The following is a 72,089-nucleotide window of genomic DNA, read 5'->3' as shown; positions in this document are numbered from 1 at the left end:
AGTGAGTTTGAGAGGATGGAAAGTTGACAGTTGACCAAGAGAACATGGGGAAATAGAGAGGTAGTCACATGATTCAAATCGGCCGCACTGGCACAGACGGCACAGTATTGAGGCGTGACTGGATGGAAAGGAGAAAGAGGCAGTTATCAGGGAGACACAGTGTTTAGAGAGAACGGGGAGGGAGGAGAGTGGTGTAGAGAGGGGCAAGAAAAGGGGAGAGAGGTGGAAGAGGTGGGCAGAGGGAGCAGAAGAAAGCGGGCAGAGGAAGTTCGAGGTAATAACCAGAAAGGGAGAGGGAGCAGAAAGAGTGGTACGGGGGAATGGAGGGAAAGATGGGGAGAGAGGTTTTTTCGGTGTGTGGTGGAGAGAACATTGTTGCGATAAGAGGAGGAATTGGAGTAGGAGGGAGGGGCAGAGAGGTTGGGCGGGGAATCTGAAAGGATCGGGGAGTGAGAGTGAAGGGGAGACTGGAGTTAGTCATTTAATTCACGTAGCCTCCACTGGCTGTTGACAGAGACCCTGGATCTTTTTAGGAATATCCGGCAACAACGACTTTTCGCAGATGAAATGCTGATCACGATCGCAAGGATAAATCCTTCTGACTGCAGTCGGATCACACTGCCAGCAGAAGGGCGTCCCCGAAAACCCCTTGGACAGGGAACGGAAGCTCACGTTCCTATATAAGAGGGTTAAACAATTTCAACAGAGACAAAACAGCTCCAGCAGAGAACCCGAGCCCGGACCGTCCCCAAGCTAATCCCAGGAAATCGCTTTCTCCTAACAGCCTGTGTCAGTTCCCAAACTCCTCCCACTCAAACGCTCTCCCCCACCGCCCCAGGCCGGTACCCAGACTGATACAACGGTCCCAATGTCTTCCCACAATCCTGTGTCACTCCCCAAACTCCTCCCACTCAAACGCTCTCCCCCACGGCCCGGTGCCGGTACCCAGACTGATTCCACTGTCCCAATGTCTCCCCACAATCCTGTGTCAGTACCCAACTAATTGCACTGACCCAATGTCTCCTCACAGCCCCGGATCCCCCAAACTAATCCCACCGAACCGCTTCCTCACCACAGTCCTCTGTCAGTGCCCATACGAATCGAACAGGCTCACCCTCTCCCCTCTGATCTGTTTCAGTCCCCGCACAAACCCCACTCTCCCACCGTCTACTCCCGCTGCCCAGCTCTTTTCCCTCAGATCTATGTCAATCAGCAAACGAATCACACTGTTCCTCCCTCTCCTCACAGCCTGGCGACTACCTCCGAACTAATCACATTAACCCACTTTGTGCCCATCTCCCTGTACTGGTCTCCAAACTAATCCAGTTGTCCTACTCTCGCCCCCCAGATCTAAGTCATTCACTAAACTAATCCCACTGTTGCTTTCTCGCCTCACAGGATGGCGACTATCTCCAAAATGATCCCACTGCACCGCGCTCTCCTGACTGACATGCGTCAGTACCAAAATAATCGCCGTGTACTGATCTCTCCATACTGCCCCCTGCCAGTTTCCGAAATATTCCCACTGCCCTGTCCTTCCCCGGCAGACATGTGTCGGCCCCAAAATGCTCCTATGGCTCCACCCTACCCCCACCCACATACAAACAAATCCCAATAACCCTCACTTTTTCCACAAAACTACTTCAGACCATAAACGAATTCTACTTTCTCCCGTCAGGACTATCACAATACCCAACTCTCACCCGACAGATCAGCACAAATCTCACCTGTTTTCGCATTTTCCAATCCAGTATATACGGCTTAGGTACACAAGGTTGCGGGATACAAAGTTCTGGGAAAATTAAATTTACTTTATTAATGCCAAGAATCGAAAACTATGATACGGAGCTTCTCTCAGTTAATTACAGCAGGAATCTCTTCCGGGACTCTGTGAAGGTAGCTTCAGTGTGTGTTAGACCCCAGGAGGGTGTGGTGGGGCACTGTTGAGGGAGATTCACTCTTTGTCTGACCCCGGGAGTGTGTGATGGACGGTGTGGAGGGAGATGCTCTCTGTGTCAGACCCCGGGAGTGTTTGACAGGACGATGTGGAGGGAGCTTCACTCTGTGTCTGATCCCGGGAGTGTGTGCTAGGAGTGTATTGTGGGTGCTTACTGTGTGCCTGAGGGTGTGTGATGATTTCTGTGTTACTGTGGGATCTTTTCGTGTTGTGACACATACCGCTTCATCCTTTGAATTGATTTCGAGCAGCCTTGAATCACGGTTTGAACAATCTTGAATCGCTTTGTATAAAGTTGTTACAAACGTAGAAACGTAATAACACCGGTCTTTATTTATGACCCATTTCTCGGAACAGGTTTGCTCTGGAAATCAGGAACAAGGAACAGTGAGACACAGAGTGAATCTCCCTGCACACTTTTCCATCAGACACACCCGGCGTGACGCAGAGAGTGAATTTCACGCCGTGCGGTCCCATCACGTTCACCTGAGGTCAAGCACAAAGAGAATTTCCCTGCCCCCAACATCGTCCCATCGCACATTAATAAGATCAGGCCCAGTGAATATCCCTCCACACCATCCATCACACACTCCCGGAGGAAAATACCTCAGCACACACGTCAAATAGACACAGATATAGAACGTAGATTAGTACAGCACAGAACAGGCCCTTCGGCCCACCATGTTGTACCGAATCTTAAACCCTGCCTCCCATATATCCCCCAACTTAAATTCCTCCATATACCTATAGAATAGGCTCTTAAATATCACTAGTGATTCTGCATCCACCACTGACTCAGGCAGTGCATTCCACGCACCGACCACTCTCCTAAAACAACTTCCTCTAATATCCCAATCCCCTTGAACATCCCTCCCTTTACCTTAAAGCTATGTCCTCTTGTATTCAGCAGTGATGCCCTGGGGAAGAGGTGCTGGCTGGCTACTCTATATATTCCTCTTAATATCATGTATAGCTCTATCATGTCTCCTCTCATCCTCCTTCTTTCTGCAAACAGTAAAGCCCTAGCTGCCGTTATCTCTGTTCATAACGCATACTCTCTAAACCAGACAGCATCCTGGTAAATCTCCTCTGTACCCTTTCCAATGCTTTCACATCCTTCCTATAGAGAGGCAACCAGACTGGACACAGTATTCCAAGTGTGGCCTAACCAGGGTTTTATAGAGTTGCATCACTCCCTCGCGACTCTAAAAACACTACCCCTTGAATTATGAAAGCCAACAATTAAGCTTTCTTAAATAGTCTTTCAACCTGTGAGGCAACTTTCAGGGATATGTGGACATGTAAACCCAGTTCTCTCTGTTCCTCCACACCAACAAGTATCCTGCCATTTACTTTGTACTCTGCCATGGTGTTTGTCCTTCCAAAGTGTACCACCTCACACTTCTACGGGTTGAACACCATCTGCACAATCCTGCTTCCTATCAATGTCTCTCTGCAATCTTCAACAATCCTCTACCCTATTTACAAACCCACCAACCATTGTGTCGTCTGCAAACTTGCCAACCCACCCTTCTACCCCACATCCAGGTCGTTAATAAAAATCACGAACAGTAGGGGTCCCAGAATCGATTCTCTTGGAACAACACTAGTCACAACTTCCAATCGGAAAATACTCCCTCCGTCACGGCACACAGCTTTCTGCAGGCAAGCCAAACCTCCTGAAATCACATGCCTTCTGACTTCCTGAATAAGTCTATCGTGTGGAAACTTATCATATGCTTACTGAAATCCATATAGATCACATCCTCTGCTCTACCCTCATCTATATGCCTGGTCACCTCCTCAAAGAACTTTACAGGTTTCCTAGACACGATCTGCCCTTCCCAAAGCCATGCTGACTGTCCCTGATCAGACTATGATTCTCCAAATGCCTGTAGATCCGATCTCTAAGAATCGTTTCCAACATCTTTCCCACCACAGACGTAAGGCCTATATTACCTCGACTATACCTACTACCTTTTTTGAACAAGGCACAACATTCGCCTCCCTCCAATCCACCGGTGCCATTCCAGTGGACAACGAGTACAGAAAGATCCGAGCCAGTCTCAGCAATCTCTTCCTTTGCCTCGTGGAGCAGCCTGGGGACTATTCTGTCAGGCCTCTGGGAATTATCCGTCCTATTGTACTTCAGCAACTCCAGCACCTCCTCTCCCTTAATATCGGCAATGCTCCTGAGCTTCAACCTCGCTCATATTGCCCTCACTGTCATCAGGTTCCCTCTCATTGGTGAATACCGAAGAGAAGTATTCAGTGAGGACCTTGCTCGCTTCCACAACCAACAGGCACAACTTTCCACCTTTGTCTCTATTCGGTCCTACCTTCACACCTGTCATCCTTTTGTTCTTCACATAATTGATGAATGCCTTGGGGTTTCCCTTACCCTACTTGCCAAGGACTTCTCATGCCCCCTTCCTGCTCTCCTCAGCCCCTTCTTAAGCTAATTTCTTGCTACCCTATATTCCTCAATAGACCCATCTGATCCTTGCTTCATAAACCGATGTATGCTGCCCTCTTCCACCTGACTAGAGTTTCCACCTCACTTATCACTCACACTACCATTCTTTATCTTCTTCACCGGGACAAATTTATCCCTAACATCCTGCAAGAGATCCCTAAACACCAAACACACATCCATATTACATTTCCCTGCAAATACGTCATCCCAATCCCCACCCGCAAGTTCAGGCTTTAAATCCTTATACTAGATCCAATATGGAATTCCCCCTAGTCGGCCTATCAACATACTGTGACAGGAATCCGTCCTGGACACGCTTAACAAACTCTGCCCCATCTAAACCATTGGAGATAATCAGGTGCCAATCAATATTTGGGAAGTTAAAGTTATCCATGATAAGAAGCCTGTTATTTTTCCACCTTTCCAAAATATGTCACCCAGTCTGTTCCTCGATGTCTCTGCTGATACAAGATGTCGGTAGAATACCCCCAGTAGAGTAACTGCTCCCATCCTGCTCCTGACATTCACCCACACTGACTCAAAGGAGGATCCTGCTGCATTAACCACCCTTTCTGTAGCCGTAGTGTTATTGCAGACCATTAACGCGACCCCTTCTCCCCCTTTCCCCCTCTCCATCCCTTTTAAACCACTGAATTCCAGGAGTATTGAGAATCCAATCATGCCCTGACGCCAGCCGTCTCTGTAATCGCCACTACATCGTAATTCCATGTACGTATCCAAGCTCTCAGTTCATCACCTTCGTTCCTGTCACTTCTGGCATTGAAGAGACGCACTTTAGCCCTTCTACCTTACTACCTTTACACCCTTCATTCTGCTTCTCTGTCCTCGAAGCCTCTTTATATGTTAAATCTGGCTTTGCTCCATGCACTAGCAGTTCTCTCATTACCTTTATCCTCCTCCACCTCACTACTTGCTCTATCACTCTGTTTCCGCTCCCCCTGCAAATCTAGTTTAAATCCACCGCAGCAGCGCTAGCAAATCTTTCCGCAAGGATTTTAGTCCCCCTATTTCAGGTGCAACCCGTCCCATCGTAACAGGCCCCACCTTCCGTGGAACAAGACCCAATTGTCCAAGAACATGAAGCCCTCCCTCCTGCACCAACTCCTTAGCCACGTATTTAGCTGCATTATCTTCCTATTTCTAGCCTCACTGGCACGTGGCACTGTTAGAAATCCTGACATTCCAACCCTGGAGTCCCGTCATTCAATTTTGCCCCAAACTCCCTAAACTCTCTGTGCAGAACCTCCTCCTTCTTCCCATCCACGTCATTGATCCCTACATGGTCCACGGCATCTGAGTGCTCAACCTCCCTGTTGATGGGAACGGCCACTGAGATGTTCTGCGGTCGCCCAGCAACCTGTCTCCTGACTCTTAGGGGTGACTATCTCCCAGAAACTCCTGTCTACTTCTGTTCCTGCTTCACGAATGATCCGAAGTTCATCTAGCCCCAGCTCCAGTTCCCTAACTCGGTTTGTCAAGAGCTGCAGCCGGATGCACCTTTTACAGGTGTAGTCATCAGGGACAATTTGGCTCGCCCTGACTTCCGACGTCCATCAAACGGAGCGCTCGACTGCCCTAACTGCTGCCTTCATTACCTATTTCTAAGCGAATTAGATTAATTAAAGTAGCTCACCAAGCCTTACCTCACTGGCAGCAAGCTCGTCCTCAGTCTCTGCTCGCCGAAGCCTCTCGAGCCAAACCCTTCCTACTCTGTCTCCCACTACTCCGGTGCCCGCTCCGTTAATCTGTTCGTTTTTTAAACCCTCTCGCTACTTCAGAGGCCGACTTTCACGCGCTTGCGTAGTCGTGCCCTGTCCAAACTGCCGAAGAAATGACATCCGCCCTCTCAATCTGCTCGCTTTTTAAACTCTCCCGTTCTCTCAGAGGAAGAGTGATTCTCCCCCTACAGCTTCTCAACACACCACAGAGCAAAATGTCAGACACAGAGAGAAGCTGCCTCCACACGGTCCAATCACACATTCACGAGTTCAACACAGTGTGAACTTCTCTGCTTACGTCCCATGACACACTCCCGGGGTGAGACACAGACTGAAGCTCCCTCCACAACGTTCCATCGCACTCTCCTGGATTCAGAGATAGAGAGAAACTTCCTCCACGCAGCCCCATCACACAAACACCGGATCAAACACAGAGTGAATCACCCTCCATACCATCTCTTCACACACTCCCGATGTCAAGCACAGAGTGACTCTTCCTCTCTCCATGCCTGCCCTGTGATGAGGAGCGGGTGAAAGAGGGGGATGATGCCTCACCTCTTCTGTTGGTTAACAATTCACAGATTTGAGCCTTGGTTTCGTTGACAGATCTGTACTTCGTTTCCATCTCAGTGAACTTGTGACGGATCTGTGATACTGAGAGAGATGGTGAAGGATGTTTAGCCTTTACGTGTGTCAGCATCACGCTACCGAACCGTTCACAGAGAGTGTTGTGTTGGTGTCACGGTGAAGGGTGACACAGTGAAGCATATCCTTTGGGCACAGTGAGAGGCGTCGGAGCCACCTTGGGGGGAAAGTCAGTGTCCCAGTGAAGGTTTAGTGGCTACTATGGGTGTCTGCGTCAGTATCGTGCGGGGCATGTCCGAGTTTCTGTGAGGAACGTGTCGGTGTCACTGTGATAGGAGTTCCTGTGCCCCGGCGGGAGGCGTACCCGGTCACAATGACGTGTCACGGTATCCTGGCGTGAGGTGTGCTGGTCGCAAAGAGATTGTTATGTCTGTGTCACGGTGAGAGACATGTCATGGCCACCGTGTGTGTGAGAGTAACACGCTGAGGTGTGTGTCGGTGCAAAGGAGAGTTCTATGTCGATGTCACTGTGTCATTCTAAATTCATGTGTTGGTATCTGTTAAAAGGTTTACCGGTCTCAGGGTGAGGTGAGGGTAATTGCCTCAGTGAGCGGTACATCGGTGTGATGTTGAGGAGTGATATTGTCGCGGTAAGGGGTGTTACAGTGACGTGTGAGTCTTTGTCACGATGCGGTGCAGAGCGGATCACGTCACGGTGTACGGTACCTCAGTGTCACGGTGATGCGAGCGTGTCGGTGTCACTGTGAGGTGTGTGTCCGTGTCGCCTTGAGGAGTTTATCAGTAACACGGTCAGGGGCATGTCGATGTTACAGACACGTGTGTGTCACGGCGGTGGTCGTGTCAGTGTCGCGTTCAGGAGTATATCTGCGTCTTACTGAAGGTCGTGACCGTGCTACGGTAACAGCATTGTTGATGTGATGGTGAATGGCGTTTCTGTGTCAGCATGAGTCTTGATTATGTTACGGTATAGGCCGTGTTTTATCACGGTTTGTGGTCTGTCCGTGTTATGGAACATAGAATAGTACAGCACAGTTCTGGCCATTCGTCTCACTCTGTTGTGCCGACCCCTTAAACGCTGTCTCCCATATAAACCACCACATCAAACTCCTCCATACACCTGTCTAGTGGTCTCGTAAATTTCACTAGTGTATCTGCCTCCACCACTGACTCAGGAAGTGCATTCCACGCACCAACCACTCTCTGAGTAAAAAACCTTCCTATAATATCCCCCTTGAACATCCCATCCCTTACATTAAAGCTATGTCCTCTTATATTGATCAGTGGTGCCCTGGGGAAGAGGCGCTGGCTGTCCAGTTTAGCTACTCTTCATATCTTGCATACCTCTATCATACCTACTCTCATCCTCCTTCTCTCCAAAGGGTAAAGCCCTAACTCACTTAATCTCTGATCAAAATGCATACTCTCTAAACCAGACAGCATCCTGGTAAATTTCCTCTGTACCCTTTCCAATGTTTCCACATCCTTCCTACAGTGAGGCGACCAGATCTGGACACAGTATTCCACGTGTGGCCGAACCATAGTTTTATGGAGCTGCATCATTACATCGTGTCTCTTAAATTCTATCCCTCGACTTATGAAAGCTGACAACCATAAGCGTTCTTAACTACCCTATCTACCTGTGAGGTGTCTTTCAGTTATCTGTGGACATGTACCCGCAGCTCCCTCTGCTCCTGCACACTACCAAGTATCCTGCATTTATTTTGTACTCTGCCTTGGAGTTTGTCCTTCCAAAGTGTACCACCTCACGCTTCTCCGGGTTCAACTCCATCTGCCACTGCTCAGCGCACTTCTGCATCCTATCAATGTTTCTCTGCAAACTTCGACTGTCCTCTACACTATCCACAACACCACCATCCGTTGCGTCGTCTCCAAACTTTGCCAACCCACCCTTCTACCCACACATCGATGTCGTTAATAAAATCACGAAAATTAGAGGTACTAGAACCGATCCTTGTGGAACACCACTAGTCACGGCCCTCCAATCAGAATGTACTCCCTCCACCACGACACTCTCCAGGGAAGCCGATTCTTAATCCACACGGCCAAGCTTCGCTGGACCCCATGCCTTCTGACTTTCTAAATAAGCTCTACCTCCTGGAACCTTGTCAAATGCCGGACTAAATTCCATGTATATCACACCCACTGCACTAACCTCATCTATATACCTGGTCACCTCCTCAAAAATTCTATCAGGCTTGTTAGACACGATCGGCCCTTCACAAAGCCATGCTGACTGTTCCTGTTCAGACCATGATTCTCTAAATGCCCATTGATTCTATCACTAAGAATCTTTTCCAACACCTTTCTCAAAACAGACGTAAGTCTCATTGGTCTATAATGACCCGGACTATCCCTCTAACGTTTTTGAACTTGGGGCAGCATTCGCCTCCCTCCAATCCTCCCGTACCATTCCCGTGGACACGAGGACATTATGATCCTAGCCAGAGTCTCAGCAATATCTTCTCTCTCCTCGTGAAGCAGCCTGGGGAATATTCCGTCAGGCCCCAGTGACTTATCCGTCCTTATGTATTTAACAAGTACAACAGCTCCTCTCCCCTAATATCACCATGCTCCAGAACATTAAATACTCTCATTTTGTCCTCACCATCATCAAGTTCCCTCTCAGTGGTGAATTCCGAAGAGAAGTATTCATTGAGGACCTTGCTAACTTCCACAGTCTCCAGGCACATATTCCCACCTGTATCTCTAATCAGTCCTACCTTCACTCCTGTCATTCTTTTGTTCTTCACATAATTGAAGAATGCCTTGGGGTTTTCCTTTACCCTACTCACCAAGGCCTTCTCTTGTTTCATTCTTTCTTTCCACAGCCCCTCTTCATCTCTTTTCTTGCTACCCTATGTCTCTCAATAGACCCATCCTTGCTTTCTAAACTTCATGTATGCTGCCTTCTTCCATCGGTGTTAGTTTCACGGTTGTGTTTTACAATCTCAATATATTCCACTCGCTTTCCGGTCTGACTCTACACGGAGACGGTTCCACTCACCATGGATCGAGAGACCGGCCACTATCACGATGAGGGCGAACGTAACTAGGCAGAGTAGGCACATCAGACGGTACGGCCTATTTCCGATCTTCACTTTCGACTCTCGTTCTTGCGCAGCTGTGGAGAGACCATACGACCATAAGATCACAATAAATATTTAATAAGACAATAGGAGCTGCTTAATTAATACTTGACTTCATTATCTTAGTGATTGTAGTGATGACTTGCAGCAGACGGAAAAGCCTGAAAATGTAAATGTTACGATATGTTTTGGAAAGCATCAAATCGGATAAGCCGCCGGGCTACTGTGGGAGGCGAAGGAAGAGATTGCTGAGGCTCTGGCGATGATCTTTGCATCATCAATGGAGACGTGAGAGGGTCCGGAGGATTGGAAGGTTGCGAATGTTGTTCCTTTATTCAGGAAAGTCAGAAAAGTTATCGCAGGAAATTATAAACCAGTGAGTCTTACCTCAGCGGTTGGTAAGCGGTTGGAGAAGATCCTGAGAGGCTGGATTTGTGAACATTTGGAGAGGTAAAACTTGTTTAGGAGTTGTCAGCATGGCTTTGGAAAGGGCAGATCGTACCTTACGAGACTTATTGGATTTTTGTGGGGATGTGACTAAACGCATTGATAAGGAAGAGCAGTTGATGTAGTGTATATGGATTTCAGCAAAGCATTTTATAAGGTACCCCGTGTAAGGCTTACTGAGAAAGGAAGGAGGAATTGGATCCAAGGGGATATTGCTTTGTGGATCCACAACTGGCTTGCCCGCGAAAGGCAAAGAGTGGTTGTAGACGGGTCATATTCTGAATGGAAGTCAGTGCTCTGTGGAGTGCGACAGGGATCTCTTCTGGGTCCCTTATTCCCTTAGAAATGAACCGGATGAAGATGTGGAGGTATGGGTTCGTAAGTTTGCTGTTGACACACTGTTTGCGGATAGTTAGAGGGCTGTCAGAGGTTACAGCGCGACATTGATAGGATGCAAAACCGGGCTGAGAAGTGGCAAATGGAGTTCAACCAAGCTAGGTGTAAAGTGGTTCATTTTGATAGGTCAAATACGATGGCAGAATATAGAATTAATGGTCAGACTCTTGGCACAGTGGAGAACCAGAGGATTCTTGGGGTCCGAGCTCAAAGCAGCTGCGCAGGTTGACTCTGTGGTTAAGAAGGCGTATGGTGTATTGGCCTTCATCGATCGTGGAATTGAATCAGAGAATCGTGGAGCCGGGTTGTAATGTTGCAGCTATACAGGAACCTGGTCAGACCCTGCATGGAGTACTGTGCTCAGTTCTGGATGCATCACTATAGGAAAGACGTGGAATCCATAGAAAGGGTGCAGAGGAGATTTACAAGAATGTTTACTGGATTTGAGTGCGTGCCTTATGAGAATAGGTTGAGTAAACTCAGACTTTTCTTCTTGGAGGGACGAAGGATGAGAGGTGACCTGATAAAGGTGTACAAGATAATGGGAGGCATTGATTGTGTGGACAGACAGATCTTTTTTCCCAGGGCTGAAATCACTTGGACGAGAGGACATGCGTTTAAGGTGCTTGGAAGTGTGTACAGAGGAGATGTCCGGGGTAAGTTTTTTTTTGAATAGGCTGCAGGAGGCAGTGGTGGAGGCGGAACCGATAGGGTCTTCCCCTATCATTTCGCATTTCCCCCTTCCCATACTACTTCCAAATCTCTTACTATCTTTCCTTTCGGTTAGTCCTGACGAAGGGTCTCGGCCCGAAACGTCGACAACGCTTCTCCCTATAGATGCTGCCTCGCCTGCTGTGTTCTACCAGCATTTTGTGTGTGTTGTTTCAATTTCCAACATCTGCAGATTTCCTCCTGTTTGCACAATACTCTTGGTAGGGTCTCACCAAGGCCTTGTAAAACTGCAGTAAAACCTCCCTGCTCCTGCACTCAAATCCTTTTGCTACGAATGCCAACATACCATTTGCCTTTTTCACCGCCTGCTGTACCTGCATGCCCACGTTCAATGATTGGTGTACAATGACACCCGGGTCTCGTTGCACCTCCCCTTTACCTAATCAGCCACCGTTCAGATAATAATCCGTTTTCCTGTTCTTTCAACCAAAGTGGATAACCTCACATTTATCGACATTAAATTGCATCTGCCATGAATTTGCCCACTCAACTAACCTATCCAAGTCACCCTGCATCCTCTTAGCATCCTCCTCACAGCTAACACCGCCGCCCAACTTCGTGTCATCCGCAAACTTGGAGATGCTGCATTTAATTCCCTCGTCTAAATCATTAATATATATATTGTAAACAACTGGTGTTCCCCGCACTGAGCCTTGCGGTACCCAACTAGTCACTGCCTGCCATTCTGAAAAAGCGTGATAGATAGGACTTCAATGAGCTATTGTGGGGGTGTATAAGATGGTGGGGCCGGGGGAGATTAGACTGACCGATTTGATTGCGGAGGACGTGTTTGTCCTGATTAGTAGATACCATGTACACTGACTTTATCAAATACTGTCACAAGATCCCAGATCTTAGATCACTCTTGGAGATGGAAGAAAGGAAGGGAGGGAGAGACGGAGTAATAAAGGAGTAGTGAGAGAAAGTGGGGTGGAAGGTCCGGAGGGTGGCAGATGGAGGAGGGAGAGAGATATTGGATGGACTGTGACCCAGGAATATTTGTCGGGCTAATTTGCACGGGAAGGACAGATCAAGCACGGGGAGTAGATATAATCTATCTACACATTAACAAGGTCACTGATGGTACACTGTTCTGGAAGATGATGGTACAGGAGGCGGGAGGTCAAATTACAGATGTACAGTGACGCCGCTGTTGTTCAGTGTTGGTCGCTCGGATATAGGAAAGGCCACTGTGCCGGAAGGTTTACGAGGATGTTGGACTCGGGGAAGTGAGGCATGGAGAGGGGTCGGGTAGGTCGAGATTTTATTCCTTGGTCAGTCTATGGGATGAACTGACAGAGGAAGTTGTCGAGAAAGATGCATTAGGAACTTGGACACTTGGGAGTATGAGACGTGACCTTTCCAAATTGACGTCTTCGCTGTGAACTCTGACCTGTTTTTGCAGTAGCTGACAGCCCGCTGGACCCCGAGGCAATGGGGGAATCTTCGTGCTCATCGATGAGGGGTTCCTCTTTCCTAAAGTTCAGTTCTGAGTAGGTGGAGTTCAGAGCGTCTGGGAGAGGGAGAGAGAGCAGAAAAGAAAGAGAGTGTGAGCGGTCGCGAATGGAGGAGGGTGTTGGGAAGAGAGAGAAGAGAGAGGGGTGAGAGAAGGGAGAGAGACAAGTGACGGAGAGAGCAGGGGTGAGAATTCGAGAGAGAGGGTGAGTGAGAGGCGTAGAGAGAGGAGAGACAGGGGGCAGCAGAGGAGAGCGATCGACATAGAGAAGGAGGTAGCGACAGGTGCGATGGGCGGGATGATGCAGAGAAGGAATGGGGTGGGAGAACGGGGTGAAAGAGCCGGAGACAGAGGGGGTGGGACAGTGCAGAGAGTCGGGAGCAGTGAGAGGTCAGGGAGAGGTGTGAGAGGGGGAAAGAGAGGGGGATAGAGAAGGTACTGTGTGGGGAGGAGAAAAGTGGGGGAGCGATGGAGAAGAGATAAAAAGAGAACTTGAGAGAGATGGGAGAAGAGCGGGGGGGGGGTAGAACGACGGGGAAAGGAAGAGAGCCGTGGATAGAGAGGAGGAGAGGGCGTGACGGGAATTGAGGGGCAAATATAGGGACAGAGCGAGGCTGGAAGTCCGTGATGGGCGTACGGGGAAGGATGAGATGGAGCGGAGAGAGATGAGGACCGCGAAGGTGAGACTGAGAGTGGTAGAGACGGTGACTGTGATAGAGGAGAGACGGGAGGGAGAGGAGACAATAGGAGAGAGAGCGAAGAGAACGGGACAGTGGTAGAGAGTGGGGGAAACGGGGAGAGGGCAAAGGGGAGAGACGAAAGGCGGACAGGGTGTTAGGAGGTGAGGAAGGGGAGAGAAGTGGAAAGAAGGAAAAGAGAGTGGAGTTCAGAAAAGTGACAGAGTGGTTATGGATTTATACCGCGTTCCCACCTGACTACACCCACACGGCGCTCACTCCTCTCCGCAACCCAATCCCACAGCGCTCGCTCATGATCGCCCCTTCCTCCTCACGGCACATCCCATGCTCTCTCTCCTCACCGACCCTTCTCACAGCCCACTCTTCTCAAACCATCCCACCGCTCGCCTTCTGCACCGCCCCTCCAAGGGAGCTCACTCATCACAGCACCCTCCACACCGTCCCTCCCACAAAGTTTACCACACCATCATCTCTCCCACGCGATCCCTGCGTCTTATGCTCAAACAGGCAATCATTAGGTACGTTTGCCCGGATATCTCTCGACAGGTTTGGAAACGTCACCTGAACAGGTTAAAACCAACAATGATGAAACTGACCTCGATCTGCCCGGACTCGGGGTGCCGAGGAACGTTTGAAATTAACTTCCGCGTACGATACATCGGGTTCAGCTGGGGACAGAACAGCGAGAGTCAGACACAGAGTGAATCTCCCTCCACACCGTCCCATCACACACTCCCGGGGTCAGACACAGAGTGAATCTCCCTCCATACCGTCCCATCACACACTCCCGGGGTCAGACATAGAGTGAATCTCCCTCCACACTCTCCCATCACACACTCCCGGGGTCAGACATAGAGTGAATCTCCCTCCCTCCACACTGTCCCATCACACACTCCCGGGGTCAGACACAGAGTGAATCTCCCTCCAAACCGTCCCATCACACACTCCCGGGGTCATACACAGAGTGAATCTCCCGCCACGCCGTCCCATCACACAATCCCGGCATCTGACACAGAGACAAGCTTCCTCCACACGGTCCCATCACACACTCCCGGTGTCAGGCACAGTGTGAATCTCACTCCACACCGTCCCATAACACACTTCCGGGATCAGACTCAGAGTGAATCTCCCTCCACACCGTCACATCACACTCTCCCGGGGTCAGGCACAGAGTGAAACTCCCTCCGCGCCGTCCCATCACACACTCCCGGTGTCAGTCACAGAGTGAAGTTCCCTCCACACTCACTCATCACACACTCCCGAGCAGTCATAATGTGAAACTCACTCCACCCTTCCGATCCCACACACCAGGATAACCTGCAGAACAGATCAGTCGCCTGTCTCTGCCGCACTCACCTCGGGAAGGAGACCGTGAGTCATTTCTTCCCATATTCACAGTCATGTAGCTCACGCTCCGGTCCATCCTGCTGAGGAGTCTCTGCGTCTCTGAGCTTAGATAGGGGGAGCAACAGTTGTCAGAGGAAGCCTGTGTTAACAAGTGGGTTTGACAGGTACCAACCAACGCGGAATGAGGAGCTGATGAATAGAGGATCCGAGAGCAGGGGGAGGAAGTGCGGGGAGCAGAGAGATTGAGGGTGTTGCAAAGGGTGGTCGTGAGAAATGAGAGTGGGGAGAAAGAGGGGAGTATTCGGGTTCGTATAGAGATAGAGATGGGGGTGACAATGGACAGACTGGGGCGAAGGGAGAGAGAAGGGGCATCTGGAGAGAGCAGTGAGGAAGGAGTGATGGACATGGGGAAAAGTGAGCGGAGAGGGTGAGACGGAGAAATAAAGGCGGGAGAGTTGGAGAGTGATTGGTGAGAGTGGGCCGGTGAACGGAGATAAGGGAGTGAGGTCAGGAGGGAACAAGTCAGCAGACAGGAGGAGAGGAAGAATGGAGAGGGCGGTGGAGATGGGGGAGGGATTCTGTGATCTTCCCCCACTCTCCCCTTTTCATTCTCCTTTTTCCCTCCCCTATTCTCTTTCTCTTTCTATCCCATCTTCCTCCTCTCCTCAACCATTGCTCTTTTCTCAACCTCTTCTCGCCCACCTTTGCCCCACTGTCTCTTCTTCTCCATTATCTTATTCCACACCCTCCCCCATCTTCCCCTCTCTTTTCCTTCTCTCCACGACCAACAGCCCTGTCGGCCTGACACGCAGAAGTGCTTACACACTCACAGATGCTTTCTGTATTCCCCCTCCCTTCCCAATGTCCGCCTTCATCTCCTTCATCCCATCTCACCGGTCCCTCCACCCTTCCTGCCATCCTACCTCCGAGCTTCCCGTTCTCTCCCACCACACCTTCCTCCTTCCCTCTCCCGCTCTTCCTCTTCCTTTCGTTTCCCTCAATCAATCTCTTCCTTCTCCCACCCTCGCATGGCACTGGCTCCTACTGTCCCACTCACCTTCCCCCACCTCAACGTCTTCTCTATCACGCACCTTCCCGCTCCACTTCCTCTCTCCTCTACACTTTCTTTCTTTATCCGACCTGAACTGCTTTATTTCCTCCTCTTCCCACATATTTCCTCATCCATCTCATTTATTCCTTCACTTCTCCTTCCTCCCTGGATCCCATGCTTCCTTACTTTCTCAATAATCCTTCCAGGGATACCATATCAAATGTTTTGCTGAAATTCATATACACTACATCTGCTGCTCTTCCTTCATCAATGTGTTTAGTCACATCCTCAAAAAAATGATCAGGCTCGTAAGGCACGGCCTGCCCTTGACAGAACCATGCTGAATATTCCCAATCATCTATCCAAATGTTCATAAATCCTGCCTGTCAGGATTTTCTCCATCCACGTACTAACCACTGAGTTATGACTCACTGGTCTATAACTCCCTGAGCTATCTCGAAACCTTTCTGGTTAAAGGAGCAACATCCGCAACCCTCCAATCCTCTGGAACCTCTCCCGTCCCCCTTGATGTTGCAAAGATAATCGCCGGAGGCTCAGTAATCTCCTCCCTCGCATCCATAGTAGCCTGGGATGCATCTCATCCGGTCCCGGCGTCTTACCAACTTGATGTTTTCCAGAAGCCGCAGCTCATCTTCTTTCTTAATATCAACATGCTGTAAGTGATTGATACTATCACCCAGATCCTTTTCCATAGTGAATATTGAAGGAAAATATTCGTTAAGCTTCTGCTACTTCCTCCGGTTCCATACACGCTTTCCGACTGTCACACGTGATTGGTCCTATTCTTTCGCGTCTTATCCTCTTAATCTTCACATACTTGAGGAAAGCCTCGGGGTTTTTCCTGTATCCTGCCCGCTAAGAATTTCACATGGCCCCTTCGGGCTCTCCTAATTTACTTCTTAAGCTCCTTCCTGTTAGCCTTATAATCTTCCAGATCTGTAACATTACCTATCTCTCTCAAACATTTGTAAGCTTTTCTTTTCTTTTTTAAACACTTTTTATTGTGTTTTCAAATAGTTACAGAATAAAACTGTGTGAAAAAGAAAATATGTGTTACCCATCCCCCCTCCCCTTAACCCCTCCCCCCAACATCCCTATAGAAAGAAAGAAAGAAAGAAAGAAAGAAAGAAAGAAAGAAAGAAAGAAAGAAAGAAAGAAAGAAAGAAAGAAAGAAAAAGGAATGCCTGGATATTGGAAGATCCCCACATGCTCCATGGAGTTCGCAATAACTTTAGTATATATATTTATTTCTTTCCCCAAGAAACCAATTATTTCATCTTCGGAGCACCTATATATTTAATCCTATCTTTTGTAAATCAGGGCGACAAATTTTCAAAAATGTTTCATATTTATCTCTTAAATTATAAGTAATTTTTTCAAGTTGAATACAGTCATAAATTTCTTTCTTCCAACGATCTAAACTTAAATATGTATCCGATTTCCAAGTAACTGCAATAGCTTTTTTGGCTACTGCCAATGCAATTTTTATAAATTCTTTCTGATATTTATTCAATTTGGATATCGGTTTTATCCCTTCAGTATCACCTAGTAAAAGTAATATTGGATTATGTGGAAGTTGTATTGCAATAATTTGTTCCAATAAACCTCTTAAATTTGTCCAAAAATGTTGAATTTTAGAACAGGACCAAGTAGAATGTAAAAAAGTGCCAATTTCTTGGTGACATCGGAAACACTGATCAGATAAATTTGGGTTTAATTTATTAATTTTTCTTCTTGACTAGATTTTGCACCGCCTTTGTACACCACGGTTCCTGTACCCTACCATAACTTCCTTGTCACATTGGAACGTACCTGTGCAGAACTCCACACAAATATCCTCTGAATATTTGCATCATTTCTGCCGACTTTTCTCGGAGAACATCTGTTTTCAATTTAAACTTGCAGCTTCCTGCCTGATAGCCTGATAATTCCCCTTACTCCAACGAAAAACCTTTCTGACATGTCTGTTCCCCTCTCTCTCCAATGCTATTGTAAAGGAGATAGAATTATGATCACTATCTCCAAGAATCTCTCCGACTGAGAGTTGTGACAGCTGACCAGGTTTATTTCCCAATACCCAATGAATTGCAACCTCTCCTTTTGTGGGTTTATCTACATATTGTGTCAAGAAACCTTCCTGAACACACCTAACAATCTCCACCTCATTTAAACTCCTTGATCTGGGGAGATGCCAATTGATATTTGTGTAAATAAAATCTCCAATCACGGCATCTTTGTTATCACAACATCTTTCCAGGATCTGTTTCTTTATCTGCTCCTCGATATCCCTGTTACTATTGGGCGGCCTAAAAAAAAACACCCGGTAAAGTTATTGACCCCTTCCTGTTCCTAACCTGCACCCATAGAGACTCCGTAGAAAAACCTTCCATCGGGTCCACCTTTTCTGCAGCCTGACAGTATCACTGATCCACAGTGCCACGCCCCCAGCTCTTTTTGCCTCCCTCCCTGTCCTTTCTGACATATCTGAACCCCGGCACCTGAAGAAACCATTCCTGTCCCTGAGCCATCGAAGTCTGTAATAGCCACAACATCATATCTCCAAAGGAGATATTAATCACACACTACCTCCTTTATCATAGCATTGGAGAAGGATGGGGACAGATAAGTCAGCAAAGCTTTTAACTGGAGTAAGGCAAAATATGAGGCTATCAGGCAGGAGGTTGGAAGCATAAATTGACAATAGACAATAAGTGCAGGAGTAAGCCATTCAGCCCTTCGAGCCAGCAACGCCATTCACTGTGGTTGTGGCTCAATTGTGATCAATTGCTCTCAGAAATGTTCGAAAGAAATGTGGCAAATTTTAAGAAGATATTTGCTTGCAATTCTGCATAGGTATGTTCCCATGAGAAAGGGAAAAGCTGGTAGGATACAGGACCCGTGGTGTACAAAGGCTGTTGTAAATCTAGTCAAGAATAAAAGAAGGCCTTACAAAAGGCTCAAAAGACTAGTTGATGACAGAGATCTAGAACATTATAATGCTAGGTGTGGGAGCCTAAGAAAGAAATTAGGAGAGCCAGAATGGGCCATAAGAAGGCCTCGCAGGACAGGATTAAGGTAAACTGCAGGACACTCTATAGGTATGTGCAGAACAAGTGGATAAGACTAGAGAGTTTAGGACGAATCAAGTGTGACAGTGCAAAAGTGCGTACGGAACAGGAAGAGAGAGCAGAAGTACATATTGAATACTTTGCTTCAGTATTCACTTGGATAAATGATTCTGGAGATTGTAAGGATGACTTAGAGCGGACTGAAATGCTTGAGCATGTAGATATTAACAACGATGATATGTTGGAGCATTTAGAAAGCATCAATCTGCAAAAATCATCGGGAAAGGAAGACCAAACTAGTGTGCGAACCGACAGAGGAGATTGCTGATCCTCTGGCGATGATGTTTGTATCATCAATAAGGATGGGAGAGATTCCGGAGGAATGGAAGCTTGTGGATGTCGTTCCCTTATTCAAGAAAGGGAGTAGAGATAGACCAGAATATTATAGACCATTGAGTCTTACTGTAGTGGTTGGTAAGTTGATGAAGATCCTGAGAGGCAGGATGTATGAACATTTGAAGAGGCATAATATGATTAATCATAGTCAGCATGGATTTGTCAAAGGCAGGTCGTGACTGACGAGCCTGATTTTTTTTCGAGAATGGAACTGAACGAATTGATGAAGGTAGCGCAGTAGTTGTAGTGCATTTTGATTTCACTGAGCATTTGATAATGTATCCCGTGTAAGGAGACACGTGGCCCACGGGAGACATTGCTTTGTGGATCCAGAACTGGTTTGCCCACAGAAGGCAAAGAGAGGTTGTAGTCGTGTCATATTCTGCATGGGAGCCGGTGAACAGTGGAGTTCCTCAGCGATCTGTTCTTGGACCTCAACTTTACGTGATTGCATGAATGATTTGGATGGGGATCTGGAGTTGTGATTCTTAAATTTGCGGATGATACAATGGTTCGGGGTGTTGTAGATACCCCCAATTATGAGGTCTGTCAGAGCTTACAGCGAGGCATCCATAGGATGCAAATCTGAGCTGAGAAGTGGCAGATGGAATTCAACGCAGGTAAGGGAGAGCTGTTGTTTTTGGTAGGTAAAATGTGATGGCAGAATATAGGATGAATGGTAAGACTCCGGGCAGTGTGGAGGATCAGAGTGAATTTGGGGTTCGAGTCCATAGGACACTCATAGCAGCTGCACAGGTTGTCTCTGTGGTTAAGAAAATACACAGTGTATTGACCTTCAAAAATCGTGAGACTGAGTTTATAAGCACAGAGGCAATGTTGCAAATTTATAGGACCGAGGCCAGACGCTACCGATAGGAAGAAAAGAAAAGAAAACTCTGTGCAAAGAGAGTTTAGGGAGTTAGGTGTAAAATTGAAGGACAGGACCTCCAGGGTTGCAATCTCAGGATCACTACCCCCTGCCGCGTGATAGTGAGGCCAGAAATAGGACATAATGCAGATATATACGCGGCTAAGGTGTTGGTGCAGGAAGGAAGGCTTCGTGTTTGTGGACAACTGGGTCTTGTTCCGGGGATGTTTGGACTTGTTCCGACGGGACGGGTTTACCTGAACTGGTGTGGGACTAACATCTTTGGCTGAAGGTTTGCTAGATCTGCTCTGGGGGGTTTAAACTAGATTTTCAGGGGGAGGAGAACCAGAGTGTTAGAGCAGATAGTGAGGTGGAGAAGGATAAATGTCATGCGAGAGCTGGAAGTACAGTGCATGGATTAAAGCCAGATCTAGCATATAAAGAGGTTTTGAGGGAAGAAGAGTAGAATAAAGGGTGTAAAGGTTGTACGTTAGAACGGCTCAAGTACGTGTACTTCAATACAAGAAGCATCAGGAACAAAGGTGATGAACTGGGAGCTTTGATAAATACCTGGAATTATTATGTAGTGGCCATTACAGAGACTTGGCTGGCACCAGGGCAGGAATGGATTCTCAATATTCCTGCATTTCAGTGCTTTAAACGGGACAGAGAGGCGGGGGTGGGCGGTAGGGGAGGAGGGTGGTATTACCAGTTAGGGATCCTATTGCAGCTACAGAAAGGGTGGGTAATGAAGCAGCATCCTCTTTTGAGTTAGTATGGGTTGAGGTCAGGATCAAGAACGGAGCAGTTACTCTATTGTGGGAATTCTATAGGCCCCCTGGTAGCTGCAGAGAAACCAAGGAGCAGATTGGGAGGCAAATTTTGGAACGGTACAAAAATAACAGGGTTGTTATCATGGGTGACTTTAACTTCCCTGATATTGATTGCCACCTGATTAGTTCCAATGGTTCAGAGGGGGCAGAGTTTGTCAAGTGCGTCCAGAACTTATTCCTGTCACAGTATATTGACAGGACGATTAGGAGGAATTTTGTGCTGAATCTAGTATTGGTTAAAGAACCGGGTCAGGTCACAGATCTCTCAGTGGGTGAGCATCTGTAGGACAGTGACACCTCTCCCTGGCCTGGAACATTATCATGGAAAAGGACAGAATCACAGAGGACAGGACTTTTTTTTTAATTGGGGAAGGGCAAATTATGAGGCTATAAGGCTAGAACTTGAGAGTGTGAATTGGGATGATGCTTTTACTGGGAAATTTACTATGGGCATGTGCTCGATGTTTAGAGATCTCTTGCAGCATGTTAGTGATAAATTTGTCCCGGTCAGGAAAATAGAGAATGGTAGGGTAAAGGAACGATGGGTGACAAGTGAGGTGGAGAATCGGATCAGATGGAAGAAGGCAGCATACGTGAGGTTTAGGAAGCAAGGATCAGATAAATCTATTGAGGGTAGCAAGAAAGGAGCTTAAAAAGGGGCTGAGGAGAGAAAGAATGAGGTATGAGAAGTCCTTGGCGAGGAGGGTAAAATAATCCCCAAGGCATTCTTCAATTATGTAAAGAACAAAAGGATACCAGGAGTGAAGGTAGGACCGATTAAAGATAAAAGTGGGAAGATGTGTTTGGAGGCGGTGGAAATGAGCGAGATCCTCAATGAATACTTCTCTTCGGTCTTCACCGATGAGAGGGAACTTCATGACAGTGAGGAAAATATGAGTGAGGTTGATGTTCTGGAGCATGTTGATATTAAGTGGGAGGAGGTGTTGAAGTTGTTAAAATACGGTAAGACAAATAGGTCCGAGGGGCCTGACGAGTGAGGAAAACTCGCTCCCTCCAAAGGGTTTCCTTGCCTTCCACGTCCTCTATATCTCCGTTCCCTATACTATGACATTATGTCTGTCACTCTCCCTCGCTCTAACTCTCTCTTGCTCTCTCGTTCTCCTTCTTCCACCGTCCCCCTTTCCTCCTTTCTCCCCTTTTCCCTCCATCACTCTTACAGTACCCTATCTCCCTTCCTCTCCTACCACCACACCCACCACACTCTGGCCTTTACAATCGACCTTCCAACTCTCTTCCCTCCCCCACTCCCACTTTACCACTCCCCCCTCTCCCTATCGCCATCAACTTCCCCATTACTGTATCGTAACCCACTCTGTCCCACAGCACACTGTTCTCCCTTCAATTTCCCCGATCCTTACCACTTTTAGTGGGGAAGGGGTCAGTGGCTCCTTGGATCGGGACACCTAGCCGTCACTCACATTTTCCCATTGTTCATTACCCGCCTTCCCCCTCGCTCACCTCATCTCCCTTCATCCTTTCCCTACCTCTACAGCGTTTAACTCTTCCCCTTTTACCCCACCCCCACTCTGTTCCTCATACCTGCTCCCCATGGCCTCCTCCCTCCATGCCACCATCACACCCACTCCCTGCCTCCTCTCTCTCACTCCCTCTCTCACCACCTCTCCCTCCTCCCCCACTAACTTGCTACTCGAGCCGTTTTCGAATTCTTGGCTTGTGTGTCTGCCTCAGACTGAGTTCTGTGTGTGTGTGTGTGTGTGTGTGTGTGTGTGTGTGTGTGTGTGTGTGTGTGTGTGTGTGTGTGTGTGTGTGTGTGTGTGTGTGTGTGTGTGTGTGTGTGTGTGTGTGTGTGTGTGTGTAAGAGAGAGAGAGGGGCAGGGAAGAGAGAGAGACTCCCCTTTCCCAGCCAGCTTCCAACACTCTGCCTTCCCCTCTCTCCGATGTCCCTCTCTCTCCCCCATCTGCCTGCACTACTCTCTTTTACATCTCCAGCACCCCTGTCGCCATGACCAAGATATATTTCCTGCACATTTTCCACGTCCCTTCCAACTTTCCGAAGGTGGAGAAGGGGATGGAAGCTTTTTCGCTCGGGATACCAAACGCATTTCACTGTCTCTCATTTCCCTTTCATTCACCCCACGGCCCCTCGCCCCATCTCCCTGGTTCGTTTCTCTGTCGCTTCCGTCCTCACGCTCCCTCGCACCAAATTTCTCCCACCACACTTTTCATCTTATTCTTTTCCCTGCCTACATCCTCCCTGAAACTCTTCGCAACAGCCCTCTCCCTCACTTCAGACCCTCACTCCTCCTTCTGTCCCGCTCCCTCCCTCATTCCCCACTCTCACCCCTCACCCGCTCTTTTCCTGTCCCTCTCACCATTCATCCCCTTCCCACCACTTCCCTACCTTTAGCCGTTACAGAAGTCTTGAATTGCGTGTCTGCCTCAGAGTTTGTGTGTGTGTTTCCGTCTGAGAACCGTTGTGCTGTGGAGGGAAGAGGAAGGAACGGGAGGCGATGACTGGGCGGGGACGGGGTGGAGAGATTACAAAAGACTGGAACCACATGACAGGCCAATCCACAAAGAACTGTGGAGAAGCTCAGAACCGTGGAAGCTCTTTCGCTCGGAACAACCAGCGTCTCTTACATTCTCCCTTTCCCCCATACCACTGTGGTAAACTACGTATACCTGTCTGGACTCGCCCCTCTGCTGACTGCTCCTGTGGCTCCTCCAACGTGGTAAACTACGTATACCAGTCTGGACACGCCCCTCTGCTGACTGTTCCTGTAGCTTCTCCCTCAGACCCCCGTATAAATGCGATTGGAGGCACGGTTCCTCCTTCAGTCTCCAGGATGTTGTGTCGTGGTCTCTTGATGCTAATCGTGGTCTCTTGATGCTAATAAAAGCTTATCGTTCGCCTCCCGTCTCCGAGAGTTATTGATGGTGCATCACCCACCCTCCCCCTGGCCTCATCTCCCTCATTCCTTTCTCTGCACTTCCTTCCTCACGCTCCCGCTCACCCCTTCTATCCCACCACACTTTTCATCCTTCCCTTTCCCCTGCCTACTCCCTCCCTGGCACTCTTCGCTACAGCCCACTCCCTCACTCCGCACCCTCACCCCTCCTTCTCTCCAGCTCCCTCCGTGTACCGCACTCTCCACTCTCACCCCTCAGCCGCTCCTTCTCTCTTCCTATAACTATAGAACCATAGAATATTACAGCACAGTAACAGGCCTTCTGACCTTTCACCCTTACCCCATGTCCTCTTTTTTTTTCTCCCCTAGTCTCACAGGAAAAAGCCTGCTTGCATTCACTCTATCTACTCCCATCATAATTTGATGTACCTCCGCCAAATCTACCCTCATTATTCAAAGCTCTAGAGAATAAAGTCCTAACCTATTCTACCTTTCTCTGTAACTCAGTTTCTCAAGTCCCGGCAACATCCTTGTAAACCTTCTCTGCACTCTTTCGGCATTATTAATATCCTTCCTGTAATTCGGTGACCAAAACTGCACACGCAATACTCCAAATTCGGCCTCCCCAAAGCCTTATACAACCCCATCATAACATTCCAGCTCTTATAATAAATACTTTGATTTATAAAGGCCAATATTCCAAAAGCTCTCTTTACAACCCTATCTACCTGTGACATCACTTTTAGGGAATTTTGTATCGGAATTCCCAGATCCCACTGCTCTACTCCACTCGTCTGTGCCCTACCATTTATGCTATGTGGTATGCTCTACCTTGTGTTTTTTCCTTCCAAAGAGCAATACCTCACACTTGTCTGTATTAAACTCCATCTGCAATTTTACAGCCCATTTTTCCAGCTTGTGCAAATCCCTCTGAAAGCTTTGAAAATCTTTCTCACAGCCCACTACAACTCCAATCTTGGTATCATCAAAAATTTTGCTGATCGAATTTTCCACATTATCATCCAGATAATTGATATAAATGACAAATAACAGGGGACGCAGTACCGATCCCTGTGGCACACCACTAGTCACAGGCCTCCACTCAGAGAAGCAATCCTCCACTACCACTCTCTGACTTCTCCCATTGAGCCAATGTCTAAAACAATTTAACTAACCACCCATGCGGGACCTTATCAATGACCTCACTGAAGTTCATGTAGACAGCATGCAGAGCCTTCCCTTCATCGACTTTCCTGGTAACCTCCTCAAAAAACTCTAATAGATTTGTTAAACATGACCTACCACGCACAAAGCCGTGTTGACTCTGTCTAATAAGTCTCTGTCTATCTAAGTACTTCTAGATTCTACCTCTTAGTATTCCCTTCAATAGTTTACTTACTATCGACGTCAACCGTACCGGTCTATAATTTCCCTGATTACTTTTAGAGCCTTAATTTAAATAACGGAACAACATGAGCTATCTTCCAATCCTCGGGCACCTCACCCGTAGATACCGACATTTCAAAAATATCTGCCAGGGCAACTGCAATTTCAACACTGCTCCTTCAATATCCGAGGGAATACCCTGTCAGGTCTTGGGGATTTATCTACTCTGACTGGCCTCAAATAGCAAGCACCTCCTCCTCTTCAATTTGTAAAGTTTCCATGAAATCACTACTTGTTTGCCTTATTTCCATTGACTCCATGACAGTTTCCTTAGAAAATAGAGACGCAAAAAAAAACATTTAAGATCTCCCCCATTTCTTTTGGTTCCATACGTAGCCGACCACTCGGATCTTCAAGAGGACAAATTTTATTCCTTACTATCCTTTTGCTCTTAATATACCTGTAGAAACTCTTTGGATCATCTTTCACCTGGACAGCCAAAGCTACCTCACGTCTTCTTTCAGACCTCCTGATTTTTTTCTTCAGTTTTTTTTTGCACATTTTATAATCCTCAAGTACCGTATTTGTTCTCTGTTTCCTATGAATGTCATGCGTTTCTCTCATCTTATTTATCAGAGTTCCAATATCGATAGAGAACCAAAGTTCCTTATTCTTATTCACTTTGTCTTTAATCCTGACAGGAACATACAAACTCTGTACTCACAAAATGTCTCCTTTGAAGGCCTCCCACTTGCCAATCACATTCTTGCCAGAGAACAATCTGTCGCAATCCACTCTTTTTAGATCCTTCCTCAATTCTTCAAATTCGGCCTTGTGTCAGTTTAGAACCTCAACCCGAGGACCAGATCTATCTTTATCCATGATCGATTATAATGGTGTTATAATCACTGGAACCAATGTGTTCCCCAATACACACTTCAGTCACCTGTCCTAACTCCTTTCCTAATAGGAGATCTAATATAGCATCCTCTGTAGTCGGTACCTCTGTATATTGATTTAGAAAACGTTCCTGAACACATTTTGCAAACTCTAACCCGTATGGATATTTAACAGTATGGGAGTCCCAATCAATACGTGGAAATGTAACATCCCCAGCTGTCACAACTTCATGTTTGCTGCAGTAGTCTGCTCTCTCTCTGCAGATATGCTACCCCAATTCTCGCGGACTATTCTTCTCTCAACATTCTATCTCTCTCACAATTCCTCCCTTCCCCACCACCACCCAGGTACTAGACGTTCCAGAAGCCTTGATTTGCATGTCTACCTGAGAGAGAGAGAGAGAGAGAGAGAGAGAGAGAGAGAGAGAGAGAGAGAGAGAGAGAGAGAGAGAGAGAGAGAGAGAGAGAGAGAGAGAGAGAGAGAGAGAGAGAGAGAGAGAGAGAGAGAGAGAGAGAGAGTCTGTGTGTATGTGCCGTTGTGGAAGAGGAAGGAAGTGCAGGCGAGCAGTGGGCGGTGACGGACTGGTGTGATTGCAGACAACAACCTCTCCCCATTCCCACCCACCTTCCAACACTCTCTATCCTCCTCTCTCCCACGCCGTCTCTCCCCCATCTGCCTACCCTACTCTTTTTTACCTCTCCAGCACCCCTATCGCCGTGAGCATGAGATATTCCCCCCAGAGACTCATCCATTTCGTCTGGAGTTTTCACACGTCCCTTCCGACTTTCCGACGGCGGTGAAGGGGCGGATGCTTTTTGGCTCGGGACACACAGCGTCTCTCAGATTCTCCCTTTCCCCCATTCCCTACCCTCCTCCTCGCCCCATTCCCCTCATTCCTCTCTCTGCTCCTTCCTTCCTGACATCCTCGCACCACTTCTCTCCTAGCATTTCTTTTCAACTTTCTCCCTTCCCCTGCTTACTTCCTCCCCGGCCCTCTTCGATACCGTCCTCTCCCTCAACTCCGACCCTCAGCCTCCTTCTCTCCCGCTCCCTCCCTGTACCTCACTCCCCACTCTCACCCCTCTCCCGCTCCTTTTCTCTGTCTCTTACCATTCCTCCCTTCCCCACCATCTCCCTACCTTTAGTCGTTCCAGAAGTCTTCAATTGCGTGTCTGCCTCAGAGACTGTTGTCTGTCTGTGTGAGAACCGTTGTGCTGTGGAGGGAAGAGGAAGGAAGGGGAAGCGAGGAGTGGGCGGGGTCGGGGTGTAGAGTTTGCAAACGACAGGAACCACATGACAGGCCTATCCACACAGAACTGTGGAGAGGCTCAGAACAGAGGGTATTATAGCCGGAGGGAAAGGGAGTAAAGCCAGGCGTCAACTTTTCCCCATTCTCCTCATAAATCCCGGTGAACACAGAGGGGGAGATTTGTGGAGCAGAGTCTTGGGTTGGGGCCAGAGATGTGGAGGGCTGTTGGTGATGGAACCGTCCACGCAAGCATGTAGTAGTGCAGGGGAGTTTGGGGGTGAGGTAGAAGGGTGCAGTGGAGCCAAGAGGTGACTGAGTTGAGAGGAGTTTTGGGGAGGGAGGGTATGGCGGAGACGGGAAGTATTTTGAGGTAGGAAGGGGTTGTCAGTGACGGGAAGTCGGTGTAGGGGAGGGTGGAGTGGATGTATACGGCAGAGGAGTCAGGTGATCATGGAGTTGGTCCGTGGCGAAAGGGAGGGTTGGGGTGACTAGACACTCCGTACTCTATTTCGGGCACAACGTCAGAACAGTAGTCAGGTGTCAGTCTCGTATGATGACCTGGTAGGAATCTGCAGATCTGTGCCCACCAACAGACTGTGTCTAAAGGGAGAGAAATTTAAAATATCTTTGGTACAAAGGGATTTGTGATACCTCGTGTAGGATTGTTTCAGTGTAACTTCCAGGTCGTGACGGTAGTGAAGAAGCGAAATGTGGGCTCCTGAGACCCTGTCAGTGTCAGCCTCAGCTACGCTTCCATTTCTTCCATCAAAGTGCGTGGACTTTCGATTCCCGACTCTGTATTCATCCACCATTCCTTTGCACATTCTCCAGGTATGGCCAAGTCCTTCTCTACACTCTCCACTTCCTCAAAACTGCCGGCCCTTCCACCTATCTTCATATCTCTTGCAAACTTTGTCAAAAAGTTACCAATTCTCTTCCGAAATGCTTGACATATAATGAAAAACGTATCGGTCCAAACATAGACCCCTGTGGAACACGATCTGTCACCTGCAGCCAACCAAAAAAAAAGAATCATCCTTTCTTACCACTCTTTACCATGCCAATCCTCTCCTGCCAATCAGCCACTGCTTTATCCATTCCACCATCTTCCCTGCAATACCATGAGCTCGAGGCTTGTTAAGCAGCCTCGTGTGTAAACTTCTGACTATCCAAAGAACACGGCATCAACCTATTCTCCATGGTCGATATGCTTACCATTTCATCAAAATATTTTACCGGATTAGTCAGGCCTGATTTTCCCACAAAGAAACTCTGGGCTATTTTATCGTGGACCTCCTCATATGCCCTGCGACCTCATCCTTACTAATTTACTCCACCATCTTCCCAGCCAGTGAGGTCAGGCTAACCAGACCAGAGTTTCCTTTCGCTGCCTCTCTCCGTTCTTGAAGAAAGGAGTGTCATTTACAATTTTATTCTGCTGGAAGCATTCCACAAACTAGTGATTCTTGAAGGATAATTACTAATGCCTCCACGATCTCTTCTGCCACCTCTTTCAGAGCCCAGGCGTGTAGACCATCAAGTCCAGCTGGCTCATCTACCTTCAGACCTTTCAGTATCCCAGGAAACTTCTGTCCAGTGATGGCAACTTCTCACACTTCAGACACCCTCACACCTGTAATTTCCATCCTACTGGTAGTGTCTTACACACCGATCTGCCATTCCTTTCTCCCCATTACTAACTGTCCAGCATCATTTTTCAGCGGTCCAATATACACTGTCGCATCTCTTTCCGCTTCATCTAACTGAAAGAACTTCAGACATCCTCTTTAATAACATTATTAGGTTAATTTCATATTCCATTTTCAACTCATTAGTTACGTTTTAAATTGCATTAGGTTTGTTTTAAACACTCCTCAATCGTCCACTCCTCAATCGGTTCTCTATTTAATGCTCTCTCTTTATTTTTCATGTGGTCGTTGAATTCGCCTGTCACCCACGATTGCGTCAGATTTCCTTTAGAACAGATCTTCCTCTTTGGGAATGTACATACCCTGCTTCTACCGAATTACTTCCAGAAATACCGGCCATAGATGTTCTGCGTCATCCGTGCCTGGTGTTCTTCACTGTTCAATTCTGGCCAACTCTACCCTCATGCCTCTGTAATTCCTCCCCCACCCCACATAATATTCAAGTCAAGTCAAGTCGTCAAGAAACTTTTATAGTCATTTGACCATAATTGTTGGTAAAGTACATATTAAAAAATGAGACAACGTGTATCAGGACCATGGTGTTACATGGCACAGTACAAAAACTAGACTGAACTACCTAAAAAAACAACACAGAGAGAAAAAACAAAACAACTACACTGGACTACAGGCCTACCCAGGACTGCAAAAAGTGCACAATAAATAAGCATTACAATAAATAATAAACAGGACAATAGGGCAGTAAGGTGTGAGTCCAGGCTCTGGGTATTGAGGAGTCTGATAGTCTGGTCGTGAGATCCCGAATGCTTCTGTGACTTTTCCCAGACGGCAGGAGGGGGAAGAGTTTGCATGAGGGGTGCGTGGGGTCCTTCATAATGCTGTTTGCTTTGCGGATGCAGCGTGTAGTGTAAATGTCCGTGATGGCGGGAAGAGAGACCCCGATGATCTTCTCAGCTGACCTCACTATCCGCTACAGGGTCTTGCGATCCGAGATGTTGCAATTTCCGAACCAGGCCGTGATACACCTACTCAAGATGCTCTCAATACAACCCCTTTAAATGTGATGAGGATGGGGGTGGGAGGTGGACTTTCCTCAGCCTTCGCAGAAAGTAGAGACGCTGCTGGGCTTTCTTTGCTATGGAACTGGTTTTGAGGGACCAGGTGAGATTCTCCTGATACATTTAACTTGAGCTTCCACTTCTCATATTTAAGCATGAAACTTTTCATATTTGATAACCCGCCGCAGAAGGGTTCTTCTACCTTAAGCTCTCTGTTGAGATATAGTTGACTGACCAAATCCAATCCAGAATAACTGATACCAGTTGGGCTCAACCACGGGCTGCTCAAATAAAGCCAAAGCGTAGGCACTCTAAAAATACCCCTCCTGCAATACACCACCAGCCTGATTTCCCCAATCTATCTGTATACTGCAGTAACCCATGACGATTGCAACATTGACTTACCCCCGATCCTTACCCCTGCTTGTGTGTCTGAAAACCGTATCGATCAGAAGATGATTTTACCCTGGCATTTCCGTATTCCGAACCTCAATAATTCAACACCATCCGACCCCAGGTCACTGCTGAAAGGACTCGGCCCGAAACGTCGGCTGTATTCTTTTCCACAGATGCTGCCCGGCCTGCTGAGTTCTTCCAGCATTTTGTGCCTGTTGCTTGGGTGTCATCTCTTTCTTACGACTTGATTCCGTTTTTACCAACAGAGCTCAGGCGCCCTCTCTGCAATCCCGGCTGCGCCTTCGACTTAATATGTACCCTCGGGCATTATGTTCCCAGCTATAATCTTGCATTCAGTGATGCCCGCAACATCAGACCTGCCAACCTGTAACCGTGCTGCCAGTTCAGCTTTGTGTTTTCCCATGATTCAGTGATGCCCGCAACACTAGACCTGCCAATCTGTAACCGTGCTGCCAGTTCAGCTTTGTGTTTTCCCATGATTCAGTGATGCCCGCAACACCAGACCCGCCAACCTGCAACCGCGCTGCCAGTTCAGCTTTGTGTTTTCCCATGATTCAGTGATGCCCGCAACACCAGACCTGCCAACCTGTAACCGCGCTGCCAGTTCAGCTTTGTGTTTTCCCATGATTCAGTGATGCCCGCAACACCAGACCCGCCAACCTGCAACCGCGCTGCCAGTTCAGCTTTGTGTTTTCCCATGATTCAGTGATGCCCGCAACACCAGACCTGTCAACCTGCAACCGCGCTGCCAGTTCAGCTTTGTGATTTCCCATGATTCAGTGATGCCCGCAACACCAGACCTGCCAACCTGTAACCGCGCTGCCGGTTCAGCTTTGTGTTTTCCCATGATTCAGTGATGCCCGCAACACCAGACCCGCCAACCTGCAACCGTGCTGCCAGTTCAGCTTTGTGTTTTCCCATGATTCAGTGATGCCCGCAACACCAGACCCGCCAACCTGCAACCGCGCTGCTAGTTCAGCTTTGTGTTTTCCCATGATTCAGTGATGCCCGCAACACCAGACCTGCCAACCTGCAACCGCGCTGCCAGTTCAGCTTTGTGTTTTCCCATGATTCAGTGATGCCCGCAACACCAGACCTGCCAACCTGCAACCGCGCTGCCAGTTCAGCTTTGTGTTTTCCCATGATTCAGTGATGCCCGCAACACCAGACCTGCCAACCTGCAACCGCGCTGCCAGTTCAGCTTTGTGTTTTCCCATGATTCAGTGATGCCCGCAACACCAGACCTGCCAACCTGCAACCGTGCTGCCAGTTCAGCTTTGTGTTTTCCCATGATTCAGTGATGCCCGCAACACCAGACCTGCCAACCTGCAACCGCGCTGCCAGTTCAGCTTTGTGTTTTCCCATGATTCAGTGATGCCCGCAACACCAGACCTGCCAACCTGTAACCGTGCTGCCAGTTCAGCTTTGTGTTTTCCCATGAGTCAGTGATGCCCGCAACACCAGACCCGCCAACCTGCAACCGCGCTGCTAGTTCAGCTTTGTGTTTTCCCGTGATTCAGTGATGCCCGCAACACCAGACCTGCCAACCTGCAACCGCGCTGCCAGTTCAGCTTTGTGTTTTCCCATGATTCAGTGATGCCCGCAACACCAGACCCGCCAACCTGCAACCGCGCTGCCAGTTCAGCTTTGTGTTTTCCCATGATTCAGTGATGCCCGCAACACCAGACCTGCCAACCTGCAACCGCGCTGCCAGTTCAGCTTTGTGTTTCCCATGATTCAGTGATGCCCGCAACACCAGACCCGCCAACCTGCAACCGCGCTGCCAGTTCAGCTTTGTGTTTTCCCATGATTCAGTGATGCCCGCAACACCAGACCTGCCAACCTGTAACCGTGCTGCCAGTTCAGCTTTGTGTTTTCCCATGAGTCAGTGATGCCCGCAACACCAGACCCGCCAACCTGCAACCGCGCTGCTAGTTCAGCTTTGTGTTTTCCCATGATTCAGTGATGCCCGCAACACCAGACCTGCCAACCTGTAACCGTGCTGCCAGTTCAGCTTTGTGTTTTCCCATGAGTCAGTGATGCCCGCAACACCAGACCCGCCAACCTGCAACCGCGCTGCTAGTTCAGCTTTGTGTTTTCCCATGATTCAGTGATGCCCGCAACACCAGACCTGCCAACCTGCAACCGCGCTGCCAGTTCAGCTTTGTGTTTCCCATGATTCAGTGATGCCCGCAACACCAGACCCGCCAACCTGCAACCGCGCTGCCAGTTCAGCTTTGTGTTTTCCCATGATTCAGTGATGCCCGCAACACCAGACCTGCCAACCTGTAACCGTGCTGCCAGTTCAGCTTTGTGTTTTCCCATGAGTCAGTGATGCCCGCAACATCAGACCTGCCAACCTGCAACCGCGCTGCCAGTTCAGCTTTGTGTTTTCCCATGAGTCAGTGATGGCCGCAACACCAGACCTGCCAACCTGTAACCGTGCTGCCAGTTCAGCTTTGTGTTTTCCGATGATTCAGCGCGCTTTCAGATCAAACACCCTCAGGCCTTTATTCATCCTTATCGATTCTGTCCACCTGTTAATCTGCAACACAGCATATTGGCTGCAATTTCCCCCCGTCACCAACCTCTCCTCAGGGTACATTGCTGCTGTTTGTAAACCGGTTACCTCATCGGCAGCGATATTACCGGCCTTTCCCGACGATCCTTCTGCATTGAGATGTCTGCCGCTCAGGACAGGAGATGCACTGTCCGCAACCATTTGATTCCGAACATTGTCGGAGGTCTTCCAACCATCTGCCTCCACAGATTCTCCATGAACTGTTCTGGCAATCTGGCTCTCACCCCTCCGCAACAACCTCGAACCGATAACAAGGGTTTTAGATGGGGTGCAGTTTTTTAGGTGTGTTCAGGAAGGTTTCGTGACACAATATGTAGATAAGCCTACAAGAGGAGAGGCTGTACTTGATTCGGTATTGGGAAAATCACCTTGACAGGTGTCAGATCTCTCAGTGGGCGAGCGGTTTCGAGATAGTGATGATAAATCAATCACATTTACAATTGTTATGTTATGGTGAGAGATAGGAACAGAGAAATCTGAAAAGCGTTTAACCTGAGTAAGTTGAATGATGAGGCTATCGGGCAGGAAATTGGAAGCTTGAATTGGAAACAGATCTCTTCAGGGAAAACTATGGAAGAAATGTGGCAAGTGTTCAAGAGATATACGTTTGGAGTTCTGCATAGGTGCGTTCCAATGAGACAGGCAAATAAGACAGGGAAGTTATGGTAGGGTACAGGAACTGTGTTGTGCGAAGGCTGTAATAACTCTAGTCAAGAAGAAAAGAAAAGCTTACAAAAGGTTCAAAGAGCTAACTAATGTTGCATATCTAGAGTATTACAAGGCTAACAGGAAGGAGCTTAAAAAGGAAATTAAGACAGCCAGAAGGGACCATGAGAAATCACTGGCGGGCAGGATTAAAGAAAACACCAAGGCTTTCTACAAGTATATGAAGAGCAAGAGGATAAGACGTGAAAGAATAGGATCTATCAAGTGCGACAGCGGGAAAGTGTGCATGGAACCGGAGGAAATAGCAGAGGTACTTAATGAATATTTTACTTCAGTATTCACCATGGAAAAGGATCTTGGTGAGAGTAGTGATGACTTGCACCAGAACGAAAAGCTTGAGCATGTAGATATTAAGAAAGAGGATTTGCTGGAGCATTTGACATGCATCAATTTGGATGAGTCACCGGGACCGGATGAGAAGTACCCCAGGCTTCTGTGGAAGGCGAGGGAGGAGATTGCTGAGTCTCTGGAGATGATCGTTGAATCATCAATTCGGACGGGAGAGGTTTCAGAGGATTGGAGAGTTGTGCTTGTTTTTCCTTTATTCAGGAAAGGGAGTAGAGATTGGCCAGGAAATTGTAGACCAGTGAGCCTTACCTCAGTGATTGGTAAGTTGCTGGAGAAGATCCTGAGAGACAGAATTTATGAACATTTGGAGAGGTATAATATGATTAGGAATGGTCAGCATGGCTTTGTCAAGGACATGTCCTGCCTTACGAGCCTGATTGAATTTCATGAGGATGTGACTAAACACATTGATAAAGGTAGAGTAGTAGATGTAGTCTATATGGATTTTAGCAAGGCATTTGATAAGATACCGCATGCAAAGCTTATTGAGAAATGAAGGAGGGATGTGATCGAAGGGAACATTTTTTGGTGGATCCAGAACTGGCTTGCCTACAGGAGGGATAGAGTGGTTGTAGACGGGTCATATTCTGCATAGAGGTCGTTGACCAGTGATGTACCTCAGGGATCTGTTCTGAGACCATTACTCTTCGTGATTTTTGTAAATGAATTGGATGAGGAAGTGGAAGAATGGTTTAGAAAGTTTGCTGATGACTCAAAGGATGGTGGTGTTGTGGATAGTGTAGAGGGCTGTCAGAGTTTACAGCGGGGTATTGAGCTAATGCAAAACTGGGCTGAGAAGTGGCAAATGGAGTCCAGCCCAGATGAGTCTGAAGTGGTTTATTTTGGTAGATCAAAAATGATGGCGGAATATGAGATTAATCTATTGTATTGTAGTTTATAGTATTATAGATAGTAATAATCTATATTAATATAGTTTTTATCAGTGTGGACTATCAGCGGGATCATGGGGTCCGAGTCCATATGATGCTCAAAACAGCTGCGCAGGTTGTCTCAGTGGTTAAGAAGGCGGATGGTGTATTGGCCTTCATCAATCGTGGAATTGAATTTAGGAGCCGAGAGGTAATGTTACAGCTATACAGGACCCAGGTCAGATCCCACTTGGAGTACTGTGCTCGGTTCTGGTCGCCTCATTACAGGAAGGATGTGGAAGCCATGTAAGGGTACAGAGGGGGTTTACAAAGATGTTGCCTGGATTGGGGAGAATGTCCCATGAGAATAGTTTGACTGAACTCGGCCTTTTCTCCTCGGAGCGACGGAATCGAGAGGTGACCTGACAGATGTGTATAAGGTGATGACAGGCATTGATCGTGTGGATAGTCAGAATCTTTCTCCCAGGGCTGAAATGGTTGTCACAAGGTTGACACAGGTTTAAGCTGCTCCGGAGTAGGTACAGAGGAGATGTCAGGGGTAAGTGTTTTACTCAGAGTGGTGAATGCGTGGAATGGTCTGCCGCCAGCGGTGGTGGAAGCGGATACGATAGAGTCTTTTAAGAGACTTTTGGATAGGTACGTGGACTTAGTAAAATAGAGCGCTATGCGTAAGCCTAGTAATTTGTAAGGTAGGGACATGTCCGTCACAACTTTGTGGGCCGAAGTGCCTGTATTCTGATGTAGGTTTTCTATGTTTCTATGTTTCTAAGTCAGATCGTGTTCGGCCTGGCCACCGATGGCATGGCTCGGGCGAATGACGAGGCAGTGGTAGGAGTTAGGTTAAAGGGCAAGATGTCCAGAGTAGTGATCTCAGTTTTGAATTCCGAGCCACGTGCTAGTCAGGCAAGAACATATCCTTGTCATTGATACCCACAAGGAACAAGGTTTTACTTGCTCTGCACTGGGCCTTGGACCATCTGGTCAATAACAATACTTACGTCAGGCTGCGGTTTATTGACAACAGCTCAGCGTTCAGCACAGTCATTTCCTCATTTCTCATCAACAAGCTCAAAATCGTGCAAAACAACGTTTGACTTCCTCATCGAGACACCACAGTCCGTGCGGATCGGTCATGACATTTCCGATCTGCAGGTAGTGTTGAATTAACAGAGAGGCTGCACATCTGAAACAGATTAGAAAACTGTTCAACGTACTGGCAGATGGAATGCAGTGCCTGGAAATGTATGTTCATGCATTTTGCGGGAAAAAATAAAAGTGTAGACTATTTTCTTTAAAAAAAATCAACAATCTGCGGCGCAATGGGATTTGGAGTCCTGGTGCATTATTCCCTCACATTTAATTTACAAGTGTCGCCAGTGGTGAGGAAGACAAATACAATGTTCGCATTCATTTCCAGATGTCCGGCATATAAGAGTAAAGATTTATTTTTTAGGCTTTGCAAGGCACTGGAGAGGTCTCATTTGTAGTATTATGTGCAATGTTGGTTCCCTTAGATAAAAATGGAATCGCTGGCATTGGAAATCACGCGACCAGAAGACATATTCAAGGTATTAGACCATTCAGCCCATCGAAACTGCTTTGCCATTACCATCATGGCTGATCCCGCATCGCACTCAACTCCATACACCTGCTTTGTTTAAGGAAACTGTCAAACTACCCCCATAAATATAATGACGGGTTTGGCTTCCACCGTGGTTTGTGGCAGAACATTCCGCATATTCGCTTCTGTCCAGCTGCAAGCACTGCTCCTAGCTTCTGCTCTAAAAGGTCACCTCGCAATTTTGAGTGTGTGCCCTCAAGTTCTGGATATCCCCACCAGAGGAAACATCCTCTCCTCATCCACCCAATCTAGTGTTTTCAGCTTCCGGTAGTTTCAACTAGATTATCCCGCATTATTCTGAATTGCAGTGAGTACAGGCCCAAAGTTGCCGAACGCTCCTCATATGTTAACCCCTTCATTTCCAGAATTTTCGTCGTCATCCTCGTCTGGACTCCATGCAATGACAACACATTCTTTCTCAGATATGGAACCCAAATCTGTTGCCAATACTCAAAGAGCGGCCCTGTTGTTGCTTATAAAGCCTCCCCGTTATCTCCCTTTTATATATATATTCGTTTCCCCTCGAAATAAATGCCGACATTGCATTTGCCTTTTACCCCAGACTCAACCAGTCCCTCTGCACCTATGATGTTTGAAACTTCTCCACATTTACATAATTCACCCTATGTTCCTTTTACCAAAAGGCACTGCATACCCCTCCACCTATCTTCGTACTATTCGCAAGCTTTGCCTCAAAACCATTCAAATCATTATCCAAATAACTGTCAAACAATGTGAAAATAGTGGGCTGATTACTGACAACTGAGGAACACCACCATTCACCGGCAGCCAACCAGAAAAGGCCCCTATTATTCCCTCTCGTTGCCTCCTGCCTGCCAGACATTCCTCTATCCATGGCAGTATCCTTCCCGGAACGCCACAGGATCTTGTCTTGTTAAGGAGCTTGTGTGGCACCTTAACAAATTCCTTCTGAAAATCCTAGTAAATGGCACCCATTGCCTCTCCTTTGTCCACTCTGTTTATTACTTCTTCTAGTAACTCTAGTAGATTTGTCCGGCAAGATTTCTCTCAGCAGAAACCATGCTGACTTTGACTTACTTCTTCATTCCTCTCCAAGAACCCCGAACGTTCATCCTTAATAATAGATTCCAAAACTTTCTCAACAACCGAGGTTAGGCTGACTGGCCAATCATTTCCGTTCTTCAGCCTTCCTTCCTTCTCAAAGACTGGAGCGATTTCTGCAATCTTCCAGCCCTCCGGGAATTAGGTGATTTTGAAGATTATGACCAATGCATCCGTTTTCCTTTGGCAACTTCTCTCAGGACTCTGAGATGTGGGTTGTCCGTTCCAGGCGACTTAACTACGTCAGACCTTTGAGTTTTACTCGCACATTGCCCTTTGTAATCGCAATGGCACTCACGCCTGCTCCCTGACCCTGACTGGTCTCTGGCACACTGCTAGTTTCCTCCACTGTGAAGACATATGCAAAGTACAAATGACGCTCATCTGCCATTTTTGTCATCCATTAATACCTCAGCAGCATTATTTTCCAGTGGCTCAAAATCAACTCTCGCCTTCCTATTAACCCTTGCATCACGGAAAAACAAACTTATAGTATCCTGATTAATATTATTGGATACTTTGCCATTATATTCCACTATTACTTCAATTTTATAGCCTTTTTCGTTGCCTTTTGTTGGATTTTTAAAGCTTTCAAATCATCCATCTTCCCACTCACATTTGCCACCTTATATGTTCTTTCGAGGGCTTAACTACAGTCCTTAACTTTATTCGTCAGCCACGGTTGCCTACCGTTGCCATTTGAGAATAACTTATTCTTTGGGACATATCTAAACTGCTCATTATGTACAATTACCAGAAATTTCAGCCATCTCTTCTCTGCAGGCATCCCAGCCATTATCCCCATCCGTTTGTGATGCTGATACATGTGACTTATGCTTCTCCCTCAGAAAATTCAGAACGAATTTAATCACACATCTTCAGTAAACAGACTTCTGGCTCTTGTCCATATCACTTACGAATGCTGAGGACTCGGTGTTAGATAACCCGGACCCTGGCACGCTGGAAGCAACACACCATCCAGGAGTCGCATTCTGGCACAGAGAACCTCCTGTCTGTTCCACTAACTAACGAGTCCCCGATCACCACAGATTGTCCCTTCTTCCCCACCCCTTCTGTGTCAAGAGGCAGACTTACTGCCAAACAACCAACCATTGGGACATCGCTCTCTCTGGCCGTCCACCACCACGATCTCACCAGCAACTGTTCTGCCACTCTGGCTCCTATCCCTCTGGAACGGGTTGGCACCCATGAGTGTGAACTGTATAAACATTTTGGTTATTGACTGACTAGCACGTGACTTGGGTTTCATCACTACCTTGCAGGTCCTGCCCTTCAATCTAACTCCCTGTATCCCCTCGTCTCTCGTCCCACCCATGCCATGGGTAGTCAAATGGAACACGATCTGACGTGCTCCCCACTGGGCGTTGGACCATCAGGACAATTGCAATACCTACGTCAGGATGTGGTTTAATGACAACAGCTCAGAGTTCAGCGCAAACATTTCCTCAGTTCTTATCAACGAGCTCCAGATCCGGGACAGTGCATCTCCCTCTGAAACAGAATGTTTGACTTCCTCATGGGGAACCACAGTCAGGGTAGCTCGATCATAACATTTCCGATCAACAAACAATGTTGAAGTCACAGAGAATCTACACAGGGGTTTTTATAACCAAACAAAAACAGAGGAGGAGACTTAATAGCCAAATAACCATGCAACAATTACAGCACGGAAACAGGCCATCGCCGCCCTTCTAGTCCGTGCCGAACGCTTACTCTCACCTAGTCCCACCTCCCTGCACTCAGCCCATAACCCTCCATTCCATTCCTGTCCATATACCCATCCGTTTGTTTCATGACTAAATCTAACCTGCCTCTACCACTTCTACTGAAAGCTCGTTACACACAGCTACCACTCTCTGAGTAAAGAAGTTCCCCCTCTCGTTACCCCTAAACTTTTGCCCCCTATCTCTCATCTCATTCCTCTTGTTTGAATCTCCCCTACTATCAAGGGAAAAAAGCATATCCACCTCAACTCTATCTATACCCCTCATAACGCGAAATACCTCTATCAAGTCCCCCCCTTCAACCTTCTACGCTCCAAAGAATAAAGACCTAACTTGTGCAACATTTCTCTCTAACTTAGACGCTGAAAGCCAGGTAACATTCTAGTGACCAGAACTGTACACAATACCACAAATCTGGCTTCATCAAAGCCTTGTACAATTTTAACATTACATCCAAACTCCTATACTCAATTCTCTCATCGATAAAGGCCAGCACACCAGACGATTTCTTCACCACCCTCTCCTCATGCGATTCCACCTTCAGGGAACTGTGCACCATTATTCCTAGATAACTCTATTCGACTGCATTCCCCAATGCCCTACCATTTACCATGTATGAGTTATTTTGATTAGTCCCAGCAAAAAAGTAGCACCTCACACTTATCAACATTAAACTCCATTTGCCATCTTGCAGCCCCCTATTCTAACTAGACTAAATCTCTCTGCAAGCTTTGAAAACCGACTTCATTATACACAACGCCACCTATCTTAATATCATCTGCCTATTTACTAATATAATTTACCATCCCATCATCCAGATCATTAATGTATATGACAAACAACATTGGACCCAGTACAGATCCCTGAGGCACCCCACTAGACACCGGCCTCCAACCTGACAAACATTTATCCACCATTACACTCTGTCATCTCCCATCCAGCCACTATTGAATCCATTTACTACTTCAATATTAATACCTAACGATTGAACCTTCCTAAATTAGCTTCCGTGTGGAACCTTGTCAGAGGCCTTACTGAAGTCCATATAGACAAAATCCACTGCTTAACCCTCGTCAACTTTACCTGTAAGCTCTTCAAAAAATTCAATAGGTTTTGTCAAACATGACGTTCCGCGCACAAATCCAATTAGACTGTTCCGAATCAGATCCTGTCTATTCAGATAATTATATATGCCAACTCTAAGGATACTTTCCAATAATTTACCCACCACTGACGTCAAACAGACAGGCCGATAATTGCTAGGTTTACTCTTAGAATCCTTATTAAACAATGGAACCAGATGAGCAATTCGCCAATCCTCCGACACCATCCCCGTTTCTAATGACATTTGAAATATTCCTGTCAGAGCCCCTGCAGAGCCACCGGCAGTAAACCTAAATAAGTCCCCGTTCATTCCCACTCTTTGCCTCCTGCCACTTAAACATTACTTTATCCATTATAATCCGCACGTTAATGCCTTCAGTCCCGTATTCATCCTTTTCGATGGTGTCCACAATTTACCATGCATCTCAGACCATTGACTGCAATGTCTCCCCCTCAACAGCCTCTCCTCAGTACAAATTGCCTCGGTTTGTAAAACCAGTTACCTCATCTTCAGCACTATTTTCAGCCAATGTCGATCCTTCTTCATTGAAATGTGTGCAGCCCAGGACAATATTTACACTGATCTCAATCATCTGATTACCACCTCTGTGTGAGTTCTTATCACCATCCGTCTCCACAGCCTCTCCGATAACTGTTCTGGCACTCTGGTCCCATCCCTCTGGAACTAGTTGACACCCATGAGTGTAAACTGTATAATCTCACTGGGTCTGGCCCGGCGAGCACGGTGCTCGGGTTTCAATACTGAGATCACTACCCTGGAGATCCTGCCCATTAACCTTTATCCCTCTACCCCCTTCTCACTCGTCCTAGCCATGCCATTGGTAGCCAAATGGAACACGATCTGACTTGCTTTCCATTTGGCCTTGGACAATCTGGACAATTGCAACACCCACATCGGGCTGCTGTTTATTAACAACAGCTCAGAGTTCAGCACAATCATTTCCTCAGTTCTTATCAACAATCTCCGCATCCGGGGCAGTGCATCTCCCTCTGCAACAGAATGTCTGACTTCCCCATTGGGAAACCACAGTCAGTGTAGCTCGGTCACAACATTTCCGATCAACAAACAGCACAACACAGTCCCATCGGCCCACAAAGCATTGCCGAAAATGCTCTTATCTTGGAAATTACCAAGGGTAACCCATAACACTATATTTTCGAGGCTCCATGCCCCTGTCCACGAGCCTCTTAAAAGTCCCTATCGTATCCGCCACAGCCACTAGCGCCGGCAGCCAGTTCCACGCACACTGCGTAAACAAAAAAAAACCCTGACATCTCCACTGTAACCGCTTCCAAGCAGATTAAAACAGCGCCCCCTCGTGCTAGCTACAGTTTCTTGTGTCCTGCACCGTGCGTGTAACTACCTCCCTGTATGTTCAATCCATCACCCGGAAAGCCTCTCGAATTATTTGAAAATTTCCTGGATGTTAGCATCTGTGCTGAGCCCAACACGTTGACTCCGTTGACCTTGTCTCTCTCCAGAAGAGGTCTGCAGTGGCTTGACTGTCCTGCGTCCAAGCGGCCTCGGACCTTCCGGAGAATTGGAATATCTCCATCAGGCTGCGGTTTATTGACAACAGCTCATCGTTCAGCACAATCATTTCCTCAGTTATAATCAACAAGCTCCAAATCCTGGTTCCGTGTATCTCCCTGTGCAACCGAATGTTTAACTTCCTCATCGGGAAACCACATTCAGTGCAGACTGGCCATAACATTTCCCATCCACCGGTAGGGTTCAAGTAGCAGAGGGGCTACAAAAGGGCTGAGACCGATTGCGGAAATGGGCAAAGCGATGGCTGACGGAATAGAGTGCCGGGAAGTGTATGGTCTTGCAATTCGGTAGAATAAATAAAAGTGCAGACTATTTTCGAAATGGAGAGAAAATTCAACAATGTCCGGCCGAAAGGGATTTGGGAGTCCTTGTGCAGGATTTCCTTAAGGTTAATTTATTGGAGTCGGTGGTGAGGAAGGCAAATACAACGGTCTCATTGCTTTCCAGAGGACTAACATATAACGACGATCATTTAAATTTAAGGCGTTTTTCGGAGGCCTGATCTGGGGTATTATGGACCTATTTTTGGACCTTATGTAGGGAAGGATGTGTTGACGTTGTGAAGGGTGAAATGGAGTTTCGCGAAAATGATTCCGGGATTGAGGAGCGTTTGATGAACCTGGGCCTGTACATTCTGGGGTTCAGATTAATGAGTGGTGACGTCATTGAAACCCATCAAATGTTGAAAGTCCTCGATAGAGTGAATGGAGAGAGAGAGATGGTAGGGTTCGGACAAAGGCCTGCGGGGACAGCCTCAGCATGCAGGGATGAGAATTTAGAAGGTAGGTTCGGAGGGATTTATTCTGCCACGAGGGGTGATTAGAGGAATTCCTTGCAGCAGGCGGCGGTGGAAACCAAGTCATTGTGTATGTGCAACACATCGGTAGATCGAGGTAAAAGATTCTGCTGAGGGAATTAAGCAGCTACGGATTTTTAAAAGGAGCTAAACCAAAAAGGAGATAATCTCCTGGTTACAGACTCAACCACGTGAAATTGGCTTACGGTAAAGAAGATTAGAGTTAAACACGTGGATCAAAGTTTGGAGTCGGAGAAGTGGCTTTGATTTCATGGAAAATTGGCACCAGTATTGGGGAAGGAGGGAGCTATTCCAATGGGACGGGCTGCACCTGAACCGGGATGGACACTGGATCCCAGAGAGTCTCATAACGAGGGAATGTGTTCAATAGATTGGCGGAGCATGGATAAAGTAAACTGAGAAGTGTGGATAAAGATGAAGTAAAATCAAAAGATAAAGAGAAAAGTAAGAGTGGAGTGTAGTGAAGCGAAGAAAACAAGTGTAAAGCGAGAAAGATGGCATGATTTTAAAAGCGCAATGAGTGTAAAGGCAGTTTATCTGAATGTCCGTAGTTTTCCAAATAAGGTCAGTGAATTGGGCAGAAATCAGAAAAAATTGAATGATTTAGTGACCATTATAGAGACGTAGTTGCTGGGTGGAGAACATTGGGAAATTAATATCCAAGGATATCAAGTAATACGTAAAGATAAGCAGAAAGGTCAAGGAGTTGGGTGAGCGCTCTTAATTAAGGATGAGATCAGAGCGATAGTGAGAGACAATATACTGAGAGATCTAAGGAGTAGAGTGTTGAATCCATCTGGGTGGAGATAATACATTGATTCAAACACGAAGAAGATGACATGTTCCCGACTGAACAGAGGCAGGCAACCCAGCTTCGGCATTCTCATTCCCCGGAGTGTGATTAGCTTTCACCTTCCCTTTAAGGCTCAGACTAACAATTATTACCTGCCAACATTGCTTCATGGAATGTCTGTCGGTGAAGGCCTTGAGCCGAGCACTCAGTGCTCAACCGTAGGAGATCCATATCCTTTACTGTTGTTTGTGATTTTGTCTTTGGATTTCTTCACTGTCCTCTTGTTTGTTTCGAATCTGAATCGAACTGTATTCCAGACCATACTCTGCACTTGCCTTCACTATCATCCATATCTCTCTCGGTGCAGAAGGGATTACAGCGTATGCAGTTTGCGAGATTTGGTCTCTCATTAAAGACACGCAAATTTCGCAGGAAGTACGGCAAGGAGCACTCTGGCTTGTCGCATCGCCGCCTGGTGTGGAGGCTGCAACGCAGAAGGTCGCCAGAGGCTGCAGAGGGTTCTGGGCTCAGCCAACCCCATCACGGGCACAAACCTCCCCCCCCATCGAGGACATGTTCAAGAAGGAATGCCTCGGGAAGACAACATTCATCAGCGAGGACCCCCTCCAGCCGGTAAATGCCCTGTGCTCATCGGTACCATCGGGGAGGGGTACAGGAGCCTGAAAACTCAACAATTTACAAACAGTTGCTTCCCCTCCGCCATCAGTTTGAGAACGCTCCCTGAACACTTGAACACTCCCGCGGTATTCACCTTCATTGCAGTATTTATTAATTTCCCCAATTTACGTTAAGTTTACAATTTTCAGCGTGCTCAGGTCACGCTGAATTTGTATACGACGTCGGTGAGGCCGCGCTTGGAGGGCAGTGTTCAGTTCTGATCGCCCTCCTGTAGCAAAGATGCCACTGAGCTGGAAGAGTGCAGAGGGCGATTTACGGGGATGGTGCGGGACTCGAGTGTCCGAGTTAAGGTGAGAAGACAAGAATAATGTGTCTATATTCCTTGGAGCATGTGTAGGAAGCCAGGACAGGCAGGGATAGGGTGAATGTGCATTGTCTTTTCCCCGGGGTTGGGGAATTGAGAACCAGAGTGCACAGAATTGAGGTAAGAGTGTGTGGAGAGAACGGAGAGAGGGGAGGCAGAGAATGGGATCCGACGGGGAGAGGAGGGGTGGAAAGGGAATGAGTTAGAGAGAAGGAGGGGAAAAAGAGAAAAGGAGTAGCAAGGGGGAGCAAATGGAGGAAGTGGGGCAGAGAGCGGAGCTGTGCACCAGAGGGGGCGAGGAAGAGTAGTGGGGAGAATAGGGATACGAGTCGAGGAGTAGACAAGGGTAGGAAGGAAGGGAAGAGAGGGTGGGTGGGGTTGAAAGGATGGGGGAGTGTGGGTGAGGTAGATTGAGTGGGGAGTAGTGGGGTGTAGTCACTTGATTGAAGTCGACCCGACAGGCTATTGACAGAGACCTTGGATCTCTTCTGGAATATCCGGGTATAAATACGCCGATTTCTCGCAGATGAATCTGTGTTTCCTTTTGCAATTGTAAATGTAACTGTACGAGTCACACTTACTGCAGTTGGGCGATCCATAGAACATCGCGTACAGAACATAAGAGGCCACATTCCTATGAAAGGGGGAGAGACAATTTCAAAAGAGACAAATCAGATCCAGTAGACAACCGGAGACCGTCGCCAAACTAATCTCACTAATCTGTGCCATCGACACAGACCCCTGTCAGCCTCTGTAAAATATCGCATGATACCGCGCTCCCCCCACAGCCGCGGATCCATGGCCGTAGGAATCCCACTACTGCGCTCTCCCCTGCAATCCGGAGTCAGTTCCCAAATCAATCCCTCTTCCCCACCCTGTTTCGGCAACCATGTATCAGTCAACAAACTAATCCCACTGTCCTATTCTTCTGACAGCCCTGTGTCAGACACCAAACTTATCCCACAGACCCAGAGCCTCGTGTTGGTCTGAAAACTAATCCCACTGCCCGACTCTCTCTGCACGGCCTCGTGGCCCTCCCACAGCACCGACCTGCAGCAGTACAAACCTCACCCGTCTCTGCATTTTCCAATCCAGTAAGTTCTGGATTCTTCTCCGACAGAGATGGAAACAAATTCCTGTGAAATTAAATCCCTTCGATTAATGTGCATTTTTTAAAATGTTAATTATTATTTTTTCATCCTCTGTTAGATTATGTATTGCATTGAACTGCTGCTGCTAAATTAACAAATTTCACATCACATGCCGGTGATAATAAACGTGATTCTGATTCTGCTTCTAGTGGGAGTTTCACTGTGTGTCTGACCCCGGGAGTATGTGATGGGACGGTGTGAAGGGAGATACACGCTGTGTCTGACCACGGGAGTGTGTGATGGGACGGTGTGGAGGGAGATTCACTCTGTGTCTGACGCCGGGAGAGTGTGATGGGACGGTGTGGAGGGAGTTTCACTGTGTGTCTGACCCCGGGAGTGTGTGATGGGACGGTGTGGAGAGAGATGCACTCTGTGTCTGACCCCGGGAGTGTGTGTTGGGACGGTGTGGAGTGAGATTCACTCTGTGTCTGACCCCGGGAGTGTGTGATGGGACGGTGTTGATGGAGATTCACTCTGTGTCTGACCCCGGGAGTGTGTGATGGGAAGGTGTGGAGGGAGTTTCATTGTGTGTCTGACCGCGGGAGAGTTTGATGGGACCGTGTGGAGGGAGATTCACTTTGTGTCTGACCCCGGGAGTGTGTGATGGGACGGTGTGGACCGATTCAATCTATTTTAGACCCCAGGAGTCACATACCGCTTCCTCATTTGAATTTATTTCCAGGAGCCTTGCATCAAAGTTTGAACAATGTTCCCTCGCTCCATCATAAGGTTTCTCCAAGGAGTATATGAAATAACACCGATCTCCGTTTCCGATCCAGTTCTGAGGACACGTGTGCTCTCCAAATCAGGAACAAAAAAAAAAGAAAACAGTGAATATCCCGCCATAACACCCACTACAACAACTTGGATCAGAAAAAGTCAACCTCCCACCACAGTCCCATCCTGGAATCAGACAGCAGGTGCCGCTGCTGTCGCACCGTTCCATAACACACACCTGCAGCCAGGCATAGAGTGAACCTCCCTCCGCACCGTCCCATCACATATCCCGACATTAGACACGCGATGCAAATACCTCGGCACCGTCCCATAACAAGATCCAGAAGTCAGTTATGGAGGGAAGGTCCCTGAAGACGATTCAATCATACACTTCCTGATTGGGCCGACACAAACTTGGGTTCCATCCACAACGTCACGTCACACTCTCTTGGGGCTAGACGAAGAAACAAGCTCTTGTTTCACGGTCCCATCATACTCTCCCGTGGTCAGGCACAGCATGATGTTCCTTCTACCCGGTGAGATCACACACCACAGGGGTCAGAAAAAGAGAAGCTCCCTCCGCGCCATGCAATCACATAAGGATCCTAGACAGAGGCTCGGCAATCTCCTCCCTCGCCTCCTGGAGCAGCCTGGGCAATATTCCGTCAGGCCCCGGGGACCTATCCGTCCTAATGTGTTTTAACAGCTACAACACTTCCTCTCCCTTAATATCAACATGTTCCAGAACATCAACCTCAGTCATATTGTCCTCACCGTCATCATGTTCCATCTCATTTGTGAGTACCGAACAGAAGTATTCATTGAGGACCTCGCTCACCTCCACAGCCTCCAGGCACACCTTCCTTCCTTTATCTCTAATCAGTCCTATCTTCACTCCTGTCATCCTCCTGTTCTTCACATAATTGAAGAATACCTTGGGGTTTTTCTTTGCCATACTCGCCAAGGCCTTATCATAACCCCTTCCTGCTCTTCTCAGTCCCTTCTTAAGGTCCTATCCTGCTACCCAATGTTCCTCAATAGACCCATCTGATCCTTGCTTCCTAAACCTGATGTATGCTGCCTTCTTCCATCTGACTAGATTCTCCACTTCACTTGTCACCCATGGTTCCTTCACCTACCATTCTTTATCTTCCTCACCGGGACAAATTTATCTCTAACATCCTGCAAAAGATCCTTAAATATCGACCACATGTCCATAATAGATTTCCCTGAGACAGCATCATCCCAATTCGCACCCGGTATAAATTCTGGGCTGATAGTCTCATAATTTGCCCTTCCCAGTTAAAAATATTCATTTCCTCCCTGATTCTATCCTTTTCCGTGATAATGCTAAAGGCCGGGGAGCAGTGGTCACTGTCCCCCAGATTCTCACCCACTGACAGATCTGTGACCTGACCCGGTTCTTTACATAATATTATATCTAGGATGGCATTCCTCCCGGTCGGCCTGTCAAAATACTATGACAGGAATCCGTCCTGGACGCACTTAACAAACACTGTCCCGGGTAAACAATGGAAACTAATCAGGTGCCAATCAATATTAGGGATGATAATGTCACCCATGTTAACAACCCTGTTATTTATGCACCTTTCCAAACTGCCTCCCAATCTACTCCTCTGTATCTCTGCTGCTCCCAGTGGGCCTGTAGAATACCCCCAGAAGAGTAACTGCTCCCTTCCTGCTCCTGACCTCCACCCATACTGACTCAAAAGTCGATCCTGCTGCATTACCCTCTCTTTCCGTAGCAATAATAGTATCCCTGACCAGTAATGCCACGGTCCTCCCCTCCCCTCCTCTCTATCCCTTTTAAAACACTGAATTGTAGGAATATTGAGAATCCGTTCCTACCCTACTGCCAGTCGAGTCTCTGTAATGGCCACTACATCATAGTTCCATGTATGTATCAAAGCTTTCAGTTCATCACCTTTGTTCCTGATGCTTCTTGCATTGAAGTACATGCACTTTAGCTCTTCTACCTTACTACATTTACACCCTGTGTTCTCTTTGCCTCTCCCCAAAGCCTCTCTATATGTTAGTTCTGGCTTTACTCCTTGCCCTATACTTGCAGTTCTCGCATGCCTTTTATTTGTCACCACCTCACTCTCTGCTGTAACACTCTGCCCCCCTTCCCCATACAAAACTAGTTTCAGCCTCCCAGAGCTTCACTCGCAAAACTTCCGGCAAAGATATGTCCCCCACCCGTTCAGGCGGAACCCGTCCCGTCTGAACAGTTCCCACCTTCCCTAGAACGAGGGACAATTGTCCAGAAACATGAAACCCTCCGTCCTGCACCAACTCCTTAGACACGTATTTAGCTTCATCATCTTCCTATTTGTAGCCTAACTGGAACGCGGCACTGGCAGCAATCCCGAGAATGCAACCATGGCGGGCCTGTCATTCACCTTTGCACCTGACTCCCAAAAGTCTGTCAGCAGGACCACCTAATTCTTCACATCCCCGTCATTGGTCCCTGCATGGAGCACGACATTTGGCTGCTCACCCTCCCTCTGGAGAATACTGAGAACTTGACCCGAGATATCGCGCACCAGCGAGGCAACAGGCCATTCGAGATTCTCGATCTCTCCTACGGAAACCCTTATCTCCCCCCCATAAGTGTTGAATGCCCTATCATTACTCCTTTCCTCCTTTCCCTACTTCCCTTCTGAGCTCAGGGTCCAGTCTCGGTGCCAGAGACGTGACCACTCCAACGTGACCACTCCGTCCTCACCAACAGTGTGCAAAACGGTATACTTATTATTGATTGGAACGGCCACAGATGCACTCTGCTCTTCCTGACTATTCTCTTTCCCTCGCCTTTAATCTGTTCTCTTTTTAAACTCCCCCGTTGTCTCAGAGGCCGACTTCCACGCGCATGCGCAGTCGTGCCCCGTTCAAACTGCCGAAGAAAATACCTCCCCCCTCTCAATCTGCTCGCTTTTTAAACTCTCCCGCTGTCTCAGAGGGAGAGTGATTGGCCCTCTACAGCTTCTCAACACACTACAGAGCAAAGTGTCAGACACAGAGGGAAGCTGCCTCCATACGGTCCAATCACACAATTCCGTGTCTAACACAGTGTGAATCTCCCTCCTTACGTCCCATCACACACTTCCTGGTGAGCCACAGTGTGAAGCTCTCTCTGAACCGTCCCATCACATTCCCCTATGTTCTCACACAAAGCGTAGTTTCGCCCACCTCCTCCCATGGCACAGTCACGGGGTCAGACTCCCTCCAGAATATCCAAGCACACAATTCGGTGTTACATAGATAGAACATCCCTCTGCACTGTCCGATCACACACTCCCGGATTCAGACACCGACGCTCTCTCTCAAGGATCCCTTTAAACACTCCGGATTCTAGACACAGAGTGAAGCCCCCGCTGCACCGTCCCGTCACAAACTCACGGATTCAGAGTGAAACTGTCTCTCCACGGTGAATATCACACTTCAGCGGTCATACATGAAATTAATTTCCCTGGGCACTGTCCCATCACAGAATCCCGCTGTCATGCATAGAGTGAATCCAACTCCACAACGTCCCATCAGATTCTCCTGGATTCAGTGACAGAGTGAAACTTCCTCCACGCAGTCCCATCACACACTCACCGGGTCAAACACAAAGTGAATTATCCTCCATAACACCTCTTCACACACTCCCGATATCAAGCACAGAGTGACGCTTCCTTTCTCTATCCCTGCACTGTGATGAGGAACGGGTGAAAGAGGGGGATGATGTCTCACCTTTTCTGCTGGTCAACAATTCACAGATTTGAGCCTTGGTTCCATTGACAGATCTGTACTTCGTTTCCATCTCAGTGAACTGGTGACGGAGAACGCTGTGCATTCGTTTAAGATCGGACAGATTAGAGTTGAGCTCCGAAAGATTCTTGAGACAGGTTCTCCGGGAGAGATCCAGGTGGGAATTCTCCGATATTGTGGATTCAAGGGTTGAGTTTAACTCATGGACTTGTCGTCGACATTGGCGCTGGGTCCTGTTCATCTCGTGATACTCTTCCCAAAAGAGCTGGAAGTTTCGGTCACATGTGATCTGAGACTGACGAATCTGTGTTACTGAGAGAGATGGTGAGGGATGTTTCGCGTTTACAGTGACACGTGAGTCAGCGTCACGCTACCGAACGGGTCACAGAGAGTGTTGTGTCAGTGTCACGGTGAAGGGTGTCACAGTGAAGGATGTGCTGGTGGCACAGTGAGAGGCGTCGGCGCCACCTTGATGAGTGTCTTTGTCACGCTGAGGGGTATATCAATGTCCCGGTAACGGTTTCGTTGTTATTACCATGGGGGGTCTGCGTCAGTATCGTGCAGGGCATGTTCACGTTGCTGTGACGGAAGTGTCGATGTCACTATAATAGGAGTTTGTGTGCTACGGCGAGAGTTGTACCGGCTCAGAATGAAGTGTATCTCGATCTGAAAGCGAGGGAAATGTCACAGTGCTGGTGGTGTCACTGTGGGTGGAATATTTGTGCATTTGTGTGGGGAGTGCTGGTCTCACGGAGAGGGGTATGTCTGTGTCATGGTGAGGGACATGTCATGGCCACGGTGTTTGAGAGAGGGTCACGCTGAGGTGTGTGTCGGTGTCACAGAAAATACTACGTCGGTGTCATTGTGAATTTAGGTGTCGGTATCACGTTAAGGGGTTTATCTGCGTCAGGGTGAGGTGTGGATAATTGCCTCAGTGAGCGGGGCATCAGTGTTATGTTCAGGGGTGATACTGTCTCGGTGAGGGGTCTTACACTGACTTCTGAGTGTTTGTCACGATGCGGGGCGGAGCGGATCACTGTGGAGCGTGAAGATGTCACGGTGTACGGTACCTCAGTGTCACGGTGAAGAGCGTGTCGGTGTCACTGTGAGGTGTGTATCGGTGTCCCATTGAGGAGTTTATCAGTAACAGCGGCAGGGTCATGTCGATATTACAGTGAGGGGAACGTTGCGATCAGTGTGCCTGACAGGTGTGTGTCACGGCGAGGGTCGTGTCAGTGTCGCGGACTGTGTTTCGTTGAAGGTCGTGACCGTGCTACACCGTCAGTGTCAGCATGAATCTTGAATGTGTTACGGTAAATGCCGTGTTTTTTTTTATAACGGTTAGGTGTGTGTCCGTGTTAGAGAACATAGAATAATTCAGTTTAGTACAGGCCTTTCTGCCCACAATCTTGCGCCTACACCTAAACCCTGCCTCCCATAAATACACCTACTTTAACTTCCTACATATACCTGTCTAGTAGGCTCTTAAATTTCACTATCTATCTGCCTCCACCATTGACTCAGGCAGTGCATTCCACGCACCAACCACTCTCTGAGTAAAACAACCCTTCCTTTATTAGTCTCCTTGAATATCCCTCCCCTTACCTTAACGCCATATCCTCTTGTATTGAGCAGTGGTGCCCTGGGGAAGAGGCGCTGGCTGTCCGCTCTGCCTATTCCTCTTAAAATCTTGTATACCTCTATCCTGTCTCCTCTCATCCTCCTCCTCTTCAAAGAGTAAAGCCATAGCTCCCTTAATATCTGAACATAAAGCATACTCTCTAAACCAGGCAGCATCCCGGTAAATCTCCTCTGTACCCTTTCCAACGCGTCCACATCGTTCCTATCGTGAGGCGACAGAACTGGACACTGTACTCCAAGTGTGGCCTAACCAGAGTTTCGCAGAGCTGCATCATTACCTCGCGACTCTTAAACTCTATCCCATGACTTATAAAAGCGAACACAGAATAAGCTTTCCTAACAATCCTATCTACCTGTGAAGCAACATTCTGGGATTTGTGGACATGTACCTCCAGATCCCTCTGCTCCTCCACACTACCACGTATCCTGCCATTTACTTTGTACTCTGCCTTGGAGTTTGTCCTTCCAAAGTGTACCACCTCACTCTTCTCCCGGTTAAACTCCATCTGCTAATTCACAGCTCATCTCTGCATCTATGTTTATCTCTGCAATCGTTGACAATCCTCTACACTATCCACAACAGCACCTGCCTTTATGTCGTCTGCAATCTTGCCAACTCACCCTTCCACCCTCAGGTGGTTAATAACGGACACGAAACGTAGGGGTGCTAGAACCGAACCTAATGGGACACCACTAGTAACAACCCTCCAATTCGAATGTACTCCCCCCACCAAGTCACTCTGCTTCCTGCAGGCAAGCTAATTTTGAATCCACCAGGTGAAACTTCCCTGGATCCCATGCCTTCTGACTTTCGAAATAAGCCTACCGTGTTGATCCTTATCAAATGCCTCACTAAAATCCATGTAGTTCACATCCACCGCATTACCATCACCTCTATGACTGGTCACCTCCTCACAGGCTTGTTAGACACTATCTGCACTTCACAAAGCCATGTTTTCTGTCGCTGATCAGAACATAATTCTCTAAACGCCCATTGATCCGTTCTCTATGAATCTTTTCCAACAGATTTCCCAACACAGATTTAAGGCTCACTGGTCTATAATTATCCGGACTATCCCAACTAACTTTTTTGAACAAGGGGATAACACTCGTCTCCCTCCAATCCTCCGGAACCATCCCTGTGGACAACGAGGACATAAGGATCCTAGCCAGATGCTCAGCAATCTCTTCCCTCACCTCGTGGAGCAGCCTGGGGAATATTCCGTCAGGCCGCGGGGACTTAACCGTCGTAATGTATGTTAATAGTTCCAAGACCTCCTCTCCGTAAATATGAACATGCTCCAAAACATGGACCTCACTCATATTGCCCTCACCGTCATCAATTTCCCTCTCATTGGTGAATACCGAAGGGACGTATTCATTGAGGACCTCGCTCACTGCCACAGCCTCCAGTCACATCATCCCATTTTTATCTCTAATCGGTCCTATCTTCACTCCTGTCATTCCTTTGTTCTTCACATGATTGAAGAATGCCTTGGGGTTTTCCTTTACCCCTCTCGCCAAGGCGTTCTCATGCGCACTTCTTGCTCTCTTCAGCCCCTTCTTAAGATCCTTTCTTGCTACCCTACGTTCCTCAATAGACCCATCTGATCCTTGCTTCCTAAACCTCATTTATGCTGCCTTCTTCCACCTGACTAGGTTTTCCACCTCACTCGTCACCCATGGTTCCATAAGCTTACCAATCTTTATCTAACTCAACTTCAAAACATTGCCCCTAACATCCTGCAAGTGATAACTAAACATCGACCACATGTCCATAGTACATTTCCTTGTACAAAGATCATCCCAATTCACACTCGCTATATGTTCTAGCTTTATAGTCTCATAATTTGCCCTTCCCAATTAAAAAACAATCCTATCCTCCCTGATTTTATCCTTTTTCATGACAATGCTAAAGGCCAGGGAGAGGTGGTCACTCTCCCCCAGCTGCTCACCCACTGAGAGATATGTGACCTGACCCGGTTCGTTACCTAATATTAGGTCCAGCATGGCATTCCCCCAGGTCGGCCTGTCAAAATACTGTGACAGGAATCCGTCCTGGACGCACTTAACGGACTCTGTCCCGTCTAAACCGTTGGAAATAAGCAGGTGCCAATAAATATTAGGGAAGTTAACATCACCCATGATAACAACCCAGTTATTTGTGCGCCTTTTCTAAATCTGACTCCCAATCTGCTCCTCGGTATCTCTGCAGATCCCATGGGGAACATTGAATAATCCCAATAACTACTGACTTACACCCATACTGACACAAAAGAGGATCCTGCTGCATTATCCTCCTTTTCTGTAGCTGTAATAGTATCCCTGACCAGTCAGGCCACTCATCCTCCCCTTTCCCACTGAATTCCAGGAATATCGAGAATCCATTCCTGCCCTGGTGTAAAGGCCACTACATCACAATTCCCTGTATGTATCCAAGCTCTCAGTTCATCACCTTTGTTCCTGATGTTTCTTGCATTGAAGTGCACACACATCAGCCCTTCTACCTTACTACCCTCACACCCTTTATTCTGCTTCTTTTTTCACAAAGCCTCTTTATATGTTAGCTCTGGGTTTACTCTATGCACTGTACTTGCAGTTCTCGCATGACTTTTATCCTCCACCACGTCACTATCTGTTCGAACACTCTGGCTCCCCTCTCCCTGCAAATCCAGTTTAAAACCCCTGGAGCAGCTCTAGCAAACCTTCCCGAAATGATTTTATTCTCATTACACTTCAGGTACAACCCGTCCCGTCGGAACAGTTCCCAGCTTCCCTGAAACAAGACCCAATTGTTCAGAAACATAAAGCCCTCCCACCTGCACCAACTCCTTAGCCACGGATATAGCTGCGTTATCCTCCTATTTATAGCCTCACCAAAACGTGGCACTAGTCGAAAGCTTGAGATTGCAAACCTGGCGGTCATGTCCTTCAACTTTGCACCTAACTCCCTAAACTCTCTTTGCAGGCCCTCCTCCTTCTTCACATCCACGCCGGTGGTCCTTACATGGACCACGACATCTGCCTGCTCAACCTCCCTCTTGAGAATACTATGAACTCGATCCGAGATATCGCGGACTCTGGCACCAGGGAGGCAACAGACCATCCGAGATTCTCCAACTCTCCCACAGAACCTCTTATCTGCCCCCCTAACTATTGTATCCCCCATCACTTCTCCTCTCCTCTTTTCCCTCTTTCACTTCTGAGGATACAGTGTTGGTGCATCCGACGTGACAACTCAGAACTTCTCCCTGGTAGGTCCTCCCCACGAGCAGTATCCTAAACGGTAGACTTATAGTTTATTGGAACGGCCACAGGTGTGCTCTGTTCTTCCTGACTATTCTCTTTCCCTCACCAGACAGTCACCAAGCTACCTGTCTCCTGACTCTTAGGAGTGATTATCTCCCTGAAAGTCCGATCTGTTTCTGTCTCTCCCCCATGAATGATCCGAAGTTCATCCAGCTCCAGCTCCAGTTCCCTAACTCGGTTTGTCAGGAGCTGCAGCTGGATGCACCTTTTACAGGTGTAGTCATCAGGGACAATTGTGCTCGCCCTGACTTCCCACATCCCGCAAACGGAGCACATGATTGTCCTAACTGCTGCCTCCATTACCTACTTCTAATTTATTAAAAGAGTTTACCCGGCCTTACCTCACTGGGAGAAAGCTCGTCCTCAGTCTCTGCCCGCCGTAGCCTCTCGAGCCAAAGCCTTCCTACTCTGTCTCCCACTACTCCATCGCCCGCTCCGTAAATCTGTTCGCTTTTTAAACTCTCCCGCTGTCTCAGAGGGAGAGTGTTTTTTTTTCCTTTACAGCTACTCAACACACCACAGAGCAAACTATCAGACACAGAGTGAAGCTGCCTCCACACGATTACATCACACATTCCCGAGTTCAAAACCATGTGAATCTCCCTCCTTTCGTCCCATCATACACTTCCTGGCGAGTCACAGAGTGAAGCTCTCACTGAACGGTCCTATCACAACCCCTGTGTTCTCACATAAAGCGTAGTTTCGCCCACCTCCTCCCATGACACACGCACGGGTTCAGACTCCCTCCACAATGTCCAATCACACATATGGTGTCACTTAGAATGAACGCCCCTCTGCACTGTCCCATCACACACCCCGGATTCAAACACAGTCTGAAGCTGTTTCTCCACGATACCATCACACACACCCAGATTCAAACACAGAGTGAATCCGCTTCTGCAGGCTACCATCACTCACTCCGGGATTCAGTCACAGACTTCAAATTTCTCTCCACGATTCCATCACACACTTTTGATCAGACACAGCGTGAAGCCCTCGCTGCACCGTCCCGTCACACAATCACTGATTCAGGGTCAAACTGCCTCTCCACGGTGAATAACATACTTCAGGGGCCGGACATGAAGCGAATCACTCTGAATATTGTCCCATTACACAATCCCGCTGTCAACAACAGAGTGAATCCAACTCCACAACGTCCCAACACAATCTCCTGGATTCAGTGATAGAGTGAAACTTCCTCCACGCAGCCCCATCACACACTCCCGATGTCAAGCACAGAGTAACGCTTCCTCTCTCCATGCCTGCTCTGTGATGAGGAGCGGGTGAAAGAGGGGGATGATGCCTCACCTTTTCTGCTGGTCAACAATTCACAGATTTGAGCCTTGGTTTCGTTGACAGATCTGTACTTCGTTTCCATCTCAGTGAACTGGTGACGGAGATCGCTGTGCCTTCGTTTAAGATCGGACAGATTAGAGTTGAGCGCAGAGAGATTCTTGATACAGGTTCTCTGGGAGAGATTGAGGTGGGAATTCTCCGATATTGTGGATTCAAGGGTTGAGTTTAACCAATGGACTTGTAGTCGACATTGGCGCTGGGTCCTGTTCATCTCGTGATACTCTTCCCAAAAGAGCTGGAAGTTTCTGCCGGATGTGATCTGAGACTCAGGAATCTGTGACACTGAGAGAGATGGTGAAGGATGATTAGCGTTTACAGTGACACGTGAGTCAGCGTCACGCGACCGAACGTATTACAGAGAGTGTTGTGTCAGTGTCACAGTGAACGATTTGCTGGTGACACAGTGAGAGGCGTCGGCGCCTCCTTGATGGTCTTTTCTGTGTCACGCTGAGGGGTATATCAATGTCCCGGTGAAGGTTTCGTTGTTATTACCATGGGGGTCTGCGTCAGTATCGTGCAGGGCATGTCGGAGTTGCTGTGAGGAATGTGTCGGTGTCACTGTGATAAGTGATTCTGTGCCCCGGCGAGATGTGTACCGGGTCCCAATGAACTGTATCTCGATGTCAAGATGTGGAAAATGTCAGGGTGAGGGCCTGGTTTTGTCGCCGTGGGTGGAGTATCTGTGTCATGGTGTGGAGCTTGCTGGTCTCACAGAGCGGGGTATGTCTGTGTCACGGTGAGAGACATGTCATGGCCATGGTGTGCGTGAGCGGGTCAGGCTGAGGTGTGTGTCGATGTCACTGAGAGTAATATGTCGCTGTCATTGTGAATTTAGGTGTCGGTATCACTGTGATGGGTTTGTCTGTGTCAGGGTGAGGTGTGGGTAATTGCTTCAGTGAGCGGTGCATCGGTGTTATGTTGAAGGGTGATACTGTCTCGGTAAAGGGTGTTAAAGTGACTGCTGAGTCTTTGTTATCATGCGGTGCAGAGCGGATCGCGCTGAGGAGCGTGAAGTTGTCACGGTGTACGCTCCCTCAGTGTCAAGGTGAAGAGCGTGTCGGTGTCGCTGTGAGGTGTGTTTCGGTGTCCCCTTGAGGAGTTTATCAGTAAGCTTCAGGAGCATGTCGATGTTAGTGAGGGGTACGTTGTGGTCAGTGTGACAGCCATGTGTGTGAGTCACGGCGATGTTCCTGTCAGTGTCGCGGTCAGGAGTGTATCTGTGTCTCGTTGAAGGTCGTGACCGTGCTACGGTAACAGGACTGTTGATGTTATGGTGAATGGCGTGTCGGTGTCAGCAAGAGTCTTGATTGTGTTACGGGAAAGGCAGTGTTTTTATCAGGATTCGGGGTGTGTCCGTGTTATAGAACATAGAACAGTACAGCACAGTTCAGGCCCTTCGGCCCACAATGTTATGCCGATCCTTAAACCCTGCCTCCAATATAACTCCCTACCAGAAATTCCTCCACATACCTTTCCAGCAGTCTTTTAAATTTCACTAATGAATCTGACTCCACTACTGACTCAGGCAGTGCATTCCACGCCCCAACCACTCTCTGAATAAAGAAAAACCTTCCTCTAATATCCCTTTTCAACTTCCAAATCCTTACCTTAAAGCCATGTCCTCTTGCATTGAGCAGTGCTGCCCTGGGGAAGAGGCGCTGGCTGTCCACTCTATCTATTCCTCTTAATATCATTTATAACTTTATCATGTCTCCTCTCATTCTCCTTCTCTCCAAAGAGTAAAGCCCGAGCTCCCATAATCTCTGATCATAATGCAAACTCTCGAAACCAAGAAAAGTCCTGGTAAATCTCCACTGCACCCTTTCCAATTCTTCCGTATCCTTCCTGTAGTGAGGCGACCAGAACTGGACACAGTACTCCAAGTGTGGCCTAACTAGAGTTTTAAAGAGCTGCACCATTAACTCGCGACTCTTAAACTCTATCCCTGGACATAAGATAGCTAACACCCCATACGCTTTCCGAAGTACCCTATCTACCTGTGAGGCAACTTTTAGGGATCTGTGGACATTTACCCCCTGATCCCTCTGCTCCTCCACACTACCAAGTGTCATGCCATTTACTTTGTAAATGGTGTTTGTCCTTCCAAACTGTAAAACCTCACACTTCTATGGGTTGAATTCCATCTGTCACTAATCAGTCCACTTCTGCATCCAATCAATTTCTCTCTGCATATTTCGACAATCCTGTACACTACCCACAACACCACCAGCCTTTGTGACGTCTGCAAACTTGCGAACCCACCCTTCTACCCTCACATCCAGGTCGATAATGAAAAACACGAAAAGTAGATGTCCCAGAACCGATCCTTGTGGGATACCACTAGTCACAACCCTCCATTACGAATGTACTCCTCCTACCACGAGCGTCTGCCTTCTGCAGGCAATCCAATACTGCATCCACCTGGGAAACATCCCTGTATCCCATGCCTTCGGGTTTTAAGAATAAGCCTACTGTGTGGAACCTTGTCAAAAGCCTTAATAAAATTCACGTATATTACATTCACTACACTACCCTCATCTATATGCCTGGTCACATCCTCAGATAAATCTATCAGGCTTGTTGGACACGATCTGTCCTACACAAAGCCATGCTGACTGTCACTACTCAGACCACGATTCTCTAAATGCCCATTGATCCAATTCCTAACAATCTTTTCAAAAAGTTTTCCCACCACAGACGTAAGGCTCATAATTACACGGAGAATCCCTACCAAATTTTTTGAACAAGGGGACAACATTCTCCTCCCTCCAAACCTCCGGTACCATTCCCGTGGACAGCGAGGACATAAAGATCCTAGCCAGAGTCTCAGCAATCTCTTCCCTCGCCTCGTGGAGCAGCCTGGGGAATATGCCGTCAGGCCCCGGGGACTTATCCGTCATAATGAATTTTAACAACTCCCACACCTCCTCTCCCTTAGTACCAACATGCTCCAGAACATCAACCCCACTCATATTGTCCTCACCGTCATCAAGTTCCCTCTCATTGGTGAATAGCGAAGAGAAGTATTCATTGACGACCTCGATTACTTCCACAGCCTACAGGCCACCTTTATCCCTAATCAGTCCTACATTTGCTCCTTTCATCTTTTTCTTGTTCTCGTAATTGAAGAATGCCTTGGTGTTTTCCTTTACCCTACTCACCAAGGCCTTCTCATGCCCCCTTTTTGCTCGTCTCAGCTCCTTCTTAAGATCCTTTCTTGCTACCCTATATTCCTCAATAACCCCGTCTGATCCTTGCTTCCAAAACCTCATGTATGCTGCCTTCTTCCACCTGACTAGATTTTCCACATCACTTGTCACACATGGTTCCTTCACCCTACCATTCTTTATCTTCCTCACCGGGACAAATTTATCCCTAACATCCTGTAAGATATCCGTAAACATCGTCCACATGTCCATAGAACATTTCCCTGCAAAAACATCATCCCAATTCACACCCGCATGTTCTAGTCTTAGAGCCTCATATTTGCCCTTCCCCAATTAAAATTTCTTCTGTCTCTCTGATTCTATTCTTTTCCATGATAATGCTAAAGGTCAGGGAGCGGTGATCACTGTCCCCCAGATGCTCACCCATTGACAGATCTATGACCTGACCCGGTTCGTTACCTAATACTGGATCTGGTATGGCATTCCTCCTAGTCAGTCGATCAACACTCTGTGACAGAAATCCGTGCTGGACACGCTTATCAAAATCTACCCCGTCTAAACCATTGGAACTAATCAGGTGCCAAATCAATATTAAGGAAGTTAAAATCATCAATGATAACAACCCTCCTATTTTTGCATCTTTCCAAAATCTGCTTCCCAATCTGCTCCTCGGTATTTCTGCTGCTACCAGGGGCATATAGGATTCTCCCATTAGAGTTGCTTCGCCCTTCCTGTTCCTGACTTCCACCCATAGAGACTCAAAAGGGGATCGTGCGACATTTCCCGACTATTCTGCTGCCGACAAGTAATGCCACCCATCCCCCCCTTTTTCCCCCTCTCTACCCCGTTTAAAACACTGAAATCCAGTAATATTGATTATCCATTCCTTCACTGGTTGAGGCAAGTCTCTGCAATGGCCAGTACATCATAATCCCATGTATGTATCCAAGCCCTCAGTTCATCACCTTTGTTCCTGATGCTTTTTGCATTGAAGTACACGCACTTACGCCCTTCTTCCTTACTACCTTTACACCCTTTATTCTGCTTCTCCTTCCTCAAAGCCTCTCTATCTGTTGGATCTGGCTTTACTCCATGCACTTCTTTCACTTATCTATCGCTCTGGGTCCTATCTGCCTCGCATATTATTGTAAACCCTCCCGAACCATGCCAGCAAACCTACCTGAAAGGATATTCCTCCCCCTCGAGACCCATCCAATCTGTACAGGTCCCACCTTCCCCAGAAGGGATTCCAATGATCCAGAAATCTAAAGCCTTGCCCACTGCACCAGCCCCTCAGCCACGCATTCAACAGCCATCTCCTCCAATCCTTACCATCACTATCACGTTGCACTGGCAGCAATCCTGAGACCGTCACCCTTGAGGTCCTGTTCTTCCGACGTCTGCCTAGTTCCCAAAAATCACAATTCAGGACCTCATCAGGACGGTCTGATCAGGGACAGTCAGCATGGCTCTGTGAAGTTCAGATCGTCTCCAACAAGCCTGATAGATTGCTTTGAGGAAGTGACCAGGCATATAGATGAGGGTAGTGCAGTGGATGAGATCTACGTGGATTTTAGTAAGGCATTTGACAAGGTTCCATGACGAGATGTAATGATGCAGCTCTATAAAACTGTGGTTAGGCCACACTTGGAGCACTGTGTCCAGTTCTGGTCGCCTCACTATAGGGAGGATGTGGAAGCATTGGAAAGTGTACAGCACAGATTTACCAGGATGCTGCCTGTTTTAGAGAGTATGGATTATGATCAGAGATTAAGGGAGCTGGGGCTTTACTCTTTGTAGAGAAGGAGGATGAGAGGAGACATGATAGAGGTGTACAAGATATTAAGAGGAATAGAGAGAGAGGACAGCTATCTCCTCTTTCCCAGGGCACCACTGCTCAGTACAAGAGGACATGGCTTTAAGGTAAGGGGAGGAAAGTTCAAGGGGGATATTAGAGGAATGTTTTTCACTGAGAGAGTGGTTGGTGCGTGGAATGCACTGCCTGAGTCAGTGGTGGAGGCAGATACACGAGTGAAGTTTAAGAGACTATTAGACAGGTATATAGCGGAATTTAAGGTGGGGGGTTTTATGGGGCCAGGGTTTGAGGGTCGGCACAACATTGTGGGCCGATGGGCCTGTAATGTGATTTACTATTGTATGTTCTATGTTCTATGATCATCACTTTTCCCTATGGTAGGGGTTTTTAATCGGTGTTACAGTAAGGGGTTGGTGTCGCTGTGGTGCTTTGTAATAACAATTCATTCTACTCTCTTTATTTATGGTCTGACTCCACCCGGAGCCCGTTCCACTCACCATGGATCGAGAGACCGGCCACTATGACGATGAGGGCGGAAGTAACTAGGCTGAGTAGGCAGATAAGACGGTGCGCTCTATTTCCGATCTTCCCTTTCGACTCCTGCCCTTGCGCAGCTGTGGAGAGACCATACGATCATAAGATTATAATACATACTTAATGAGTCCATAAGAGCTGCTTAATGAATACTTCAGTATCTTAATGATTGTAGTGATTATTTGCTGCAGGCTGAAAAGCCTGACCATGCAGATATTCAGAAAGAGGATGTGCTGGAGCTTTTGTAGAGCATCAAGTTGGATAATTCGCCTGGAACGGACGAAATGTACCGCAGGCTGCAGTGGGAAGTGAGGGAGGAGACTGCTAAGCCTATGGCGACGATCTATGCATCATCAACAGCGACGGGAGAGGATCCGAATGATTGGAGGGTTGCGGATGTTTTTCCCTTATTCCAGAAAGGGAGTAAAGATAGCACAGGAAATTATAGACCAGTGTGTCCTAACTCAGTGGCTGGTAAGTTGATGGAGAAGATCCTGAGAGGGAAGACATTTGAACATTTGAAGAGGTGTAACATGATTAGGAGTAATCTGCATGGATTTGTAAAGGGAAGGTTGAGCCTTACGAGCTTGAGGATGTGACCAAACACATTGATGACGGAAGAGGAGTAGATGTAACGTACATGGATTTCAGCAAGGCATTTGATAAGGTACCCCATGCAAGGCTTATTAAGAAAGTAAGGAGGCATGGGATCCAAAGGAATATTGCTTTGTGGATCCCACAACCGGCTTGCCCACAGAAGTCAAAGACTCGTTGTAGACGTGTCATATTTTGCATGGAGGTCGGTCACCAGTGGAGTGCCTCAGGGATCTGTTCTGGGACCCTTATTCGTCGTGATCTTTATAAACAACCTGGATGAGGAAGTGGAGGGATGGGTTAGTATGTTTGCTGATGACACAAAAGTTGGAGGTGTTATGGATAGTGTGGAGGGTTGTCAGAGGTTACAGCGGTGTATCAATAGGATGTAAAACAGAGCTAAGAAGTGGCAGTTGGAATTCAACCCAAATAAGTTTGAAGTGATTCAGTTTGATAGGTCAAATATGATGGCAGAATATAGTATTAATTATGTTTCTTGGAAATGTGAAGGATCAGAAGGATCTTGGGCTCCGAGTCCACAGGACGCTCAAAGGGGTGCGCATTTAGACTCTGTGGTTAAGAAGGCGTATGGTGTATTGGCCTTCATCAATCGTGGAATTGAATTTAGGAGCCCAGAGGTAAGGTGAAGAGGAGATTTACAAGCACGTTGCCTGCATTGGGAAGCAGGCCTCGTGAGAACAGGTTGACTAAATTCGGCCTTTCCTCCTTGGGGCGAACGGGGATAGGGGTGTCCAAGATGATGGGAGGTATTGATCGTGTGGTTACTCAGATTCTTTTCCCCAGGGCTGAAATGGTTGCCACAGGAGCACGCAGGTTTAAGGTGCTGGGGAGTAGGTACAGAGGAGATGTCAGGGCTAAGTTTTTTACTCAGCGAGTAGAGAGTGCGTGGAATGGGCTGCCGGCAACAGCGGTGAAGCCGGATAATACAGTGTCTTTTAAGAGGCTTGTATTGGGCAGCAGGTTTTTTTCTGTTTCTATGTTTCATAAGATATAGCAGCAGTAGTAGGCCACTCGGGCCACCGAGACCGCTCCGCCATTCAATCATGGGCTGATCTAATTCTTTCAGTCATCCCCACTCCCCGCCCCATCCCCTTTGAAACGCTGGATAATTAGGAACCAAAATCTCTCTGCCTTATACGCACCCAGTGCCTTTCCTTCCACAACTGCTCGTGGCAATAAATTCCACAGCTTTACCACCCGTTGACTGAAGTAATTTCTCCCACTTCAGTTCGAAAAGGGCTTCCTTCAGTCTTGAAGCCGTGCCCTCTTGTCTAGAATTCCTTACCATGAGAAATGTCATTTCCATATCTGATCTGTTCAGGCCGTTCAGCATTCGGAACGATCCCCCCTCATTCTCCTGAACCTCAGGGAATACAGACCAGGGGTTGCCAGATGTTCCTCATACTGCGACCCTCTCATTCCTGGAATCATTCTCCTGAATCTTCTCTGAGCCCTCTCTGACGTAAGAATGGATAAGGAGCCCGAAACTGCACGCAATACTCTAAGTGTGTTCTCACCAGTGCCTTTTGGTGCCTCAGGAAATTCCAAATTCCTTGACATGGCAAAGGCGGGGAGGTGTCTGACGCATTCCAGAGATCGGTCAGGTCGTTGTAACACATGCCAACGAATCCCGGCAGAGTCCTGTTAAACCTCTCCGGAGGCTCCCCAACGCCCTGACATCATTCCGATAATGGAGTGACCAGAACTGTATACAATAGGCCTGATTCAGCCTAACTAATGATTTTTATAAAGTTGCAACATAATGCCCTGATATTTGTACTCAATGCCCCGACTAATAAAGGCAGTAATGCCATTGGACTTCTTAACCAACCCATCAAACTGTGCAGCCACGTTCAGGGAGCTATGAACATGGACCCCAATATCCTCTGCCCATCTAATGTAAGGACATATTCGGCACATCATTGTGGGCTGGAAGGCCTGCTTTGTGCTGTAGGTTTTCTATGGTTCTATGCTTCAAAACTGTTTCGGATCTTGGCTCTGATAGTGTGTCATTTCTCTCAATTGACCTATCAAGGTGTAACATTTTAGGTTTGTCCGGGTTAAACTCCATCTGCCCGGTCTCCAAACCATATCTATAACTGATCTATGTCACACTGAATTGTTTGCCAGTCTTCTCCGCTCTCCACACACCACCACTCGCCGTATCATCTGCAAACCTATCAACGCACCCATCTACAATGTCATCCAGATCATTTATATACATTTAAGAACCAAGAGGTAATATTACAGCTATATAGGACCCTCGTCAGACCCCAACTGGAGTACTGTGCTAAGTTCTGTTCACCTCACTATAGTAAAGCCGTGGAAACCGCAGAAAGGGTGCAGAGGATATTTACAAGAATGTTGCCTGGATTGGGGAGCATGTCTTATGAGAAAAGGTTGAGAGAACTTTTTGGAGCGACTGAGAATGAGAAGTGACCTGATAGATGTGTACAAGATGATGAGAGGCATTGATCGTGCGGATAGCCAGAGACGTATTCCCAGGGCAAAAATGCCTAGCACCAGAGGGTATGGTTTTAAGCTGCTTGGAAGATCGTACAGAGGGTAAGTTTTTTTTACGCGGAGAGCGGTGAGTGCGTGGAATGTGCTGCCGGCGGCGGTGGTGGAGGTGGAAACGATAGGGTCTTTTAAGAGACTCCTGGATGGATACATGGAGCTTAGAAAAATAGAGTGCTATGGGTAAAGCCAATGTAGTTCTATGGAAGGGACATGTCAGGAACAGCTTTGTGGGCCAAAGGGCATGTACTGTAGTATGTTTTCTATGTTTCTATGTTTCTAACCCACCCATCTACAATTTCATTTAGATCATTCATTTAAACACCTCACAGAAAGGAATTTCATTGTGGATCCGAGTGTCAGCCTTTTGTTACCAGATTGTGGTCAGTCCATGGAACGAGACTAAGGAAGTGGTCGAAGCAGATGCATTAGAAGCTTGGACACTTGCGAGTATGACACGTGACCCCTCCAGAATGATGTCATTTCTGCGAACTCTGACCTGTTTCCGCAGTGGTTGACGGCCCGCCGGGTCCCGAGGAAATGGGAGGATCTTCGTCCTCATCAATGCTGGGTTCCTCTTTCCGAAAGTTCAGCTCTGAGTAGCTGCAGTTCAGACCGTCTGGGAGAGAGCAAATCAGACAGGCAGATAAGGAAGAGAGTGCCAGCAGTAGAAAATGGGGGAGTGTGTCAGAGAGAGAGCGAGAGAAGACAGAGGATTGAGATAGCTAGAGAGAAGTTGAGGGAGTGGGGGGAGAGAGAGGAGAGACACAGCGAGGCAGAAGAGAAGATCGATGGACAGAGAGGGGGAGACAGCGATAGGGGCGATGGGCGGGAAGATGCGAGAGAAAGATTGGGGAGGGAGAACGTGGTGAGATATGCAGAGACGGGGGCGGGACAGGGGACAGAATCGGGAACAGTGAGAGGTCACGGAGAGGTGTGAGAGAGGGCGAAAGAGAGGGGGATTGAAAAGGGAGAGTGAGGGAAGAGAAAAAGGGCAGAGGGATGGGGAGAAAGAAGAAGAAAATTTGAGAGAGAGAGAAGAGCGAGGGCAGAGAACGTCGGGAGAAGGAAAAGTGTCGTGGATAGAGAGGAGGAAAAGGCAGAGGGGATATCAGCGGCAAATTTAGGGACAGAGGGAGGTGGGAAGACGGAAGGGCGGACGGGAAATGATGAGAGGTAGCGGGGAGAGAGGGAAAGAGCGCGAGGCAGAGACCGACAGTGGTAGAGACGGTGATTGTGATAAAGGAGAGACAGGAGGGAGAGGGGGGTCAATGAGAGAGGGCGAAGAGAAGGGGACAGTGGGAGACAGTAGGGAAAACGAGGAGAGGGAGGAGGGGAGAGACGGAGAGAGAAGGGAGAGAGGAGAGGGTGGGGGAGGTGAGGGAGGAGAGAGAAGGGGAAAGAGGGGAAGGGAGTGGGGTTTAAAAAGGGAGACAGTAGTCAAGGCTTCATGCCGCGCACTCTCCACACCGAAACTTCTACAGCACGCTCTCCTCAAAACATCCCACGGCGCTCCCTCTATACCGTCCGTTCCAGGGGTTCACTTTTCACGGCATCCTCCCAACCGAACACCACACATTTCAGAGCCCCTCCCATCGTCTCTCCCACGCGTTCACTCCGCCTGATACTCAAACAGGGAATCAATAGGGTAACTGTACGTTTGCCCTGAGATCTCTCGGCAGGATTGGACACGTCACCTAAACAGGATCAATCCAACAAAGATGAAACAGAGAAACATAGAAAAATAGGTGCAGGAGTAGCCCATTCGACTCTTAGAGCCCGCCCCGCTATTCGGCATGATCATGGCTGATCATCCAACTCGGAACCATGTCCCTGCTTTCTCTCTATACCCTCTGATCCCTTTAGTCAAAAGGGCCATATCCAACTTCCTCTTAAATATAGCCAATGAACCGGCCTCAACTGTCTCCTGTGGCAGAGAATTCCACAGATACACCACTCTCGGTGTGAAGTTTTTCCTCATCTCTGTCCTAAAATGCTTCTCCGTTATCCTTAAACTTTGACCCCTCGTTCAGTACCCCCTCCCCAAAATCGGAAACCATCTTCCTGCATCTAGCCTGAACAATCCCTTTAGAATTTTTGTGAGTTTCATAAGATCCTCCCGCATTCTTCTGAATTCCAGTCACTATAAGCCTGGTCGATCCAGCCTTTTTTCATATGAAAGTCCTGCCATCCCAGGAATCAATCTGGTGAACTTTCTTTGTGCTCCCTCTATGGCAAGAATCTTTTTCCTCGGAATAGGGGAACAAAACTGCACAAAATACTCCAAGTGTAGTCTCACCAAGGCCTTGTACAACTGCAGTAGAACCTCCCTGTTCCTGTACTCGAATCCTATGAATGCCAACATACCATTTGCCTTTTTCACCGCCTGCTGTACCTGCATGACCACTTTCAATGACTGGTGTACAATGACACCCATGTCTCGTTGCACCTCCCCTTTTCCTAATCGGACACCAAACAGATAATAAACTGTTTTCCTGTTCTTGCAACCAAAGTGGATAACATTAAATTGCATCTGCCATTAATTTGCCCAATCAACTAACCTATCCAAGTCACCCTGCAGCCTCTTAGCATCCTCCTCACAGCTATCACCGCCGTCCAGCTTCGTGACATCCGCAAACGTGGAGATGCTGCATTTCATTCCCTCGTCTAAATCATTAATACATATTGAAAACAACTGAGGTCCCAGCATTGAGCCTTGCGGTACCACACTGGACACCGACTGCCAATCTGAAAAGGTCCCGTTTATTTCCACTCTTTGCTTCCTGTTTGCCAACAAATTCTCTATCCAACTGACCAACTGAAACTGACCTCGATCTGTCCGGACCCGGGGCGACGAGATGTTTTTGACATTAGGTTGCGTGCACGACAGAACAGAACAGGGAGAGTCAGAAGTCGGGTGAGGCTCCCTCCACACCGTCCCATCATACACTCCCGGGGTCAGACACAGAGTGAATCTCCCTGCACACCGTCCCATCACACACTCCCGGGGTCAGACACAGAGTGAAGGTCCCTCCACACCGTCCCATCACACACTCCCGGGGTCAGACACAGAGTGAAGGTCCCTCCACACCGTCCCATCATATACTCCCGGGGTCAGAAACAAAATTAATCTCCCTCTACAACGTCCTATCACACACTCCCGGGGTCAGACACTGTGTTAAGCTCCATCCTCACCGTCCGATCACGCACTCCCGGGATCATCACGGAGTGGAACTCCCTACCTCCGTCTCTCTGCCCCACTCACCTTGTGAAGGTGACCGTGAGTCCATTTTCGTGAACTTCACATTCAGGTAAGTCTCACTGTCGTCCATCCTGTCGAGGATTCTTTCCGTCTCTGAGCTCGAAAGCGGAAGCAGCCTTTTTCAGAGGAAGCCCGTGTTGATAGGACAGTTAGACCGACACCAACGAACAGCAGATGAACAGCTGATAAAGAGAGGAACCGAGAGCAGGCGGAGGAAGTGCGTGGATGAGAGATCATGCGGGCTTTGGAGAAAGTGATTAGAGTGGTGGGGTAGATCAGTGAAAGTGTGGAGAAATGCGGAGAGGGAGAGAGATGGGAAGGATAGTGGAGGGAGAGAAACGGGTGACTGGGAGATAGTCGGGAGTGTGGGGAGAGAGGGAAATAGAGCGATAAAGACTGGGAAAGGAAAGAGGGTGAAAGGGGAGAAATAGAGAGGGGAGATTTGGAGAGAGATTGGGAGGAGGAGGGAGAAAAGAGAGAGAGAGTGCGCGCGCACGAGGTGAAGAGAGGGAGGGACTGAATGAGAGGGAGCGGAGACGAGGATTGGGAGGAGAGAGAGCGATATAGAAAGTAACAGAGTGCAGGAAGGGGAGGGATGAGGTAGAAAGAATGTGGACGATGGAGGGAGAAAGGAATCGGAGGGGGAGTGATGAGGGAGAAGGAATGTGGACGATGGAGGGAGAGAGGAATCGGAGTGGGATAGAGGAAAGGAAAGGGAAGAAGAGACCGAGGGCAGGAAAGAGGATGGAGCGAATGTCGGAGTGATTTGTGTCACTCAGACAGAGCCTCTATTGTCCTGGAGATTTGCACCCCTCGGTTGTTTGCTGATTTGCCCCACGGACGCGCCCACAGCTCCTGACCATCGCCAGGACTTCAGCCCCTCTGTCTGCGAGAAACCACGGCCCCAGGACAAAGACCCAGCACATCCACCGAGGTGAAAGAGCCACCCCCCTCGGAGAGAGGTGAACAGAGTCCAGTGGCGCGCTCTCTCTTTCCTTCCGTATTCCCCCCCCCCCCTCTCTCTCTCTCTCTCTCTCTCTCTCTCTCTCTCTCTCTCTCTCTCTCTCTCTCTCTCTCTCTCTCTCTCTCTCTCTCTCTCTCTCTCTCTCTCTCTCTCTCTCCCCTCTCTATCTCTCTCTCTCACACACACACACTCACAGTCTCCCTCTCACTCCCTCTCCCGCTCTTTCTCTCTCAGCTCTCCCCCATCGCTCTCTCCCTTTCTCTCTCAGCTCTCCCCCCTCTCTCTTTCTCTCTCAACTCTTCCTCATCGCTCTCTCTCTCTCTCTCCCACCGTCCTCGAGGGGCTTGGTCACAGTTTGAAGGCGCTTGGATGATGGCACAAGGGATTGTCGGAGCCATGTTTTTCACACAGAGACTATGGATTGCCACAGAGCAATATTGTACTTCCAGCAATGGTGGTCGAGGCGGATCTAATGGGGACTTTTAAGAGACGTTTAGAAAGCAACATTGTTCTAGGATTTTTACGATGGAATTGACCCCTACGCCTATTTTCGTTTCATCCGCAAACGTTGCCACAAAGCCATCTATTCCACTCAATTATTGACAAATGATGTGAAAAGTAGCGGTCCCAACACTGACCCCCTGAGTAACACCACTAGTCACGGGCAGCCAACCAGAGAAAGCCCGTTTTATTCCCACTTGCTGCCTCCTGCCTGTCAGGCATTCTTCTGTCCATGCCTGTGTCTTTCCTGTAACGCCATACGATTCTATCTTGTTAAGCAGCCTCATTCATGACATTTTACCAAATACTTTCTGGAAGTCCAGTAAATGACATCCACTGCCTGTTCTTTACTGACCCTGCTGGTTACTTCCTCAAAGAACTCTAACAGATTTGTCAGCAAGATTTCTCATGACAGAAACCAAGCTGACGTTGACATATTTTATCATGTGTCAGCAAGTGCCTGAATTATATTAATAGACTCCAACACTCTCCAAACCACTGTGGGTCGGGTAACTGGCTTACACTTTCCTTTAGAAACATGACCACACTGAAAGCCTGCAGATAAATAGAGGCCCTTCGGCTCAGAATGTCGTACCGAACAGGTCCCTACTTCTGAAACTACTAGGCTTACATATGGCCTTCTATTTTACTAAGTTCCAGATAAGCAGAAATAGATAAAAAAAATAAAAGGTGATAGATAAGATAGAGGGAGGAAAGTTGTTTGCACTATTAAAAATGACCTGGATGAGGAAGTAGAGGGATGGGATGGTAAGTTTGCTGATGACTCTAAGGTTGGAGGTATTGTGGATAATGTGGAGGGCTATCAGAGGTTCCAGCGAGATAATGATAGGTTGCAAAACTGGGCTGAGAAGCGGTAGATGGAGTTCAACCCAGATAAGTGTGAAGTTGTTCATTTGTGTCACAGTGTGGTCATAAGTTATCAGCACACTATCCCTCCACTTCCTCACCAGGTTATGTATAAAAGTCACGAGGAGTAAGGGTCCCTGAACAGATCCCTGAGACACTCCACTGGTGATAGACATCCAAGCAGAACATGACCCGTCTACAACTGCTCTTTGCGTTCTGTGGTGAAGCCAGTTCTGGATCCACAAAGCAATGTCCTCTTGGATCCCAGGCCTCCTTACTTTCTCAGTAAGCCTTGTCTATCCGTAAGCCAACCTCCTCTTCCATAGTCACTTCAGTTCGGTTCCAACCCCCCAACAATTCTAGATTAGTGATGAGAGATTATGTCGGACATCAGGAGTAGGGGATAAGACGGTGGGAGGGAGATTCACCACATGTCTGACCCCGGGTGGGTCTGATTGGACAGTGTGGAGGGAGCCTCACTCTGTGTCTGATCCCTTGATTGTGTGATTAGACGCTGTGGAGGGAGATTTACTTTTGTCTGACCCCGGCTGTGTGTCGTGGGATGGAGTGTAGGGAGGTTCGTTCAGTGTCTGACCCCGGGAGTGTATGCAGAGTCGGTTTGAAGGACTCTCTGTCACGTCCCGGGGGATTATGATGGGACGGTGTGTAGGGAGATTCATACTGTATGACCCCGGTTGTGTGTGAATAGACAGTGTGGAGTGAGCTTCGCTCGGTATCTGACCCCGGGAGTCTGTGATGGGACCGTGTGAAGGGAGATTCACTCGTTGTCTGACCCCGAAAGTGTGTGATTGGACCGTGTGGAGGGAGCCTGACTCTGTGTCTGA

The 72,089-nt window shown here is 47.9% G+C and overlaps 1 protein-coding gene and 2 long non-coding RNA genes across 3 annotated transcripts; all 3 read right to left on the bottom strand.

The window, feature by feature from the left end:
* Positions 1 to 12,885: 12,885 nt before the first annotated feature.
* Positions 12,886 to 27,590, bottom strand: LOC140723749 (uncharacterized). Its single transcript, XR_012097958.1, has 4 exons — positions 27,515 to 27,590; positions 14,971 to 15,065; positions 14,211 to 14,282; positions 12,886 to 12,973 (listed from the first exon to the last, which is right to left on the bottom strand). It is a non-coding gene; the product is annotated as an uncharacterized lncRNA (long non-coding RNA).
* A 17,259-nt stretch (positions 27,591 to 44,849) lies between these two features.
* LOC140723753 (uncharacterized) lies at positions 44,850 to 46,997 on the bottom strand. The gene is made up of 3 exons (XR_012097959.1): positions 46,857 to 46,997; positions 46,122 to 46,186; positions 44,850 to 45,684 (listed from the first exon to the last, which is right to left on the bottom strand). It is a non-coding gene; the product is annotated as an uncharacterized lncRNA (long non-coding RNA).
* Positions 46,998 to 55,065: 8,068 nt separating this feature from the next.
* Positions 55,066 to 69,022, bottom strand: LOC140723751 (uncharacterized). The gene is made up of 5 exons (XM_073038295.1): positions 68,916 to 69,022; positions 66,150 to 66,269; positions 62,482 to 62,598; positions 56,954 to 57,283; positions 55,066 to 55,112 (listed from the first exon to the last, which is right to left on the bottom strand). The coding sequence occupies exons 1-5, from the start codon at positions 68,980 to 68,982 to the stop codon at positions 55,066 to 55,068; spliced, it is 681 nt and encodes a 226-aa protein (XP_072894396.1). The 5' UTR covers positions 68,983 to 69,022.
* Between the last annotated feature and the right edge of the window lie 3,067 nt (positions 69,023 to 72,089).

The sequence above is a fragment of the Hemitrygon akajei genome, unplaced genomic scaffold (assembly GCF_048418815.1).
Source record: "Hemitrygon akajei unplaced genomic scaffold, sHemAka1.3 Scf000132, whole genome shotgun sequence".
NCBI classification, from domain to species: domain Eukaryota; kingdom Metazoa; phylum Chordata; class Chondrichthyes; order Myliobatiformes; family Dasyatidae; genus Hemitrygon; species Hemitrygon akajei.
The sequence above is the reverse complement of the archived record's forward strand: the minus strand, read 5'-3'. Positions and strand labels throughout refer to the sequence as shown.

Coding starts and splice junctions, on each gene's coding strand:
- LOC140723751 (XM_073038295.1), bottom strand. CDS start 68,982: ATGGACGACAGTGAGACTTACCTGAATGTGAAGTTCACGAAAATGGAC. Junction 66,270..68,915: donor CTCACGGTCACCTTCACAAG/GTGAGTGGGGCA, acceptor GCTCTCTCCCAG/ACGGTCTGAACTGCAGCTAC. Junction 57,284..62,481: donor GGCCGGTCTCTCGATCCATG/GTGAGTGGAACG, acceptor CATCTCTCTCAG/TGTCACAGATTCCTGAGTCT.